General features: G+C 33.0%; 6 protein-coding genes, 1 long non-coding RNA gene and 1 pseudogene across 13 annotated transcripts; 3 read left to right on the top strand and 5 right to left on the bottom strand.

Moving 5' to 3' along the window:
- Window positions 1–9,518: 9,518 nt before the first annotated feature.
- On the top strand, window positions 9,519–14,182 carry LOC105783494 (damage-control phosphatase At2g17340). Of its 2 annotated transcripts, none has more exons than XR_008193039.1 (12): window positions 9,519–9,832; window positions 10,338–10,403; window positions 11,071–11,137; window positions 11,251–11,319; window positions 11,687–11,827; window positions 12,312–12,444; window positions 12,540–12,622; window positions 12,939–13,013; window positions 13,101–13,178; window positions 13,269–13,346; window positions 13,550–13,728; window positions 13,821–14,008. XR_008193039.1 is itself a non-coding variant. In XM_052627208.1 (12 exons), exons 1-12 carry the CDS (start codon window positions 9,663–9,665, stop codon window positions 13,899–13,901), a joined length of 1,104 nt encoding a protein of 367 aa, XP_052483168.1. In that variant the 5' UTR covers window positions 9,521–9,662; the 3' UTR covers window positions 13,902–14,182. The 2 variants fall into 2 exon arrangements, 1 of the variants encoding a protein (XP_052483168.1); XM_052627208.1 differs by having other exon boundaries at window positions 9,521–9,832; window positions 13,666–13,728; window positions 13,821–14,182.
- A 2,077-nt stretch (window positions 14,183–16,259) lies between these two features.
- Window positions 16,260–18,304, bottom strand: LOC105784470 (CMP-sialic acid transporter 4-like). Its single transcript, XM_052626984.1, has 7 exons — window positions 18,165–18,304; window positions 17,754–17,802; window positions 17,600–17,641; window positions 17,215–17,336; window positions 16,911–16,970; window positions 16,353–16,401; window positions 16,260–16,274 (listed from the first exon to the last, which is right to left on the bottom strand). The coding sequence occupies exons 2-7, from the start codon at window positions 17,760–17,762 to the stop codon at window positions 16,260–16,262; spliced, it is 297 nt and encodes a 98-aa protein (XP_052482944.1). The 5' UTR covers window positions 17,763–17,802; window positions 18,165–18,304.
- A 2,041-nt stretch (window positions 18,305–20,345) lies between these two features.
- On the bottom strand, window positions 20,346–21,700 carry LOC105781952 (uncharacterized). The gene is made up of 2 exons (XM_012606466.2): window positions 21,180–21,700; window positions 20,346–21,079 (listed from the first exon to the last, which is right to left on the bottom strand). The coding sequence occupies exon 2, from the start codon at window positions 21,017–21,019 to the stop codon at window positions 20,555–20,557; it is 465 nt and encodes a 154-aa protein (XP_012461920.1). The 5' UTR covers window positions 21,020–21,079; window positions 21,180–21,700; the 3' UTR covers window positions 20,346–20,554.
- A 13,701-nt stretch (window positions 21,701–35,401) lies between these two features.
- LOC105781346 (uncharacterized) lies at window positions 35,402–39,407 on the top strand. 3 transcript variants are annotated; one of them, XR_008193041.1, is made up of 4 exons: window positions 35,402–36,077; window positions 36,586–37,944; window positions 38,065–38,146; window positions 39,075–39,407. It is a non-coding gene; the product is annotated as an uncharacterized LOC105781346 (long non-coding RNA). The 3 variants fall into 3 exon arrangements; XR_008193042.1 differs by having other exon boundaries at window positions 35,402–37,944; window positions 39,075–39,255; window positions 39,339–39,407; XR_008193040.1 differs by having other exon boundaries at window positions 35,402–37,944.
- LOC105784325 (calcium-dependent protein kinase 26) lies at window positions 38,421–44,834 on the bottom strand. Of its 3 annotated transcripts, XR_008193038.1 has the most exons (11): window positions 44,498–44,834; window positions 43,547–44,241; window positions 43,244–43,387; window positions 42,997–43,149; window positions 42,748–42,863; window positions 42,398–42,565; window positions 41,969–42,193; window positions 41,538–41,686; window positions 38,921–38,982; window positions 38,698–38,753; window positions 38,421–38,595 (listed from the first exon to the last, which is right to left on the bottom strand). XR_008193038.1 is itself a non-coding variant. In XM_012610180.2 (9 exons), the coding sequence occupies exons 2-8, from the start codon at window positions 44,187–44,189 to the stop codon at window positions 41,564–41,566; spliced, it is 1,572 nt and encodes a 523-aa protein (XP_012465634.1). In that variant the 5' UTR covers window positions 44,190–44,241; window positions 44,498–44,833; the 3' UTR covers window positions 41,278–41,451; window positions 41,538–41,563. The 3 variants fall into 3 exon arrangements, 2 of the variants coding, with proteins under 2 accessions (XP_012465634.1, XP_012465633.1); XM_012610180.2 differs by lacking the exons at window positions 38,421–38,595; window positions 38,698–38,753; window positions 38,921–38,982 and adding an exon at window positions 41,278–41,451 and having other exon boundaries at window positions 44,498–44,833; XM_012610179.2 differs by lacking the exons at window positions 38,421–38,595; window positions 38,698–38,753; window positions 38,921–38,982 and having other exon boundaries at window positions 41,278–41,686; window positions 44,498–44,832.
- Window positions 44,835–58,691: 13,857 nt separating this feature from the next.
- Window positions 58,692–62,957, bottom strand: LOC105783389 (calcium-dependent protein kinase 4). 2 transcript variants are annotated; one of them, XM_012608814.2, is made up of 9 exons: window positions 62,758–62,957; window positions 61,857–62,497; window positions 61,482–61,625; window positions 61,239–61,391; window positions 61,033–61,148; window positions 60,603–60,770; window positions 59,996–60,220; window positions 59,566–59,714; window positions 58,692–59,069 (listed from the first exon to the last, which is right to left on the bottom strand). In XM_012608814.2, the coding sequence occupies exons 2-8, from the start codon at window positions 62,389–62,391 to the stop codon at window positions 59,592–59,594; spliced, it is 1,464 nt and encodes a 487-aa protein (XP_012464268.1). In that variant the 5' UTR covers window positions 62,392–62,497; window positions 62,758–62,957; the 3' UTR covers window positions 58,692–59,069; window positions 59,566–59,591. The 2 variants fall into 2 exon arrangements, with proteins under 2 accessions (XP_012464268.1, XP_012464266.1); XM_012608812.2 differs by having other exon boundaries at window positions 61,857–62,542; window positions 62,758–62,935.
- A 4,636-nt stretch (window positions 62,958–67,593) lies between these two features.
- LOC105784148 (uncharacterized) lies at window positions 67,594–69,402 on the bottom strand. Its single transcript, XM_012609947.2, has 4 exons — window positions 69,186–69,402; window positions 68,552–68,799; window positions 68,163–68,376; window positions 67,594–68,055 (listed from the first exon to the last, which is right to left on the bottom strand). The coding sequence occupies exons 1-4, from the start codon at window positions 69,342–69,344 to the stop codon at window positions 67,924–67,926; spliced, it is 753 nt and encodes a 250-aa protein (XP_012465401.1). The 5' UTR covers window positions 69,345–69,402; the 3' UTR covers window positions 67,594–67,923.
- Window positions 69,403–70,014: 612 nt separating this feature from the next.
- Window positions 70,015–70,575, top strand: LOC128036110 (photosystem I assembly protein Ycf4-like; annotated as a pseudogene).
- The last annotated feature ends 325 nt before the right edge of the window (window positions 70,576–70,900 follow it).

Below are 70,900 nucleotides of genomic sequence, written 5' to 3'. Positions count from 1 at the left end.
TCCTAATGTATTGGGCATGATATTTTATTACTCTGAGACAAGAAGGTCTTTAGCATTCGCCTCGATTTATACAAGCATCTTTTATAAAATTAACATCAATAAACAAGGGGAAGGATCATATTTTTAAAATCTTTTCAAATTCTCGACACTAAGACATTAAACAATCAATTCGGTACCAATTTTGGGCGTTACGAGGGTGCTAACCCTTCCTCGTGCGTAACCAACTTCCGAACCTGTTTTCTCAAATTTCGCAGACCAAAATCATTTTCAAGGTGAGCCGATCACACCTTAATAAAAGATCGGTAGCGACTCCCATTTTCATTTTTAAAAGTCGATTCCCCTTTTTCAAAAAAATGGTTTCGGCAGTATTTCTATCATACCGTAGACCATAAAATAATAATAAAAATAAATTTTTTGACTTCAATTTTTTGGTCTCGAAACTATTGTTCCGATTTCTCTGAAAACGAGCTGTTATATAATTCTTTTACGAAGTTCTGTCAAATCTATGTTCTGGTTAAATACCATTCGCGTTGTGCTCTCCAATAAAAAAACAACGCCGTTCTCGGTATCACAGACCTCACCGTCGTAGTAAATAACAACACTAATAGGTTCACTCATTTTCAACCAAATGATCTGTCGAAAGAAATTCAAAACAAAAAATATTATGCAAAAATATAATGATTCATATAAATATTAATACGATAAACCAACCTATACCTTCTCAACTTCTTCAATTTATATTCTTCTGAACTCCTTCAATTTCTATTCTTCTGAACTTCTCTAATTTCTCTTGCTATAACTTACGCAACATGAGAATGAAATTTGACTCATTTATACCCTAAGTTCAAGCATGATGTATTATAGAAAAAGAGCACCCATGTGGGAGCTTTTTTCAATACTTTTACTAATAGTGCATCCTGTTTGAAGCATTTTTGACACTATTTTTTCAAAACCATCTTTTCAAAATTATTTTTTCAGAAACTACTGTAGAAAAATAGCGTCCAACTTGGAGCTTGTTTTAGTATTTTTGCTAACAGTGCATCCTGTTTGAAGCATTTTTTACACTATTTTCTTAGAACCATCTTTTCAAAATTATTTTTTCAGAAACTACCGTAAAAAAATAGCATCCAGGGGGAGCTTTTTCAGTACTTTTGCTGATAGTGCATCCTGCTTGAAGCGTTTTTGACACTTTTTTTAGAACCATATTCTCAAAATTATTTTTTCAGAAACTACTGTAGAAAAATAGCGTCCATGTGGGAGCTTTTTCCAGTACTTTTGCTGAAAGTGCATCCTGCTTAAAGCATTTTTGACCCTATTTTTTTAAAACCATCTTCTCAAAATTATTTTTCAGAAATAACTGTAGAAAAAGAGCGCCTAGGTGGGATTTTTTTCACTACTTTTGTTGACAGTGCATCCTGCTTGAAGCGTTTTTGACACTATTTTTTTAAAACAATCTTCTCAAAATTATTTTTTTAGAAACTATTGTAGAAAAATAGTGTCCAGCTGGAAGCTTTTTTTAGTACTTTTGCTGATTGAATAAAAAAAAATCAATCTCGTCAAAATATTTTTTCAGAACTCATCCTTAAAATTATTACAAAACCTCTAAAACCCTAAACATAAATTTATTTTAAAAAATCCCTAAATCCTAATTTATTTTTTTAAAATATCTAAACCTTAATTTATTTTGTCCAAAACCCTAAACCTAAAACAAATAAAATTCTAATTTATTTTAACAAAAACCCTAACACTAAAACTCTAAACATCTAAACCCTAAGCCCTAAACATGCAAATAACCCACCTTAGAAAAAAACATGGGTTAAAGCGCGTCCCTGGGGGAATGCTTTTGCCATGTTAGGAAAGCTCGTCCACGTCAGCGCGTTTTATGCTGACATGGCAACAACACTCCCCCAGAGATGCGCTTTTCTAAAATTTTCCCTTAAAGCGTGCCTATATAAACGCATTTTTTGTTTTTTAGCCCATTCTGATAAATAAAATTTAAAGTAACCTATTTCCATAAATAAAATAAGAAATGAGTCTTTTTTTAGTAAAATAGTCCAACAAATACAATAATAATATATTTTTTTTCCTTTGTTTTAGTTCTAAGAATTTAGAAGAAAAAACAAACAATAAAGGGTAATCTACAAAAATAGTCACTTTTGTTTACCTCAGGTTACATTTTAGTCACTTATGCTTGAAATGTTACGTTTTAGTCACTTATGTTATTATTTTGTTACGAAGTGATCACTCTACCGTTAAGTTCCGTTATCTCTTTAACGGTAATCCTATGTGGCAATCAAACTAGATTTTAAGTGCCAACTTGGATTTTTAAATGGGATAAAAATAGATTTTAAATTAAATAAATTTAATTAATTAAAAAATTTTAACCTAAACCTTAGCTGAAAAATCTGTTCATCTCCTCTTTTTAATTTTTCTTCCCTCTTTTCTTTTTTTTTTATTTTTTTTTCATGACTGGAAAAACCTTAACAAATTTTTCTACCTGTAATTGGTTGCACAATGGGCATGTTACTAATAACAATGAGAAGATGTCAAAATCTTTGGGTAACTTTTTCACAATTCGCTAGGTAAAGTTGGGGCTTATTATTTATGTGATTTCCCTTCCCTCTGGTTCTAGTTGAAGAAATTTTCTCATATGAGCTTCATTTTTTTTGCGTTTATGTGTTTTTTTCTAGATTACCCAGAGATATCATCCACTGGCTTTGCGGTACTTCTTGATAAATGCACACTATCGTTCTCCTCTCAATTACTCCGTTGTTCGGTTGGAAGGTGCATCAAATGCTATTTTTACATATATCGTGTTTAAAGCTTATTTCACCGCTTTTACTTTGCACTAGGCATATCTTTGGTCGAATTCAGATGTCTTGGTACGAGACATATAGTGATCTGCCTTTTAGGCTTAAAATTTGTTTTTCCGAATTGTGTAGGGCTTGTATACTTGTAAGGTGTCATGGATGAGGAGCATGCCTCATTCTATTTCTTGGAGTTCACTTTATTTAATATTGGCTTCCTTTTACCACTTAATATTTCTTCTATAATTGATTAGATTTGCCTCTCCTTGAGTTAAAATTACTCAAAAGTGTGATGAATTATTTTACGAGTTGACTCGAGATGCGAGTTTTTTTTCAATTTACATAGGCAAGCTGTGCACAGAGTTAGTTTAGATTCAAGTCCTTTGGAAAAGTATCCTTACCGCTTTGTTGTACAGACTTTGAAAAATTGCCAAGATGCTCTATTGCAACTACAAGAAGATATTCCCAATGACGGCAAACCAGCTCGGACTACTCCGGACGCCAAGGAATGCATTAGCAAGCTCATAATGAGTTCGGTGAAAATGTCGATGATTTGAGCACTTCACTTATACTAACCGGAGCCTTTCTAGAAGCGTTGAAGTTGGTAAACAATTTGTTGACCATGCTAAAGGTATTTGTTTATCTTTCAGAATGCTAGTAACTCTCTTTTTTTTATATACATATAATATACACACACATATATGTCTATGCCAAGGCCAATAACAATATATTTTCTCACGTAATTTGACAGAAGAAGCAGCAAAAGCAACAAAGATTATTGGTAATTCAATACCTTAAAGAGATCAAGAAAGAAGTTATGAAAGTTTTGGATGTTCTTGGATTGCAGCCACCTTGCTCTTATACTGAGGTGTCGGGATTTACTTATTACACGATGTTAAGATTCATGCCTTTTGTAAAATTTTGAACATTAAATATGATAAATTTCTTACTTAAACGGGTTTTGCTGCAATTAAAGGAGAAAGTATTAACGAGAGCCGGGTTGGTGGAAGATGATGTGATTCGTCTAATTAACGAAAGAGTTGAAGTGAGGAGAAACAAAGACTTCTTAAAAGTGATCAGATGAGAGCTCATTTGCAAGCAAAGGGCATTGCACTCATGGATGTAGGCATGAAAATAATTTGGAGACCTTGTGTTCTTGTTCAACAAGAATCAGAAGTAGTGCCATCAGAGGGCCAGAAGGTCCCTCCCAAGCCTAAAACTGTATAAGAATGCAGATCTTGATTCAAGTTCACCAAAAAAACATATTGAATTTGGTGGGATCAAGGCCATTTGTAGACAGTTTTGATTCATAATTTATAAAATTATCTTTCCGTTTCTGATAGCTTCAGTCACTTCACAAAATACATGCACAAATTCAGGTTCTATTTTGCAACAAATACATGCACAAATTCAGGTTCTATGTTGCAACAAAAGTATGCGCATTTTTTAACATAGAAGAACCAACAGTTGAATATCTAACATGTCCAATAACCATTTCTCAAGTAATAGTTTAACATTTCAAAAAAAAAATATTGTTTCAAACCCTCAATTAAGACAAAATGTATATTCTAACTATTGTTAACATGATTCAACAACCCTTCCAAAAAGATATATTCTTTGTTCACAAAATAGATTTCCTTTTGACAGGTAATTTGGCCCTAAAATTTACTGTCAGGTTTGAGCTTTGTTGGGTTAAAGGTGGTTGGCTTGATGTGTTATCCATTAAAGTGGCTTGGTTCAAAATTTGTAGGCTCGATGATTGGCTTGCCATTTGGTTACCCCTAACAATCCCTTTGCAAGTCCTTGTATTATGGCCTGGTTTGCCACATTTGGTGCAATTAGCTTGCTGTCTTGTCTTACTTAATTTTGGTCCACTCTTTCGTACTTCATCTATTTCCTTCCTCCTTATTTGTTTGGGTCTTCCTGGGGGCCTTCTAATTATGGGAGGAAGAATGGGTTCCATGTCCCTTACATGTTCCCATTGCATAGGACCTATACACAAAAATTTAAAGATGTCAAACACATTTTATAAATAAGTAATATTTCATAAAGGTTTAGGGTTTTAGGGCTATTACCTTTTACAGGGTTAATTAAGTAGCTGTAAATATTCAACTGGGTAGTGACAGTATAACATGTATTTACATATGTTTCAGGGCTCACAGCAAGTAATTGCATGCAAGAAACAGCATGCTTACAAGGAATTCCTGGACAAGTCTCATTTTCTGCATGAACAGGAGGAGTTGAGGAGGTCAACCACATGCTTGTTGCCTAATCCACAGTCTACCTCATACTTCTCATTTCCAGCATATATCGGCCATATACTATAAACAGAGTAACATTTTAAAGTTAAAAAATTTTCCATCCAAGCAACATAATTCAAGCTAAGTGAAAAAAAGTTAGCAAAGCTTACTTATTGGACTGACTAACAGTTTCAGACAACTTCTTCTGTATCCTTGGACATAAAGGTCCAGGATACTTCTCAGCAGCCTCTCTCATAGAAACCAACCTAGTCATGATTTTTCTTCTAATTATTTCCAACATTGTTGGATGGGTTTATCTCTAGCTTCTAAAATGATCTGCAAGGAGAGCAAGTCTTTAAATAACTCCAACAATAATTATACAACATGAAGTGATAAATAGCCAGATTTAAAAAATAAATTTTAACCTTGTTGAAACATTCATTGTTGTTGTTCAGTAATAGATCAGATTTGCATCTAGTTGAAAAGTGGGCTCTTGACCAAGTTCTTAGATCCTTGTCACGCAGCCAAGCCTCAGCAGATTCTGACAGTGACCTCATTTCAGACATTGCTTCTTCAAATTGTCTTGGAAAAGTTACTTTAGCAGCTTTCCAGTAAGTAAGACGCAAAACTTGGCCTCTAAATCCTTCCATATTTTTAAAATTATTGTAAAGATGTCTGGCACAATTTCTTGCTTCAGCATTAGGGAACAACAAAGAAATCGCTTCTATTAAACCCTGTAAAACAATTAAAACAACATGCTAAGTAATCATTTTTATATAAACAATTTAGCGTATACTATGACTTTATAGTACCTTTTGTTTGTCAGACATGAAGCATATATTGTAGGAGTTGTCGATCTCCAAATCCTCTGTAACAACTCGAGGAACCAAAACCATGATTGTTTGTTTTCACTCTCAAGCTGCAAAAAAAAGCCACTTGGATATATACAATCATTGGCATCAACCCCGACAGCAGCAAGCAAATGTCCACCATAATATCCTTTCAGCCAACACCCATCTAACCCTATAATTCTCTTACAACCAGTTAACCAACCTGATTTGCATGCTTCAAGGCATATATAAAGCCTCTGAAATAGCCTACAGTCTAATTTACAGATGGTTGTTGTACCAGGGTTGCTTCTCCTTAACTCAAGTAAATAATCATATATATTGGCATATTGGGCTTTGTGATTCCCTTGAACTAGTTCGAGAGCCCTAATCTTAGCCCTCATACATTTAGTCCGAGACACTATTGTTCCAAAATCCCCCTAATATCATTTTGTAAGGATGTTAAGGAATAATTAGGATCAACTTGAAATTTGTGTAAATAATGTCTAGCCATCCACTTTGAAGTAATATTCTTATTTTTCATTACCTTGCCACACTTATTGTGGTTGGCTAAGGTCTTAATTTGCCAACTCCCATCCATTGGATCCTTGGGATTTAACTTGGATGCCCATAATGTCCATGGACAACTAGGTACACAGACTGCTTTCACCCTAAGCTTGTCATTCCTAGTTAGTTTGGTTTCTACCCTATTTATCCTCCCATACTGTTTAATTGCATCTTTTAAAATGTCTCTACTAGGGAAAACCAAACCATTTATCAATATAGGGTTCTTCATATCAGTTTGAGGATTGAATAGATGGTACTTTTTATTCCCATATTTATCATAATCCACGTCATTATTCAAATCATCATCACTGTTACTATTAAAATCATCTTCTAAACTCCAAAAACTTGAACCCAGTAAGTGGTCTAACTCCTTCTGTATCATTTCACCTACTAGTTCAACCTCTGGTTCATCTACCCTATCACTATTAGACTCAAAAGAATCAGAATAAACAGTACCTGACTCATAAGCTTTATATGAACTATCATCTGAGTCAAATGCTTCTCCTCCAAAATCTCCCCCTAAAGTATTTTGTTCAACTTCAAACCCTAAACCAAAAAAGAAAATAAAACATTATATTAGTATCAACAAATTGCACAATTCAAACCTGAAAAAAATATTATCTCAACTTCAGTTCAATTTCAAACAACATCACTAATGAATTTATGAACATTTTAGGACATTCGGACAGCAGTCAATATTCACATTTGGACAACATTAAAATACATAATCTAAAACATGAAAATAGTAATCATTATTCACAGAGAAAGTGTAGAAGATAAATCAATTTATCTCAGTAATTATGTAATAGGATTCTTTACAGAGAAGCTGTGGGGTATATGCTCAAAAACTAGCTTTAAGATGGAGAAGAAAAAGAATTGTGGATGATTTTTTAAATGCCACCTTCCTTTTTCTTATGATTTGCTTATTCAGAAACGAGAGACAACATAAGAGGAAGCACTTTATTAAATGAAATTTTGCTTCATTCTTATTTGATAGATTTACAATTGTTTTTGGTTTTGTTCAGTAGACAGGTCAAAGAAACAAAAATACTCCCTTACTGTTTACTATTTCTTCTTTCCACTAGAAATATATTGACAATATATGTTCATGCTTGGGCTATCTAAGTTATTTAGTGGTTGCCAGTTGGGGAGCTATGTTTACTCTCTTCACCTGTTTTTTGGGGGGGAGTGGGGTGGTGGCTATTTTAAGAATAACAAACTAATCCATCCCTCTAACAAACCTAAACCCAATGCTAAAAGGCCATGAACACTCATACACAACTCTAGGAAGCCCTTATCCTTAGAATCAAATCATGTTTGGGGTTTTCTTCTTAACCCTTCACTGCAAAATAATTTTTATGCAATATTTTTTTTCCAATTTATCACGTTTTATGGAACATTTGGCACCTCCTAATCCTTTGTGTAGACATTGAGATTGATGGATGATAAGATGGAATAAGCTTACTAATCTTTGATTTAAAACTTTTGTTCTCAATTTCACATGCAGAATGTCTGCAGAAACGGTAGCATGTATAGCAGTTGAGTCCCTATCAATATTAGAGAAGATGCATTCCAAAGGGTTGGTGATCTTAGTTATTTTTAGTATGAAGATTAGCAGTTGAGTCCCTATCGGCAGAAAAAGTGATTCCACTTACAATAAAAAATTCAATCTATTTTCAGGGTTTTCATTAAACAATAAAAAATTTAATCTTTTGTTTTTCAGTATTGAATAAAAGAGGCAGAGGAATGCAAAGAAGACATACCTGGACTCTCCATTGAATCCATCTTTATGAAGCAGTCAATTTGATTTCAACTATTTTGATCTTAATAATAGTTTTTCCAGCCAAATGAAAAAAAAAGAAAAACCTAAAAAAAGAAGAGACGAAGAAAAATTAAAAAGAGGAGATGAACAGTTTTTTCAGTTAAGGTTTAGGTTTAAAAATTTTAATTAATTAAATTTATTTAATTTAAAATCTATTTTTATCCCATTTAAAAATCCAAGTTGGCACTTAAAATCTAGTTGGACTGCCACATAGGATTACCGTTAGAGAGATAACGGAACTTAACGGTAGAGTGATCACTTTGTAACAAAATAATAACATAAGTGACTAAAACGTAACATTTCAAACATAAGTGACTAAAATGTAACCTGAAGCAAACAAAAGTGACTATTTTTGTAGATTACCCAACAATAAATAACGCAATCACAACACTAAATTAAAAATACAAACATTACAATAAAAACACTATCCATGGCAACATTATATTAATATTATCTTCCATGATATATATATTTTCTCCTTTTGACTTATTATATCAATAATTATAGGTCGATTTGATTTATATATTGGGCTTATAGATATATACTATTTAATATTAATTTTGGTTAATTTAATTAATTATCTGTTTTTGAACGGAATCAATCTATAATCAAAATTTTATAATACCTTTAATTGACTTTTAATTAAATTAATTTTGATGATTAATCGATTAATCAAATTAGTTCTATTCAATTAATTAATCCGGTTTTAATTAAAATATGTACACCCTTATCAAAGAATATCTTAGCATATTTTAACTTTTAAAATGTTATTAAACTCTCATGTACACTCTTAATAATGTTATTTCATCAAATTAATTTTAAATTTTTACGAGGATTAATTTAAAAAGTAAATATTTTCCAAATAAATAAAATAAATTATACTCAGTAAATTATTATTTATAAGTTTAGGTTTTAATTATTTAATTTTAAAAGTCACAAAATAATAATTAAATTATTTAAAAATTTCATTTAAATTACTATATCATTAAAATTATGGTTGTATAACTTATTTTTTGCCTACACTAATTAACCGACATTTTCATTTACTAGATCATTTAGCCGACATTTTCTAATATTGAAAAAGGAAACTTTTATTTTTACTTTTTCGGTATTTTTATCCAAAGAAGAGAGGATGGTTTAAGGGTGAGTTTGGATAAACGGTACATTTATTTTTATTTAGTGTAAAAATAATAGTGGCAATGAGATTAGATGTGAGAAAAAAAATTTAGATAAAAAATAAGTTAAATTGAAAGTATTGATTTTACTTGTATCCCTATCAGAGAGAGAAAATATACAGAAGAAAGAAAAGAAAACTTAGAACGAGCTTCGTGGGTGGAGCTTGTTTTCGTTGCGTTTATTATTATTTTTTCTGATATTCCCAACACAGAGAAAGGAAGGAATGGAGAGCGATTCAGCGATGGGGGCATTTCCATTGCTGACAACGCCCATCGAGTCCAACTACAGGGCATGCACCATTCCTTACAGATTCCCTTCCGATAATCCTCGAAAGGCTACCCCTACTGAAATTGCCTGGATCGACCTTTTCCGCAATTCCATTCCCTCCTTCAAGTACCACTCTTTTTCTTTTTCTTTTGAATTTCTATCTTATTTTTTACCCAGGAATAATGGGTAATTTGAGATTATCCCTTTTAAGTAGTTCTTAGGTTCTAAATTGTTCTATTATGTTACTATGCTATTATTTGTGATTTTACTCTTTTTTTAAATCTTTTAATTATTTATGTTCTTTCTTTACCTGGAAAATTGGGTAATTTGAGGTTCTAAGTTCGGCGGTTCTAATGATGGTTCTTTTATGTTAGTATGCTATTATTATTATTATTATTTTAAGAATAATTTTGTTCTTTCTTTTCCTGGAAAATTGGATAATTTGAGATTCTTCCATTAAGTTCTTCGGTTCTAATGATTGTTCATTTTTGTTATATACTATTATTTGATGATTTTTACGTTTTCTTTCTAAATTCTAATCGAATTGCTTTGCTGTTCATTAGGCGATAATGGTAAACTAAAAGGATAAATTTTTCCGTACGATTCTGCTCATAACTACAATTTATTGCAGGAAGAGAGCTGAGAGCGATACTACCGTGGTTGATGCTCCAACTAAAGCTGAGAAATTTGCTCAAAGGTATTGGTTATTTCTTTTATATACACATATGTACATATATCAGATTAAAATACATTTTAAAATAACGAATTAAGTTTGACGTTTTTTTAGTAAAATAGGTCAAATTGGTAAAGGAGAGAAATGTCATTATTGAATGGCATTTTCAGCTATTTTAGGTAGTAGAATGGCACAAAAAACCTCTGGAAACGTAGTCGGGTTCTTTCCGAATTGGTCCAGCTTTGCCTGGTTCTTCTTCTGCTGTGCGTTATACTGATTGGATTCTACTTTGTAATTGGTCGGACATATATTTGTACCTGTATTGTACATCTAACTGTACTGTATTGGACTAGTGAAACTTTCAAAAAACCTCTAGAAAAGATAGTAGAACCTTTTTTTTCCAACGGTGGCATCCTCTTGTCAATTTGACCTATTTTGTTAAATAAATTTAAACAATATATTTCTTCATTTGACATATTAAATAAGAAGTCCTACTTTTGCGCCCTCTATATCTCTATGTACGATTCCTTTAAAGTTCATTTGGTTTCATCTGTGAACATGTTCTTTATGCAAATTTTGATGGTTCCTCCATCAAATGCATTGGTTGCTCATAAGTCATAAGCATGTGCAACTGTTTCCTTCAGTATTTCTTATCACATTTGTGTATTCTTTTTGCTTAATGCTGTGAAAGGTATGCTGATATACTTGATGACATAAAGAAAGATCCAGAAAGCCATGGCGGGCCACCTGATTGTATTGTAAGTCAGATTCTTTTTCAAAACTAATTTCTATGTCAATTTTATGGATTTCAGAATGGTTTTTTCTTGAAGATATTCAATGTGGTCCTCATGATAGTTTTGCGGTTTTGTAGCTTCTCTGCCGACTTCGTGAACAGGTTCTTAGAGAACTGGGGTTTAGAGATATATTCAAGAAAGTCAAAGTGAGTATTTAAGTTCATGTAATGATAAAAATTGTTTTTTTAAACGCAAGTAGTCAGAATTCCATTTTTTAACTTTCTAATTTTGATGAGTGAAAACACATCAGCTTGCATGAACAATACTGGTAATTTTATTTCCTTTTTGGTAAACTGATGATTCTTCAAAGAGTAACAAACAATAACGAACATTGTAGATGAAGGTAGGGATTATGTTATAATCATTTTACGGTTTGTCCAACTTGCAATGTAAGAATAGTTGATACTTGATGGAGGTCAGTGGAGGTGTCAGGTGTTAAGATATATAATTGCCAGTGTTATATGCTGTTCACATTTTTATGAACACTGTTCTTCTTTGGAAAATTTGCAATAGGATGAAGAGAATACCAAGGCTATCTCCCTATTTCCGGAAGTAGTTTGTCTTAATGATGATATTGAAGATGGTGGGAAGCGCCTTGAGAATCTAGTTAGAGGAATATTTGCTGGAAACATATTCGATCTTGGTTCTGCACAGGTAGATCAATCACTATGTGATATTCATCTCACCAATCACCGTAATTGTCAAAAAGTATTTACACTCACAATAACTGGCAGATTGTATTTGTTGGTCTAGTTACAAACTTACCATGTTTTTTACTCATCTCCATCAGGCATTTTTTAATCCAAACTATCTGAGATAAGCAACTTGAACCATAATAATCTCTTGGCTCTATCTGGATTTCTTGCAACGTAAATTATCCTGCATTTTTCATGCTCTCTTAAACCACTCCGTCTTCGAAACATTTTCCATTTGGATCAGGGTTCTTTTTTATTTTTGCTGGTTGTCATGATCATCTTTTCCCATGGATGAACTATGATTGTATAACATGTTTCATGTGTTCTGATTTAGATAATTTCTGTGGCATTTATAATCTTTTTGAATTAAAGTATACCGAATAGGATAACTTTTGCAGTGGTACTTACTTTTCTTATGTACTATTTTACCTTACCTCTGGAAGCTTGCTGAGGTTTTCTCAAGGGATGGAATGTCCTTTTTGGCTAGTTGTCAAAACCTTGTTCCTCGACCTTGGGTCATTGATGACTTCGACACTTTTAAAGCAAAATGGAACAAAAAATCTTGGAAAAAGGCAAGTCCTTCTTATGTAATGTATATATATTAAGACATCTTTTCTCTTTGCAATTCACTTTTCAATAAAATTGAAAGTTGATATTGCAATGGCAGGCAGTCATTTTTGTAGATAACTCTGGTGCAGATGTGATCTTGGGTATTTTGCCATTTGCAAGAGAGTTGCTAAAGTGTGGAACCCAGGTTTGCAATTAAAATCTAAAAGTATTTCATATACTCATTTAAATAATATATACATGTGTCTTATATATGCGCCTGTTATCAGTTCTTCACTTTCATTATTGGTTTCAACAATCTTAAAGTCTGTCTTAGATATATTTATTATGTTGATACGCTTAGTATATAACTTTAGTCCTTGCACTTAACTGTGGTCGTTATTTCATATAGTAAGCAAGAGATTGAACCCTGATCACTGAGATTTCATCGTTCCACTGGTATTAGATATTCATTATAAAAGATCAGATAGAATTATGTTTGTAATCTTTTCCTCTTTGCTCAGGTTGTGTTGGCAGCTAATGACTTGCCTTCCATCAATGATGTAACTTATCCCGAATTGATTGAAATTATATCGAAGGTGATAGAAAGAGAAACAGTTCTAGATTATGATTATTATGCTTTTTTCCCTCTCATCTCTAACATATTGAATGCTTATTTTTACCAGTTGAAGGATGAAAGTGGTAAGCTTATCGGTGTTGATACTTCAAATCTTTTGATTGCCAATTCTGGTAACGATTTGCCGGTAAGATATGCTATTTTTGCCTAATGCATCCAAACTTGATAAAGAGCTTTCATTGGTTATCAAAGTAACAGCCTCTTCTTGTTTTTGCAGGTTATTGATCTTACGAGAGTATCACAAGAGCTCGCCTACCTGGCAAGTGATGCAGACCTAGTTATTTTGGAAGGCATGGTAGGTTTTTCTCATAATCCAGCAGATTTCACGTAAAAAATGTTCTTCCTTTGCCTTGTGACTTTGAGAATGCAACAAGAACCGAAATCAAACCCCGGCTATTCAAATAGCATTATCTATTGTCTAACTTGATCATAATCTATTGCTTAGGATTGTGTTAGTGTTTAACTTGTTCAACCTTCATTGTGTATTTGGTGGAATAGGTCAAATGTGCTGCTGACTATGATTTAGGTTGCTTCTGTGTTTTATGCTCAGATTTAATCCTTGTCGATCAACTGTTAGCAACTAAGATATTCGGTTTCTTTATATGTATATTAAGGGTCGCGGAATAGAGACTAATCTTTATGCTCAGTTCAAGTGTGATTCACTCAAGATCGGAATGGTAAAAGTTCCACCTCTATCTATATTGCTTTTGCAATATTTCAGGCATTTGCAGAACTTTTATGTAGTTTGACATGTATATTCAATTTGCAGGTAAAACATCCCGAGGTAGCCCAGTTTCTCGGAGGACGGCTATACGATTGTGTTTTTAAATACAATGAAGTTTTGGGTTGATAAAAAGTCATTCAGGACCATATAAAAAGTGCCACTCAGGTCAGCTTGGAACATTATAAAGCTCTCAAATTAATTTAATAATGAAATGTGAAAGCTAGTTGCATGCCCTTCATTTTTATTTCTATGCAAAATGCATGTAAACTAGGGGATTGGATGATGAAGAAACTCATGCAGGCTTGAGCTACCATCATATTTTTATTTTTATTTTTATAATCTGATGAAATTTGAATACCTTGAAGGTAGAGTAACATGTAACAATTGATTCAATTTTCTTTGAACAATTTTTTTGGATTTTTTGAGAGTTCACATAAGTTAAACTTGGAATATTTGCATAAAATAATAATGATAAAATTTAGGGACGATAATGGCGTCAGTCCCTGTTATGGTGTCATCATTTAGTCGATTTTTTTTTATTAAAATTGTTATTAATTTTTTACTTGCATTTGGAGGATTTGTCATATTAAAATTGGCATTACTTGTTTGTAATAAATAAAAAATATAAAGTTTAAGGCCAAATTCTGGTTTTGGTGCCAAATTTTGGGTTCTAGGCCTTGTACTTTAAAAAAAAAAAAAGGTTAAACAACTTAATGCGATAAAAAGTTCGTCAATTGAATGTTTTAAAGCTGTTTTGTTATGAAATTTCACATCAAACACTTAAAGGTAAATAGTAATTTGAGTTAATACCATTATAAAAGTAGGTTTAGATTATGTAAAGTTAAAAGTATAAAGATTGAATTCAGTAACTTCCCAACCATCTTAAAATTGAACATTATGTTTAAATGTGAATTTTATCCCTTTATATTTTATGAAACTTGAAAATTAGTCTAAGTAGGTAAAACAATTATAGTTTCCTCCATAGTTTAGTAATTTATATGCAACAAATTAGTTCGAAATTTATGTTATTGTAAAGGGCAAGGACTAAATTAAATTAAAGAACTATCTTCTCAATTCCATAGAGGATGGAATTCATTTTAAACATCTATTTTATTCTTTTCCCAAAAGTAGACCAAATATATATTATGAAATGCAAGAAATCGTAATCCAAATGTATACAATTATAATACAAGTTCTTATAAAATTGAGAAGTCTATACTTTCTATATAAAATTAAAGCAATCCTTTTATGACACGTGTCCAAAACTCCAAAGAGACATACAAAGCAATTCTTTTATGACATCTGTCAAATTAAGGTATTTTGTTGTATTTAAGTAACAATGCGAAAACATAAACACTATATATTTGATAAATTCAAAAGTAATGCAATCGACCTTAAGCGTTGATACCTCAAATTCCTAAAGATGTTGGTGGATTTACAAATAAAGGTCCTTAATATTTTCTTAAACCTCTCAACTGTCTTAACTGTTGAAAAAGGTTAAACAAAGAATATGGAACTGGGAAATTGCCAGCTTAACAACATCAGTATTTGAAAAAACCTTGCTGAGGGTCGGACCCCATGTCAGGGTTCTCTCCTGACTCTAACGAGAGCCTGAATGCTTGAAGAGGCAGAGTACCTCGACGGGTACCTAATAAGGCGAACCATGCACGTTGTGCATGATTCGGTTCGACCCCGACCCTCAACAAACCTTGTCTAAAACTATTTTCAGCTTTTGAAATATATATGATTGTAAGGTAACGGAAGAAAGGGAAAATACATATGGGAATGAAAGCAAAAACCTTGGTAAGCAAGAATTTACAATGCGCAGGAATGCGGCACAAGAAATCACTATCTTTGCAACTTCCCTGCAGAGTGCACGTATACCGACAGTGACACAACACTGAAATAACAAGAGAAACATGAGTTCTTACCACATAGAGACATAATTGAAGTTTGCCATGCATGAGAAATATCATTATCTGTATGGGTATTAAAATGTGGTTGGAGATAACTTACATGGCACCAAGGAAGAAAGCAAGGGTAAGATTTAAAGCCAAAAAGAAACTCCGAAACAATGGCTGTGAGAAGCATTGCAACCGGAGTAGAATACACCTGCGCAACATTGGAGGTATCTCATTACAAGGAAGTTAACTCATTTCTTAGCTTCAATTGCTCGCTAGCAGGCATCTAATATCATCAGCTACAGATGATTCTTAAATTATTATTAAGCCGCAAAAGACTTTATCGGGATCAAAGGTAACTTGTAAATAGTACAATCAACTCATTTTAAATAAAGCAAGCACCTTATTGATAGGTTCCAGCATCAATAAAACTGCCAGTTATATATAACGTAACCAGCAGAATAAACAAGTAAATCCATTCATCTTGAGGAAGGACCAGCAATTTCTTTCATTGTTGATTAAATTACATATGTATGTCCATGCAAATGTATGAACATTACTTTTTTGGACAACCATGACAGGGCTAACTCACAAGATTCTAACAATCAGAAAGGCGAATGTAAAAGCGGACAAATGAATACAACAATTACAGATAAATTTTGCAATCAAAACATACCTTCACAAATTTGTCTGCATATTTCATTACCATAGGCACTGCAATGCCACTGCAAATGGAACAAATACATAAGCATATTTCACGAAAGCACAAGGAAACTAACAAGTCCATACTTAGCTGGTACCTCACTGGAACAAGGAAAAGGATGTCTAAAAAATATAAGCTATCATTGCAAAAAGAATATATACTTATGGTATAAATGTCAGAGATCCTTATTATTTCTGGCTGTAGTTTAGCTATAGCAGTGACGATTGACGTGAAGAGTTAGTTTGCGGAACTTCAGATGGTTAAGGATCATGAGAGTGGTAATGATCGAGTAATGGCTTTGTAGCTCATTGCATTTCGAAACATGCTATTCTGACAGTTAAAAATTTTATGTTGGTCTAAGAAATTCTCTACAGTTCATAATTATTCTCCAATAACAAACTTTAATTCCTCATAACTACCAGGAAAAAATAGTAAGATCTTCTTAAATGCAACTTCTATGACAAAACAATGAATGGAGTCAGCAGCTAGTTTCCGGCAAACAGATCAAGTCAGAAAGGAGAATGTAAATACCTGAGTGCATGGTTAAGGATCATGAGAGTGGTAATGATTGAGTATCCATGGAAGAAACCCCTGAGCAAATGAAACATAGTTCAAAAGTTTATATAATTGATAAAATTGTCTCGGATTATAAATTTATTAAGATAGAACACTATTTTAAAGTGATAAATAGAGGATTCTTCATTTTGTAAGACAAATAGATGCATTTATAAGTAATGAGTCGTATCTATGTTCCATAGACATACATACATGACATGCAAAGTCAATGATAATTTCTAAGATAGATACCAGAAACAAATTAAGAGGCTCAGATTACTTGTTCATGGCAGCATCGAAATCTTGTATCAGTATTACTACAGCATTGAAGGCCATTCCAAAGCTATACAACCAGAAATTCTGCACATTTATATTCCTTGATGTGCGCTTCTTAATTATGGCCTGGTAGCAGAGAAAGGAAATAAACAACATGAATGCCTATAACAGTTAAGGATTTTACTAGTTGCACTCTGCAGAAGTTCAGTGTGCATTTTAATTGAATCAATACTTTTTCAGAGATCAAGTAGAATTATAAACCAAATAAATTCAATAGGACCATATCAGGCAACAACAGTTAAACATCTCAACAGTAAATAATATTCTAAACATGTTGCAGCTAAAAAAGAAAGAAAAGAAAATTGCAATGAGTATCTCAAAAAATTAACCTCGGTGTACACTCCTGCAAATCCACTCAAAAGGGCCATCACCTGCAAAGTATAAAGATATCAATTATAAAAAATTTGAACTTTGAAGTGATAAATCAATTTATTTTTCTCCATCACTGGACTAAAAGAACTTTCCACTTTTTTTGCAACTTACAATGGCCATTATCCAACCTTGCAAAGGTGTTTGAAGAACGTGGTCAGAACTGCAAAAATTAATGCCACTTAGTAAAGCGTAGCTGAATGATAAATTTAGCATAAAACTTATAACATTCCAAATTAAGAAAAGCAGCCCCCATCTTCATTGAGCCGAATGGCATGTAATTGAGATATCGAATGCCATTTCAAATATGGGACTTATAACCATATAAAACAGACAGCTTGAAATTCTTAAATAGTTCTCTCTCAATTTTAGAAATTTACCAAGACGCAATAGACACATCCATCGCTTAAACAAAGGCAATCTCCAATGTCAACAAGTTTGTATCAAGTAACAAGCATGTAATCGAAGAAGATCTATGGATCCATCCAATCAAGGGAATAATTAGGAAGGTTCTATCACTCTTACCGAGAGTTTAGCTGTGCTGTGGTGCAGCCAGCACATAGAAGAATGAAAGCTGCCCACTGAATCTCACTTAGCTCCAGTGAGATTAAAAACAGCGGTGGCGGTGTGTTTAGCTTCGGTGAGATTAAAAACAGCGGTGGCGTTGAGATTAGTTACTGTAGTGGTGATATTAGATACTGTAGCGGTGAGATTAGAAACAATGGTGGAGTGTGTGTTTGGATTTAAATGCAGCTGTAGCGGTGAGGTGAGAATAAAAAATGACTATTAAGTACATCAGATTAGAATTGATATATAATAAAATTTTTTAAAATTATTTTACTTTTTTAAAATTATTAAAATATGTGAATTTATAAATTCATTTAATAAAATATTAAAATGTATCTTCCAATATTTTAATGAATTATATAATCAATTTAAATTATTTATTAGATAAAATGATAATTATTTTTAATTTTTATAGTTAAATATTTTTTATGACAATGATAAATATTATTTTCACAAATAGTAACATTATACTTTGATCAAAATTTGAAGTATCTAAATGGATGATTTTTAATAAAAAAATATAGTAACATAAGACATAACAAGTTTCATTATTACTAGAAATTAGGTTATGATACAAAATGTTTTTACAAATATGGATTCATTAAACTAGTTGCAATGGTTTCCCTTAATATCGTGATTTTAAGGTCACTTTCTCTGTTAGAAGAACTCGATTCACTTCTATCAAAATGGCCTGAAGAGATTGGCATGTTGGGTATATTCTCAAATTGTCGAAAATCCTCATCATTTGACCAAGCATGTCTTCGAATGTAATTATGCAAAACCATTGTTGCAATAACTATTAAAACTTGCTTGTTGAATGAATAACTTGGAATATTTCTTAATATTGGCTATTTTTTTCCACACTCCAAATGTTCGTTCAATCACAGAGCGTAACGAAGAATGAGCATGATTAGAGATTTTTTTTCTAGATACTTGATGATTACCTTGACGAAAATCAGGTAAATGATATCGTTCCCCCCTATATGGACTTAGAAAACCTGCCATTTGTGGATATCCTGAATCCACAAGATAATATTTTTCTACAAAAAAGTAAAACATAATATCAAGTTTAAAAATAAATTAAAAATTTTAATATTTTTTCATGTAAAAATTAATTAAAAAAAATTAAAGTTCAACTTGGTGGAGGGTGTGGAAACTTTAACTCTTGTTTTCTAAGTGCTTGCAAAAAAATTCTACTATCATGTGTTGTTCCTTCCCAACCAGGAAATGCAAAAATAAAGCACATGTTGAAGTCACAAACTGCCATAATATTTTGAGTTGGTTCACCTTTCCGTCCGATATAAGGTATTTGACAAGAATGTGAAATGCATGCTTTTATGTGTGTTTCATCTATGGCCCCAATACAATCCTTTAAAATAAATACAAGTAATGAGATAAAAGTTAGAAATAATTTACATTTTAAAAATATAAAGATTGTGTAAATTTTACCTTAAAGTGAGGCCAATATCTTGTATCATGTCGAATATGGTTCGGTACTTCCTCGTATTGACCTTCAGTGGGTTTAATCGTGTCTATTCCCATTCGAGCAAATATATGCAACATATCAGTAAAAATATTACTAACAGTTTCCCCAGATCGTTGAAATCACTCTGTTGCATTTGAATTTGATCCTCTATTTCCAAGAATGTACAATGATAATGCTAACTTCTCCATCGCCGATACTTTCCCATTCTTTAAGCGATAATTTGTTTGCAAATCATGCAACAAGCTGTGAAATATATTTTTTGGCATCCTAAAACTATTCATGCAGCGATCATCGTGTCCATTTAATACTTCGTCCACCCACATTTGACCTGTATAATTTGAATCCATACGCGGTTGCATAGTGAAATAAGTTTCATGGTGTACCAATACACTGCTTAACACATATTCTTCCTCTTCATGATAATTGTTGTGCTCAACTTGGGTAACAATTGTGGCTATTCTTCGTTGAACTTCTTCACTTAATTCAGGGGTATCATAATTCATATCAAAACTATTATGCATATTGTTAAATTCATCCATAACCTGAAAAAGTAATCAAATGAAAATAAATTAACATTTCGTGACATTCTATACAACACCGAAACTTGATTAAAAGCATAGCATAAAAATACCAAACATAAAAAGCATCATACATTAGTTTTACATATAAAAAAGTAGTATAGTTATATTACAATAATAATTCTAAGGAGCTTATGGTGGAGGTGGTTGATGGTATGGTTGGAAGGGAAATGAGGATGTTGCTACCAAGGATGAAAATGATGCAATTGGATTTTGTTCAGCATACTTACGTCGAAGCCACCAAACCCTATCATCTGGATCTAAGTTCAAAAACACTTCTCGTTTTACGGGTATTTGGAACATTTTGGTGGCAAAATAGTACAGTTCATCTTTTTTGGAATTTCATCTCCCAAAGCACGCAAAGCATCCATTGCATTTGAAATAGTATATTGAGAGTGAGGAAAAATAATTTCATTCACTAACTTCCTAGGACTAGCCATACTCTCACACAATTTCTCAATCTGAGTAGTTAATGTATTTCTTGATGATTTTCTACTTGAACTTGATTTTTTTTCTTTACCATGTACAGCCCCAAGTGTTTGCTTTCTTCGATTAGGAATTTCATGAAAAGGGTTTGATGGTACCTCATCAGGAAGAATACCTTCATTCTCGTTACTATGTTCATCTGAATCACCAAATCCCTCATTAGGTGCATCATCTACCATAGGAACCCCACTTGGAAGAACACCAGACGAAGGTGCCCATGCGTTCTCTCCAGTGGCTACAATGCCAGGAAACATTTGCCGCATTAACTCATTCAAGCATGGTTCAATTCATTTCTTCTTAAATCCTTTAAAATCAAGATTTTCCTACATAACATGTTAAATGTTATACTAAGATTTTTATAATTGTAAAATATTAATTTCAATAAACTTTATGCATTAAAATAATGATACATTTTACACTAACCTGTATTTTTGCAGCCCACCATTCTTCGGTAGCATCGACCATCTTTTTAGATGGACACCATCCAATACCTGTAGATTCCTTAAGCAACTCCCTCCATAGCCTCCACTCCTTTTTTTAATGTATCCCACTTATTTTTCAATTGAGGTTTTCCATATTTTTTTTTGTGTTTTTGCTTGAAAAAGAGCAATGACATTTTCCCATCCTTTTGAGTTTAGATGAGTTGTGCATTGACTTCATTCAAGCAAAGCTCACAAAATATCAACGTCAGCTCATCATCCCAAACAACTTTTGTTGCTAAGGTACTATCTCCCTCCACAAACCATCTGTCGAAACCATTTTTTTGAAAGTTGAAAAATGGGTATCGATTTTGAAAATGAAAATGGGAGTCGCCACCAATCCTTTATTGAGGTGTGATCGGCTCACCTTGAAAATAATTTTGGTCTGCGAAATTTGAGAAAACAAGTTCAGGAGTCAGTTACGCATGAGGAAGGGTTAGCACCCTCGTGACGCCCAAAATTGGTACCGAATTGATTGTTTAATGTCTTAATGTCGAAATTTTGAAAAGATTTTTAAATACGATCATTTTATTTTGAATAAAATGAATTAGACGATGAGATTCACTTATTTCAAAGAAATAAATCGTCACACTCAGTAAGTTAGAGTGCAACATTTTAAATCCTCAAAATTAAGTTTATCTTTCGTCTTTTAAAACCTATGCATCTTGAGGAGGATGTCCGATTATCTGGGTCAAATGAGAAAATAAAAACCCCGTAAGTTAAGGTTCGATTTCACAAAATTCCTAAATATCGAATATTACCTTAAAATCCTCGTCTCGAGAAAATAATACGTCATATTCAATGCGTTAGGACACAACGCGTCAAATTCCCGAGAATGAGCTTTTATTTGAAATTTGTATGTTTGAAAATTTTCGATTATTTAGATTCGACGAGAAAATTAGAACCCAATACGTTAGGGCTCAATTATCTCGAGGATTCCAAACTTCGAGTATTTTGAAGATTTTTGGATACATTGATTTTGATATTTAAACGATATTTGATGTAATTCTTTTGAACGAAATAAAAAAAAGATGGAATAATGATGTACAATGCGAGATGAGGATTCATAAACCTATATGTTAATAAACATAAATAATCCATAAAACCAATAAACAAATACCATATACATAAAGGCAATAATCTCACATCACATGTAAATATCATCATAAATATTTAAAACCTAATGATTAATAATAATAATAAAAACTAAGAAACAATCAAATTATCACAAACACCAACTCAATGTACAAGTTTTGAAATAACCAAAAACGTGAAAGAAAGGAAATTAAAATTATTGATATATTAACAATATAAAATACTTAAAACAAATAAGAAGTAAGAAAATTTGAAATAGTCAAAAATTAAGAAAATTAAAAATAAATGATATAAAATCATATATATTTATTTAGATAAATAGCATATATAAAACGGAGAATTTAATATATATAATAGTATAATAATATGTACATATAGTTGCAATAAAAAGATGAACTAGAGTCTAAAACAAGATATGGAAAATGATTTAAATAGGTAAAAACATTATATGAAAATGAGCTTTAAATAGCTAATATGAATTGATTTAAGGTAAATAGTATAAGATGATTTTAAAATAATTATTATATAAAACAATTTGGAATAAAACTATATAAAACAATTTTAAAATAATATGTAGTAAAATAATATATATATTTGAAGAATAAATGAAAATATAAATAAATATGATAGCAATCTATAATACTAAAAATAATAGTAATATATAATAAAATAACAGTAATAACGAAAAATAGTAAAAAACTAATATTGAATTTACTTAGTAAAGAAATACAAAGGATTAAATTATAACGCGCTTGAAAAGCGGAGGACTGAATAGGGAAATAACTCCTGTCAATTAAATGACGCCGTTCCAACGAAGTCAAAGCGCATGGTCTAGGGACCAAACTGAAACAGAAGCAAAATTCGATGCCAAAATTGCAAATAAAAAAACTGCATTGAATACGCCGCAAAGGAGGGAGGACCTAGCACGCAAATTCCCCTCCCCATGCCAGAACACGCGGATCTGGCCGCGGTTGGATCGGGTCATCGGGTTATAGGGCCAATACGGCGCCGTTTCAAGGCCACTGAAGCAGGCCTTAAACGGCGTCGTTTTCCACACAACAGATACCTTACTCTAAAACCCTAAAATCAGTAGTTAACCTTAAACAAATCAAAAAAATCTAAACATTTCTCCCCCCATTCCAAAGTCACGCCGCTCAAAAAAGGGAGTTCTCCGATCTTTTGAACCACCGTTCGACTCACAACGAGCAAACGCGACGATTCAATCGGTAAAATCACTATCCTTCGCTTTCTCTTAAATAGTAAATCAAAAGAAAAATAAATCAATGATTGAAAGAAAGAAACCAAGAATCGAGAGAAAAATTTCAAAATAAAATCTAAAAATCACCTTTCTTTTCAATTTTTTTTTGTTTTCTATTGATATTCTGTGTTTTTTGATACAATATATCCCTCTTTACATTGTTTTTGGCTTCATATATAGCCGAGTAAAAGTAAAAAAAATCTCTTTCTCTCCTCTTTCTGTTATTTCTTTTTCTGCTATTTTTTTATTTTTTCTTGGTGCTGCGTTGTTTGTCTGCCTCCTTTGTTTTGCAGGTGTCGTACGAAGACGTGGCGCGGTGCAACGTATGAAGGCGTGGTCCCTGGCGGTGGCGCACGTGCGGAGGCGTTGGCGGCGGCTTGGTTTTCAGAAACCCTAGAATTTCTATTCTTAGTTTTGGGCTTAGGAGATTTGGGCTGACGTTTAGTGGGCTTGTAATACTGGACTGTTATTTTATTGGACTTTCTATTTGGTTTGGGCTCCGGGCAAAATTTGGGCCCTACAGCTGCCCCTTTTTGCTCATTGTCATGTAACGGGGATAGAGTAAAGACTAAAGATGACCAATTTTGCCCGGTCGTGCTTGGACCTCGGTGCTCTTTTTCTTCAAGTAGCTTCACTCCATCCTACTGCATCTTTAGAGGTATTGGAATTGGTGTTTCGATCCACTCCACCGCAACGTCGGGGAGATAGGATTCGTAACTCGTAGCTTCTAAAGGAACAAAATTTTGCTATCTCTAGTCGGCAAGATTTGATGCGATCTGCTCTACTGCAACTTCAGAGAGATAAGATCTATTACTTTAATCCGCTCCACTACAACTTCAGGGAGATAGGATTATCGACTTCAATCTGCTCCACTGCAACCTGAGGGAGAGAAGATTTACTTCTTCAGTCTGCCCCACTGTGACTTCAGGGGGATAAGACTTGTTTTCTCAGTCTACTTCGCTACAACTTCAGGGAGATAGGATTGATTTCTTCTGTCTGCTCCACTGTGACTTCAGGGGGGATAAGACTTGTAATTTCCAACCTATTCCACTGCTGGTCAGGGACATAGGGCTTGTGGTTTAAATCTGTTTCCCTACTCCTAGGGAAGATAAGATTCACTGTCTTCGATCTGCTCCGTTGGTGCTTAGGAAGGCAAGATCTGTTATCTTTAAGCAGCTTCACTGCAACCAATGGAGGCAAGGCTTTGTTTTCGATCTGCTTCGCTGTTAACGCAGGAAGGCAAGATCTGTTATCTTTAACCAGCTCCAACTGCAACCGATGGAGGCAAGGCTTTATTTTCGATCTGCTTCGCTGTTAACACAGGAAAGCAAGATCTGCTATCTTTAACCAGCTCCAACTACAACCGATGGAGGCAAGGCTTTGTTTTCGATCTACTTCACTGTTAACGCAGGAAGGCAAGATCTGCTATCTTTAACCAGCTCCACTGCAACCAATGGAGGCAAGGCTTTGTTTTTGATCTGTTTCGTTGCTAACGCAGGAAGCCAAGATCTGCTATCTTTAACCAGCTCCAACTGCCACTGATGAAGGTAAGGCTTTGTTTTCGATCTGCTTCGCTGTTAACGCAGGAAGGCAAGACCTGCTATCTTCACTGATCTGTTCTCTGGGGAACATGACCTGTATAATAAACTTAATTATGCCTAATGATTAGGATGGCATGATCAAAATGAATCAAATACTCCTAACTAGACATATGTGAATGGTGTTTGCATGAATGCAGAATTTTATTTTTCCGAGAATGATCCCGCTTAGGTTGTCATTACTCGAAGTTTATTAAGGCCTTATCACCTAAGTGTTGTAACACCTTCCTTCTCGACTGGCTTTTTTGAAGAAACATTTAGCCAAGTTGCCCCCCACTGTAAACCTTAAAGTTTAATCCACTGGGGCACAAAAAAATGTACCATCATTCTCCCACTGTAATCCAATGGTAGAAATATGTGGCTTTTCCTCGGTCCTCTTTTATCACAATTTGGGGATATAGGATCCGAATCGTTCCTGTTTCTTACACCATTCTCAGGGTGTCATACCAAAGAGTTATACGCAGATGAAAGCTCTCTTCTCTGAGGTAACCTCTTCCTCTTGCCTGGTGATCATTGCTTGCTTGTTTACTTAAGCTTTATCACCAATGTAGCATCTTGTCACTTAATGCATTTGACAGAAATCCAAAGAGAAAGTCTAAATTTAGACTATTCATTCTCAAATTTCCCACCTTTAAATTTGGTGTGTTCTAAACAATAGTCCTGTTTCAGGCTCCTATATTATTTAGAAACTTTTCAGAGTAATATGCAAAACTTCCTTTGTGAAATTTTTATTACTCCATTAATCATTATTCCAATGAAACATGTTTGTAAAAAATGTCATAACGATGGATAAGAATAAAGTTGGTTCTGAGCATAGCTCGAAAGAACAAATTATCAAAAATAGTAAAGAAGGATGTCAAAGAAATTAATTGGGAATGTGTATATCTTGGAAAATAAAAAAGTTTTCCAAGAACAACAAATAATATGAGAATTGGGTGCCCCAGATATCGCAGCTTGAACTTCTCTGTACAAACTTTTTGAAGACCATTCTGAGTTGAACATGTGTTTAGGAGATCTACAGTGCTCTGTCGATGCCCCAAGATGTCGCATATCATTTCCTGTTGATTCAGGCATAGCAAGATCACCACATGCCCCAATATGATCAAAATTTGAACAGCTTAAATCACCTCATGCCCCATTCTGATCAGTATTTGAGCCGCCCTTTTCGGGTTTTCAACTCAAATCCCTTTTGGCCTAAAGCACCCTTTGTGGGTTTTCCCCTTAGCCTCTCCATTTTACTTTTCATTTTTTCGTTTTTCATTTCATTTTTTTAAATCCATTATCTTGCAGTACGGTGACAAACCGTGGTGTCTGATTTTGAACTGATTACAGCCCTCAGCTATCGTGCTGTCATTCAAGTTCAATGCAATTTTTAATACCATCCTCTCTGGAATTCTATATCGGCATGCGATGACATTGACGCATGCAGTAGCCTCTATCCCTTTGATGAAGTAATTAATGATCTCAATAGTGAAGTAATGCCCATTAGAAGTCTTCGATAATGGTGATGTCTATGCCCCATTTTGCTCGAAACTTGAGTCGCCCTTTTCGGGTTTTCAACTCAAAACCACATTTGGTCACAAAGCGCCCTTTTTGGGTTTTCACCTTGGCCTCTCCTTTTCTTTTCTTTTTTTCTTTTCATATTTTATTTTGACTTTGATTTTTTTCTTTTTTACTTTTGACTTTGATTTTTTTTTTGAATGTGAACCCTTTCGATCAGAATAAGATTTCTCACTTTCATCTTGTATGTGAAAAACCCTCTTTGGTATCAGGTTTCTTTCATAGAGCCTTTTGGGGCACAACTACGATAGAAAAATTTGGATCCTCCTCTTCAATCAGGATAAAATCCAACAAAACTTGAAGAGATAAAAACTCGACTTCAAACGGGCAAAGCTATACTGAGTTAACAAGAAAGGCATTGCCCCGGCAAAGAATTTTCATTGTGTCATTCACATTGCAAATTTTGTCATTGTGTTGTTGCGCAGATTTCATTATCAGCGCTTAACCCGGCATATCCTGGTATGAACATACAAAGACATCTTTAAACTCTAGAGGTGACTCAACAAGGTCTCGCTTCGTCTTTGACGTCAGGTCAAATCTAATATTTACCAAGCTCACAATTTTTAATAATTCCTTGAGAGGTAGGATCTGTTTATCCTCTTGTTCTACCATCCTCAACAAGTTCGGAGATAAGCTACGATCTATGTCATTTTCAAAGCCATGAGATCCGTCTAAACACATGCCTCGCTTAAGAGGAAAATATGAGTCTGTAGCAGTGTCATTCATGTAATTGATATATGGGGACTCATAATAAGTACCAAAGAATATGCAAAAGAATGTATAAATTTATGAATAATTATTTATACAATATGATTATGAATGAATGAATAACAATTTAGAAGAAAATTCAAAAGAATGAAAGAATCTGGATTTGTTTGTAAAGAATGAAAATATTGACTCAGCAATAATTGCAAAGATGTATTTCATTAAAATAATAACGTTCAGACATGAGCCTATTTCACAAAGGAATTCTATCATTTTTAGGCTAAAAACAAAAAAAAGGTTCTGAACATTACTCTAAATAGTATCTAAAAACTACAGGGCTTTCTTCCGCAGCCTAATTGCTTAGAACACTCCCAAATTTATAAGGGCGGATATCTGGCAAAGTCCCTTCCTCAGTTGCTTTTCGTCGATGTGAACATTTCCCACTCTTCTTCATGCATTGTATTCACTCCATTTATCAATTATGATTGGGTAATAGATTTTTCGCACTGGAGGAATCATCAAATTTAACGACACCCATACTGATAAGCCTTTCAATCAATTTCTTAAAGGCAATGCAGTTTTCTATGGAATGCCCCGTATTTCTCGCATGATATTCGCATTGTGCATTTGCGTCGTGCCATCTGGGGTACGGAGGCTGTGGAGGCTTTGTGTAGAGAGGGGCAACAATGCGCGCGTTGAATAAGCTTTGATACAGCTCCTTATACGACATCGGAATTGGCGTGAACTGAAGGTTCTCAGTGCCTTGTTTCACATAAGGTTCTTGTCTTGATGAACCTTGTTGACTAGCGACCCCTTTACCTGGATGACTTACTGACCTTGAGTAAGCTGTGTTGTTCACCTCATTTTCTCTTCTCCTTGGGGTTGACCTCTTATCACTCTCTTCCGCCTCAATTTTTCCGGCTCTTATAGCACTTTCAATCATTTCACCGCTCATGACTATGTCAGAAAAGCTTGTTGTAGCACTTCCTAACATGTGCGTAATGAACGGGACCTTCAGTGTATTGATGAAGAGCATTGTCGTCTCTTTCTCCAAGAGGGGTGGCTGAACCTGGACTGCAACTTCTCTCCACCTCTGTGCATACTGCCTAAAACTTTCGCTCGATTTCTTTTCCATGCTTTGCAAGGTGATTCTATCGGGAACCATATCCGTTACATGGCCGTATTGTTTCATGAATGCCTGTACTAGGTCCCTCCATAAACCAATCTTGGTGCGGCTCAACTGATTGTACCATTTCGACGCTGCCCCAATGAGGCTATCCTGAAAACAATGTATCAATAGCTGATCATTGTTAGTATACCTAGTCATTATCCTACAGAACATGGTGATATGGGCTTCTGGGCAACTGGTCCCACTATACTTTTCAAATTCAGGCATCTTAAACTTGCGAGGGAGTACTAAGTCTGGAACCAAGCTCAGATCTTTCACATCGATTCCATGGTGACTATCGGCGCTTTCTAGGGCTTTAAATTTTTCCTCCAACCATTTACACCTATCTTCCCATTGTTTTGACAGTTTGACGCTTACCTTCTCTTTTTCAGCCATTTCATTGAAATCAGGAATAACAAGATTCACTGGGTTATCCCTAATATTAGAACCTGATCCAGCCTCGGTCTGAATCTGTACATGCAGAAACGTAAAGCTTAGAGGATAGATAGGTCTATCCTTGTCTTCTTCTTCATCATTTACCATAGGATCTTTCCCTTTATCTACTCCCTTAGTCAGTAGATGGGTCAATTCAGCCATCGCATCTTTTTGAGCCTTGATCAATTTTTCCATCATGTCTTCTTGGATTTTATCTAACCGCTCTTGCATTTGCACTTGTAACCGTTCTGGCATATCCTTTTGCATTTGCTCCAGTTTTTCTAATCTTTGGTCCATTTCTTTAGTCTTTCGACGAGTACCGTATTGATGCTTAATGGGTGAGCTTTTGTCGGTTTCTAGATTAGCTAAAATAAATTTACTCAATTAGACCCTTTCAATGGACTTTAATGCATGTAATGCGAATGCATGAAATGTATGCCTAAAGAGACGTTGATTCTGATTCAATTACATTTAGAAAACTTTTCTAGAAAGAAAATTCCCTTACATAAAACGGATATATGTACGGCCTCATCCTCATATTCCAAGAAACAACATCGATCTTTTCTTCAAGCGCATGTTTGAGGTAATCTCGCCAATAGATGCCATTGCTAGCTCATTTTCTTGATCTTGGTCGCGATCCACCACCTTCCCGTCTCCATGAGACCCGTTAGCTTCTTTAAGGGAGTTGGAACGTTGAAGGCTCTTAGACAATCGCCTTGAACCCTCAGGCCACGAAGCAGGGTCACAAACTCTTCCATCGCCATTCTTGTGTTTCTCAGAATATATCCGGGAAGTCGTATTGTTTTCCACTTTATCAAGGAATTCGTATTCCATGACAAACTTTCTAATTTAGTAATCGAACTTGAATCAATATCTCTTTCCTAAGATGCAAATGCAATGCAATCATAGTCAAAACACAACAAGAGGGGTTAGTACATAATAGAAGCAAACAAGGAAAACAGAAAGTACCTAATCAGGTAACCACTAGGGATTTGGAGTGGCCCTACCTAGGTTAAGTTCCTAAGCCCACTATATGAGGGTTGGTTCTAAAGTCAAGGTACCCGAACCAGCAGATTCCTCGTTCTTCACCCATTATGGGCTCATACAGACCGAGTTCAGTTCAGGGGAATACATTTCCCTATGGCTGCACGGAGATGAAAATCTCACGAAGACATAGGTACGGATGTATCCCGAAAGTGGTTCACTATCCTGCACGGAGGTGAAAACCTCACGAAGGAGTAGCTTCTCACTCCCACTTAAAAGGACAAGACTAAACAGTCTTATGCAATATGATGCCAAAATATACAAATCAATTTACTATAATCATGCAAACAAGCACAAAGAAAAGATCGTAATTTTTCAAATCAAATTTTCAGTTTTCGACAATAAGACAGAAAACAATCAATTTTACGGCTTGACTCTCTAAATGTCCCCAGTGGAGTCGCCAAGTTGTCGAAACCGTTTTTTTGAAATTTGAAAAATAGGTATCGATTTTGAAAATGGAAATGGGAGTCGCCACCGATCCTTTATTGAGGTGTGATCGGCTCACCTTGAAAATAATTTTGGTCTGCGAAATTTGAGAAAACAGGTTCGGGAGTCGGTTACGCACGAGGAAGGGTTAGCACCTTCGTGACGCCCAAAATTGGTACCAGATTTATTGTTTAATGTCTTAATGTCGAAATTTTGAAAAGATTTTTAAAAACGATCCTTTTATTTTGAATAAAATGAATTAGACGATGAGATTCACTTATTTCAAAGAAATAAATCGTCACACTCAGTAAGTTAGAGTGCAACATTTTAAATCCTCAAAATTAAGTTTTTCTCTCGTCTTTTAAAACCTATGCATCTTGAGGAGGATGTCCGATTATCTGGGTCAAATGAGAAAATCAAAACCCCGTAAGTTAGGTTCGATTTCACAAAATTCCTAAATATCGAACATTACCTTAAAATCCTCGTCTCGAGAAAATAATACGTCATATTCAATGCGTTACGACACAACGCATCAAATTCCCGAGAATGAGCTTTTATTTGAAATTTGTATGTTTGAAAATTTTCGATTATTTAGATTCGACGAGAAAATTAGAACCCAATGCGTTAGGGCTCAATTATCTCGAGGATTCCAAACTTCGAGTATTTTGAAGATTTTTGGATACATTGATTTTGATATTTAAACGATATTTGATGTAATTCTTTTGAACGAAATAAAAAAAGACGGAATAATAATGTACAATGCGAGATGATGATTCATAAACCTATATGTTAATAAACATAAATAATCCATAAAACCAATAAACAAATACCATATACATAAATGCAATAATCTCACATCACATGTAAATATCATCATTAATATTTAAAACCTAATGATTAATAATAATAAAACTAAGAAACAAGCAAATTATCACAAACACCAACTCAATGTACAAGTTTTGAAATAACCAAAAAGCGTGAAAGAAAGGAAATTGAAAATTATTGATATATTAACAATATAAAATACGTAAAACAAATAAGAAGTAAGAAAATTTGAAATAATCAAAATTAAGAAAATTAAGAATAAATGATATAAAATCATATATATTTATTTAGATAAATAGCATATATAAAAGCAGAATTTAATATATATATATATATATATATATATAATAGTATAATAATATGTACATATAGTTGCAATAAAAAGATGAACTAGAGTCTAAAACAAGATATGGAAAATGATTTAAATAGGTAAAAAACATTATATGAAAATGAGCTTTAAATAGCTAATATGAATTGATTTAAGGTAAATAGTATAATATGATTTTAAAATAATTATTATATAAAAAATTTTGGAATAAAACTATATAAAAACAAAGGATTAAATTATAACGCGCTTGAAAAGCGGAGGATTGAATAGGGAAATAACCCCTGTCAATTAAATGACGCCGTTCCAACGAAGTCAAAGCGCATGGTCTAGGGACCAAACTGAAACAGAAGCAAAATTCGATGCCAAAATTGCAAATAAAAAAACTGCATTGAATACGCCGCAAAGGAGGGAGGACCTAGCGCGCAAATTCCCCTCCCCATGCCAGAACGTGCGGATCTGGCCGCGGTTGGATCGGGTCATCGGGTTATAGGGCCAATACGGCGCCGTTTCAAGGCCACTGAAGCAGGCCTTAAACGGTGTCGTTTTCCACACAACAGATACCTTACTCTAAAACCCTAAAATGAGCAGTTAACCTTAAACAAATCAAAAAAATCTAAACATTTCTCCCCCCATTCCAAAGTCGCGCCGCTCAGAAAAGGGAGTTCTCCGATCTTTTGAACCGCCATTCGACTCCAATCACAACGGAGCAAACGACAATTCCAATCAGGTAAAATCACTCTCCTTCTGCTTTCTCTCTTAAATAGTAAATCAAAAGAAAAATAAATCAAAGATTGAAAGAAAGAAACCAAGAATCGAGAGAAAAATTTCAAAATAAAATCTAAAAATCACCTTTCTTTTCAATTTTTTTGTTTTCTATTGATATTCTGTGTTTTTTGATACAATATATCCCTCTTTACATTGTTTTTGGCTTCATATATAGCCGAGTAAAAGTAAAAAAATCTCTTTCTCTCCTCTTTCTGTTTTTTCTTTTTCTGCTATTTTTTTTGTTTTTTCTTGGTCCTGTGTTGTTTGTCTGCCTCCTTTGTTTTGCAGGTGTCATACGAAGACGTGGCGCGGTGCAACGTATGAAGGCGTGGTCCCTGGCGGTGGCGCACGTGCGGAGGTGTTGGCGGCGGCTTGGTTTCCAGAAACCCTAGGATTTCTGTTCTTAGTTTTGGGCTTAGGAGATTTGGGCTGACGTTTAGTGGGCTTGTAATACTGGACTGTTATTTTATTGGACTTTCTATTTGGTTTAGGCTCCGGGCAGAATTTGGGCCCTACACCATCTATTATTATTTTGATTTTAAATGTCAACCGACATAAACCATAAATATATAATTAGATATAATAATATAATTTCATAAAAAATAAGAATAATACATCACGAATGGATGAAAGCCATAAGATGAACACTAAAGAAAAAATTCTCAAAGATTCATGGTAAACAATAACGAGGATATAGAAAGGATAATTGATTATGACATTTGGGGTTGTTCTATATCTTCACAAGAAAGGTAATTTCCTAATTTGTTTCACAAATCCCATAATTTTTATTATCATGATTTAAGTTCAAAATTAGTATCTTTCAAGAAAATATTGCATCTTCATGCTTCAAATAATTGAATAAGCGAATATCAACTATATTTTTATTTTTAAAACACACTACATATATTTTTTATTTTTAAAATACACTACATATATATTTTTATTTTTAAAATACACTACATATATTTTTTTTTATTTTTAAAATACACTACATATATTTTTTTATTTTTAAAGTACACTACATATATTTTTTATTTTTAAAATACATGTATTTTAAACAAACGTTGCTACTGCATCGACATTTGCGGCGTTTTAATTAAAAACGCCACTAAAATTTATTCCCTAAGCCGAAACGACGCCGTATTTGTAAATACAATAAATATTTGTGGCGATTTTTATCAAAACGCCGGTAATGTCTATATTTTGCGGCGTTTTTATTAAAAACGCCACTAAAATTTCAAGTACAGAAAGAAACGGCGCCGTTTTATAAAAATATAAGGCAACATTCTGGCGTTTTCCCAAAAACGCCACAACTAATATATTATCGAACCGGCGGCGTTTCCAGAAAATTTTATACATCCTTGCGGCGTTTTTAACAAAACGCCACTAAAATATTCCATCCTTCAACTGAAACGGCGCCGTTTTGGCAAAGTTTAAATATTATTCTGATGCTTTTGAAAACATACAACTAAAACTTATTCCTTAAGCTGAAACGACGCCGTATCGGTAAATGCAATAAATTTTTGTGGCGTTTTTTCTAAAAACGCCGCTATATCTTACATATTTTATTTATTTATTTATTTATTTATTGTATCTTTCATTTAAATAATTAATTACCTATCTATTTAAATAATTAATTACCTAAAATTAATTTAAATAATTAATTACCTATTTATTTATTTGTTTATTTATGTTTTTCTTATATTTTGGTCCTATATATACAAATTAAATAATTAATTAACTATATATATATATATATTATATGATCCATATCAAAAATATCAAATGGTACTTAGGGTTAAATGTTTTAAATATACAAGTATTAATTAATTGTATCATTTAACAAGTCTTAAATTATAAACCTTAAACCCTAAATTAACCAATCAATCTACATGCATAAAGTGATCATCTATCTATTATATATCTCTTAAATAATATAAACTATACTCATAATTTCAATATATTAAATTTATTATTATCTATTTTACAAATATATAGGAACATATTTACCATAAAAATTAATCAAACCAATTAATCTAAACTTAAACCCTAACATGACCGTTGAAACCCTAAACCCCAAATCCCTAACCCCTAAATCCCCCTAACCCCTAACCCCGATCATAACCCCTAAATCCCCCTATAACCCGTAAAGCATAACCCCTAACTCCTAAACCTTAAATCCCAAATTAACCTTAAATCCATACCCCGTACTCCTTAAAATACCATCCAAAAAATTCTCTAAATCTTTAATAATCATAAAATATAGTTAAAATCGTTAAACAATAATTAATAGTTAAAAAATATTTTGTATAAATTGGTGTTTTATATTACTTTCTTTGATTTATTTAGTCGAACTATCAAAATTTATTATTCTTATAAAAATTTATTCTATTTTTAATTTATTCTTTACAACACAACAATTTAAGTTTTATTATATTTTATTTTACTCATAATTTAATATATTTTTCTAGTAAAGTAGTTTAAATAAATTGTGATTGAAAAATAGTAATAAATAGTTACGAGTTAGTACTTCTCTTTAATAAAAACATTTTGTATTAAACATATTATTTGTTATCATTTAAATGTAAATTTGACCACTATATAATAAATACAACAAAATATTAATTTTTTCAACTTAGAAGAAAAAATATATAATTGAAATATTACTTGAGAATATATCAAAGAAGGAGATTATTGAAATGGTTTTTAAAGGTCCGAGCATTAACGGCGCTTTTTAAAAAACGCCGCTAAAAGCCCCAAAACTAAAACGGTCTTAGATTTTTTGCGACGCTTTGAGTAAAATGCCGCTACTGCTCGATCTTTAGCGGCGCTTTTGCTTGATTTTTAGTGACGCTTTTTATCAAAATACCGCTAAAAGCTTATTTTAGTGTAGTGTACACTAGATATATATTTTTTTATTTTTAAAATACACTAATACAGTGCAATTTCCCCATTCCGATTTCCCTTCTTCCACCGATCAAACCCAAACCCCGTGCCCTCCTCCCATTTCCCATTCCCATTTATCCTCTTCCACCGATCAAAGTCCCAAACCCCGTGCCCTCCTCTGATCAAAGCCGTAATTCTTATCCTTTGTTAAATGATCTTGTGATAATTTTTTATTTATTTAAGGAAATCCAATCTGCATTTTCACTTTATTTCCATTCTAGACATTTTTTTTTATCTGTTTGCTCAAATGGGTATCTATTATTAGGCATAAAAAAAGTTTTTGTTTTTGTTTTTTAATTTTTTCTGTAAAGCTATTAACTTTCTTGCTCTTTCTAAATACAAGAGAATAAATTCACAAAAGCAAATTCCCATTTATGTTTGATCATTTGGGTATTTTTCGTTTGATCATTTGGGTATCTATTATTAGGGGTTTTGATTCCATGGCTGCAGTGGCTGATAATTCAGGCGAGGCAGCAGTAGCTAATGGAAACAACAATTTGGTTGTTGAAACATCCAAATCAGAATCAAAGGAATTCAATGTGCAAAAGCTTGTTGATATGTTCACAAAGTTGAATCCTTTAGCCAAAGAATTTTTCCCATCATCGTATCATCATAATCCCACCAAAACTGGTGATTTTAATTAGGCTCCTGTTAATAAGCAAGGCAATGAGAATTTCCCCAATAGAAGGGTATTTTCTTTTCACTCATCATTCACTTTTTCCATTTTTTCTTGGGTTTTGACTGATGAGTGTTTGATAGTTTTGAGTTATATATACACACATATACTTACATATAAGATTTTTGAGGTTATTTTTGTCTTGTGGGAAAATGTTCTTTTTTTAGTGTTTTGGGGTTATTAGTGGATATCATAGGATTTGTTAGGATATCATATGGTTCTTGTATCTTTGATAATTCAATGATTTGAAAAAATTGTTAGGATATCATATGGTTCTTGGATTTGACAAAATTGTTGTCTTTTACTGGCATTATGATTTTAAGGTTTTCAATTTGCCTAATTGTTGTCTAATTATTAATTTGATCGACTTGTTGGAATTTGGATTTAATTGGATTTAGATTTTCTTGATCTACTTGTCATATATGGAATAAGGTTATGCCGAATGTCGACACGTAACGGTCTCATATTTGTTCATTTTTCTTTTCGTTGGTTATATTTGATAAATGGTGGTTTTTTCTCAGAGAAGAAATAACTACAACCAGGGTAGAAGAAAGCTTAATGGGAAAGCTTTTCGTGCTCAAAGAGATGATAGCATTAAGCGAACTGTATATGTTTCTGATATTGATCAGACTGTAAATTTAAACAATGGCATCATTTAATGATTTCTTATAGTATCATTATGATTTCGAGAAGTCACTTGCGAAATTCATTGTCTTGTTGTTCTAGATCACTGAAGAACAACTTGCTGGCTTATTTAGTAACTGTGGACAAGTAAGTTAAAGATCTCTAATTGAGTGCCTTAGTTTGTGTTGGCACTCAGCTGAAGCCATGGTACCAAACAACCTCTGATTCCATGGCAACTTTAAGTGAGGTGCTAGTGTTGGGCATGGGTACTCCTGATTCCTGATTTAATAGCCATTCATTAATGTTATTAGCATTATTTTTTGTTTGCTGATGCCTGTTATTCAAGATTGAATGAATGGCTAATCAATAATAGCCTGTGAAGATGAAAAACCCCTCTGTTCCTTCTGTGCTCATGTAGTTGTACTTATCTCTTTCCATTTTGGAATTAAACACTATTTATAGTTGTTAATGTAGTTGTGAAATCACGTAGCAATGGTTTAAGGGACTAATTGTTACAATCTAAATGTTTTTCTCTAAGATCTAGACAACTATATCTACTTTTGGGAAGTAAGCTAGTAATTTTCATTGATACTATTCTACTAGAGAACAGTACTTATTTTTCTTAGGGAACAATGTAATCTACAAAGTATAATCTTCATAGTTCCTACATTTGTAGTTTACTTCGCTTCAATTTACTTGAAGCAGCTAAAGCTTTATGTTTTACCCTTAAAAGAATAGTGATTGTATCTGATTTTTACTCAGAAGATGGCACAGTTATTTATCACATAATACTTGATAAAATTGAAATTTGAGCAGCCTGAAGTGTAGTTTTTGTTTTTTGTTTTTAAAGATTTGAGGATTCTTAGCACATATAGGTCAATTTTTTCATCCTTTTTCTTTTTATGCTTTACTTCATTCTAGCACTTCGGCAAAATCATAGATTTTACATGTTATATAATTTTTGTTAACATCATTAGAATATCTGAAATGCATCACTGCAATTGTTAAGCTGTATTATGTTAATATGTTCTATTATTTCTGTCTCGATGCTTAAGACCTGGTATGTTGAAGTTGTCTCCATTCCTTATTTTCTGGCAGATTTGTTAGTGGAAATTATAGGTTGTAATGACTTTTTGGAGTCCTTTTACTTGATTTATTTTCCATTCATCTTTCTAAAGGACTTAATAATGAAGGTATTTTCAGCTTTTGGATTTGTGCATAAGAATACTACCTTTGAGAAGACAGCTGGATTTCAGGTAAATGAATTAAATCTCCTTCTTCCTAGATTGATCGGTTTGCAATTTTTATCATTTATAGCTTGTTTGCAGTTTTTGATTTGTTTAATTACTTGTCTTGTGTTCTTTGTTTATATATAGTCAGGGATATATATATTGAATGGGGACTGATGCTATTGAAGCAGGGGAGACTCCATTTGACTCCTATCCTAGTTCCTTTGAGGTACTATTTTCGAGTTCCCACTTTTTTCTGTTCTAACTTTGATCTACTGTATAATTTGATCGTTATCGGGAATAATTACATGCCTTTGTTTGTGTTGTTTTGCTTAAGCAAGTGTTACAAGCCTTGGAAATTCGGTTTGTGCCCTACAAGCTTTAAGTTATAATGTTTTTGAGTTTAGATGTTTAGGCAATTTCATTGTGTATGACTTAAAATTATAGTTAGTAATAATATTACTAAATAGTGTGTAAAGCATGCTAAATGATAGGTCCAAAGATCAAAAGATAAAATGTTGCTGCCTATAGGATAAGGTCAGTATATCATTTAGAACCAGACTGCTCAAAAGAAAAGCAATAACAATAACAACAATAATAACAGTGAGTGACAGCAAACCATCTCACCCTGAAGGAAGAACAACACTTTTTAATCAACCATCCAATGTTGCAAACAATCTGCACAAAGCCATTGCCTCCAATTAGGTAAAAACATCCATCCTTTTACTTTTAACAAAGAATTTAACTTAGAGGAAAAACTGTTTTAAAGAATAAATATACCTTGCATCACTATACAGATTACTATCTGAGAGTGCATTAATTAATGTAGACTTCCCCTGTTAATTGAGAAAAAGGGTAAATGTTGAGCATGAAAAAATAGAGGGAAAAAACACAAGATATCTCTAACTTGTTAGTCTGATTGAAGAAACAAAATATCCTAAGCTCCTACAACCAAGAACAATGCAAAAAAGAGGGGAGAAACCAGCAGAAACGAGGGACAAACCAGCAAGAACAAGGGAGAAACCAACAAGAACGAGGGGAGAAACTGTTGTTTTGTTCCCAAATCTGAAAACAAATAAGATTGGGAAAGAAATTAGTTTAACATCTAAGGATAAAATGGTAAAATAATAAATTAAAGTATGGGTATTTTTGTCCAGTGCAGTGCAGTGCAGCAGTGGAGATAAGGCTTAGACATCTCACTGTGCTAGAGCTGACTGAAGCTTTTAGCACCAGTGGAGATAAGGCTGTCCAGTGCAGCAGAAACGTCTCACTGTGCTGGAAGCAAGACATCCAAACAGCCAAGCAATTCACTGTGGTGCAGTGAGATTGAAAATCAAGGTAAAAATTTTCAACGCATTGTAGTGCAGTGAGATTGAAAACTCTGCTTTTTTTTAATTATTATTGTGTAATATATTATATAGGTTAATATACCATTTGGTACCCGAGCTTGGCTTTAATGTTCAATTTGGTACCTGAGTTTTTTGTCTCAATTAGTACCTAAGTTTGGCTTCAATATATACTTATAGCATGGATAACTTAGATTTGAAATGTTAAAAAAGAGCCCTCTTGAATTTTAACATCACTATTTGTTTTTTAACACTCTATAACCAAATTGTTTATGTAATAAATACACAATAGTCTGGAATTTAATTTTGTGTGCTTTGAGTATGCTTTCCATCAAATCCGAGGCATTTAAGGTTTAAACCGATGATTAGGTTAACAGAAAAATATGATCGATAAACCATTAATAGTTTGAGGACTAAAATAAAAGATTAATTTCATTTTTTTTGTTTCTGTAATCCATAGGCCAATGGCTTAGATACAACCCATCATATCGTATCTGAACAATCTTTTGTAGTTTTCATTTTTCAAGGTTTTTTGAATTCAATCGTGGCTTGAATTGGTTAACCATCAATTCTTGGTTCGATTAGTTTGGTTGACTCAATTAAATAAATATTTAAAAATTTTAAAAAATAGAGAAAATTGATTCAACCATCGATTCAATTAGTCTGACCGTCCAATTCAACTAATTCAAGTGATTCATGGATCAATCGGTTCCATTCCTTATTTCGGATCAATACCTCGATTAGTTCCTAGTCCGATTGACCGGATTAGTCCGGTTTTAAATATGGTGCATTTTCACCCAAAAATGAATTTCGGCATCATATTACTTTACTAGTGATTTATATATGAAACTTCTTTTTGTCAAATTATTTAGTCAAATTTTGTTTTTGATCTCCTTATTTTGTTTAAATTTGGTATTCAATCTATATAATTTGACATAATTTGATCTTTATTTTGTAATATCATTGGTTAGTGTAAATAGTGACGTTGTTAATCATCTTTTTTAAAATGTTAGCATAATTTAAAAAAGACTTTCAAAAAAAAAAAAGAATACGAATATGATGAGCTAAGAGTGTTTTTAAGTAAAAAAATTCATGTCTAACATTTTAATCAAAATAGTTAATAATATTAACTATTTAAATTAATAATGACATTATAAAAGTAAATGAATAAAATCATGTCAAATTAAAATATATACAATATATCTCTTGCATAATAAGAGGACCAAATTCTTCATTTGACCTTTTATTTATCTTTTAAGTAGATTTGATAATTTTAGACAAAATACAAACAAGATGATACTAAACACAAAGTTAACAAGGTACTGATCTAATAGTAAAGAACTTGGTTTGATTTAACTCGAAAGGTATACATCAATTCATTCCAATTGGAATTGGTTTGAGGTATACATCAATTCATTCCAGTTGGAGTTATTTTTAGTGAATCATTCAAGATTAAAATTTGAGATTTTTTGAGTCAGATCATTATCGTTTTATATCATTTTGATTTTAGATAATTTTGAGTTCGAATCAATTCAAATTTAAGTTGAATGATTCAAGTTATAGATTTTTATACGTTTTTTATGGTCAAATAATTAATCAACTTAAGTTTTCATGTTTGGATCAATTTCAAAAACTTGAACTTTGGCAGGGATTTCTCTGCTTCAACTTTAGCATATTTAGTAATTGACCCCTAAATTATATCTTAATTTTCAGATTGATCCTTAGTAAATAAAACTTTTCATATAATTAGAAGGTTAGAAACAATTGCGAAAAGAAGATGATGCGGACCTGATTTTACGAACTCTAATCGCTAGTCTAGCAGTAATGAAAAACAAGCCTACTTAAGTCTATATCTTAAGTACTATCGATGATGCAACACAAATTCTTGGGAGCTTTTTGATTCATTCTCATTTCCATACACATTACATGCAGGATAGGAGATAGTTCATTGATTGTGCATCGAAATTACTGAGTTTTCTAATGCTTTCTAAGTTCATCACCGTAACTTCTAATGTATCGCAATAGTTCAAAGCCATTTGAATTAGTAAATTAGATAGAGGTGAAGCCACAACATGTGCTTTTACAAGCACACCGTTACAGACCATTTGAAATTTTGGGCTAAAAGCGAGTCGGAATGCCATTTCGGAAGATATCAAGACATGAAAGGGCGTATATAATCCAAAGATACCTGTACAAGGTGATCTATTTTACCAGTGCTTCAACTATCCCGGAAGTTATTGAGACATGAACAGAAGATATATAGCCTAAAGGTACCTGTACATGATGTGTGTGGCCAGCAATTATTGAGAACCCGGCACATCTCTTATGCTCATATTCAGACTGTTTCTGATGGGTCGTCTACCAACTCCTGCATTGCCTTTTTGCATCATGGCAACAAATTCAGCATAGTCGATTCTTCCATCCTGTAATAAAGCAAATGTTGCAGAACATTTTAATCAAACAAACCGAAAACAAAACAAAAGATTATTCGAACAAGAACTTGCTTTGCCAAAACCCCACTGCTTTGGTTTAATGTAAACTGACATGGTGTCATCAATGTCAGTCATAGACAAAATTTAGGAACTGTAAACAGCGGGATGGTGACGTACTCGGAAACTCTACATTGTTGTTATCAGTACCCTGTTCAACCATATAAGAAATCAACTAATGTAATGACCCGAACATCACGGTACAAAATGACTTACGTTATCTTGATCGACTTCTTGGATTATATCCTCGAGTAAAACATTTGTCACGTTAAGCTCGGCACAAACTTGTTTAAGCTCACCAATCGTAATATAGCCACTTTTATCCTTATCAAAGTATTGGAATGCTGCAACGAGATGTTCCTCGCGCTCTAGCTTATTAAGGTGAATTGTTGCAGCTATAAATTCACCGTAATCGATGGTCCCGCTATTGCTCACATCAGCCTGACCGCACAAATAACATTATAAGCATAACAGCCAAATAATTGTGCAAAAAAGGAATCTCGAGGGGACACAACTGCTGCATCTCTCGCAAATTCAAGCAAACATGTAACCAGACATTTAGACCAAAGGAAGAAGAAGCAATATGAAACGAAAGCTTGAAAAATGAAACAATTATTTAGATATCTGCTTCATAAACAAACTTACTGCATTCATAAGGTCCTGAATCTCTGTATCTTTCAAGGTGGCACCATATCTTTGCAAACCGGCTTTGAGTTCATCAAATGTGATAGCACCGCTCTTACCAGTATCCATAGCTGTAAATATTTCTCGCAAACCAGCAATCTCCTCCTCAGAGAGGCTTTCAGCTATTACCTGATAGCACAAAAGGGCAGAGCTTTATCTGTCACAAATGAGTCTGATTGCATTAACTCTAAAAGGAGCATGCTTAAGGCCATCATGAAATTCCATAGTTGTTAAGACAGAACTCTAAACATATACGTAACACACACATACAGATTCTTCATCATATTACACATAAATCTTGAGAATCTTACCCGTAAAGCCATCTTCTTTAATTTATTCATTGCCGAGAATTGCTTGAGGCGAGAAAGTATTGCCGGATCCAGTGCCTTATCTGGGGCAACCCCATTTTTACAAATCCAAGGATGACCTAAATGATTCAAAAAGAAATGGAGAAGGTGCATAAATATAATAAATAATAGTACTTATTGCTTTGTATCAAGGTTCAGAACATTCATGACCATCAAACAGATAATAATTGAGTGCTAATATGCATGACATACATAATACTTCATGAGCTGTCAACCGTTCTGAAGGGTGAATGCACAACATCTTCCGGATTAGATCCTTTGCGCTATCGGATATTAGGGGCCATGGGTAAGAGCTGAAATCAATATGTCCTTTTAGCACAGCAGCGAAGATTTCTTGTATTGTTTCTGAAGTACATACAGAGTGGTAGGTCCGTAAGTATATTAGACATAGAACTACTTGAAAAGTGATCCCGATGCAGAGTCGAACTATCAAAAATACCTGCCCAAAACGGTGGCAAGCCACATAGCAATATATAGAGTATAACTCCTGCAGACCATATGTCTGCTTCAGGTCCATAATGTTTGAGGAGTACTTCAGGAGCGACATAATACGGGCTTCCAACAACATCGCTAAAGATTTCCCCTGAAGTAGTAAAGCACACATTAAGTTAAACAGCTTGAATTTCGAAATGACGTTGGTTTTATCACAAACTAAATGTTATCTCTTTAACTACTTGGTGTATGCTCCAGCTACTTAAGTTGCTTCAAATTCAGTAAAAGTTAAGAACATTCGATTGATTACCGGGTTTAAAGAAGGCCGAGAGTCCAAAATCAATGGCCTTGAGTGAGAAATCATCATCCTTGTTAACCAACAAGAAATTCTCAGGCTTCAAGTCTCTATGCATAACCCCGAGTGAATGGCAAACCTCAATAACACCAACAATAATCTTAGTCAACTCAGCTGCCTTCCTCTCACTGTAATGCCCTCTCTGGATAATTCTATCGAACAGTTCGCCTCCGGAGCAAAACTCCATCACGATATACACGTATAAAGTATCCTCATAAGCGCCTTTAATCGACACGATATTCTTATGACCAGCCAAATGATGCATAATCTGAATCTCCCTCCTAGCATCCTCCACATCCTCCTTGCGAATCAACTTCCTTTTCGATATTGACTTACAAGCATATTCAATCCCGGTCGAAATCTCGGTACATAAGTAAGTAATCCCAAACTGTCCTTGTCCTAATTTGCGGCCAAAAGTGTAAATCTCATGGATATTAGGGGTCTTACGGCCTAAAACAAAATGAGCTTGGTGATCAAAGGCTCTTCTCATGGTGTTAGCTGTGGGGCTGATGGATGGAGCCAAATTGGCACCAGTGGTGGTATTGGAGCCCTGAAAATGATTATTACCCTTGAAAGATCCAAGGCATGTATTTCCCATGAAAACAATCACGGTAGTATTTCCCTCACCCAGTTATATCTCAAATATTACACTGAAAAAAAGAAAATAATAATGTAAATTTCCATGCAGAAACCAAAAACCTAAGCATCAAAAGAATCCCATATCAGATAAGAAAGAAAAAAACCTTAGCTATCAAAGATGTAAACATACATAAACAATATCAAAGCCATAAATATCAAAGAAACTAAGCCAAGCCCAAAAATCAAGCAAAAAAGAATAAAATTTTCATATGAAAACATGCATGATAGTATCAAGATAACAATAAAAGTAGAGGAAGATCAAAGTACCAGTTTCAAATGAAAAAAATGAAGAAAGGCAAAATGAAATAGGAGAGAGTCAAACAAGGAAATTGCTAAAGTGGATGAATATATTTAAATCCTAAACTCATCCATGTTAGTGGTTTTTTTTTTTTTTCTTTACTTTTTGCTTTTTTTTTTTGCTGTTGCTTACTGCTTAGATACATAGAATAAGAATATTAAGTGCTTCATAAGCTAGCTATTTCTCCCCCTTTTGTTTTGAAAAATAACTTTTTTTTCTTCTTCTTACAAACATCCCTGGATTAAAATCTTGTGTAATGAAAGTAACCAGCTTTTGGTTTCCTCTTCTTTTTTTCTGCTACAAATATTTTGGATTAATAGCACTAAAATTCTAAAATTTTGTGTTAAATCTCAACAGAACTCATGAGTTAAATTGTAAAAATATGTATAGTTATTCTATAAACCTTAAAAGTTTTTTCCTATGTTTGTCTTTTATTATATCCACATGTCTATAAATTTACAATTTAATTTAAATATTTTAAAATGTTCTACATCTATAAAATAATATTATTTCAAAAATTGGAACTAATTTCAAATTTAGATGATAATTGAAACTGTTTGGTATTGTTAACTCAAAATTTTGACTTTAAGTGAATTTAAAAATATTTGTTTTCCTTAATATTTCTTAATATCAAATAATAACATTAATCCTCAACCAAATTTGAGTTGGAAATAGATGAAACCCCTAAACAGAGACTTGAACTGGATATGGCGGATTCAAGGTTTGACCCTTCTCAAATTGGTGAAATCAGCAGGTCTACGACATGTCTTAAAGCTTGTTTTGCCCAGTTATGAAAAACAAAACGCTTAATACATCTTTTAGTCCTTAAAATATACCATTTTCTCACTTTAGTCTTTTTTTTTTTCCTGATCTAGCTTTATGTTCTTTTTTACGTAAAAAAAAAACCCTTAAAACCTGCCCCTTTCGGCTCCTGGTGTATTACATATGCCAAAAGGCATTCTTTTAAAACGATAAATACTAAAAGGACAAGTGAAAGTGGTTTTCTCTTGATCGTCGGGGTGGATTGGGATTTGATAGTACGCTGAGTAGCCATCCAAGAAATAATAGTAATCTTTACCTACTAAACAATCGAGCATTTGATCAATACAGTGCAATGGGAAATGGTCTTTTTTTTGTTGCATCATTTAATTTCTGGCAGTTAATACATACTCTCCAACCAATAACTGTTCTCCTTGGAATTAACTCGTTCTTATCATTTTCGACAACAGTTAGACCTCCCTTCTTTGGAACACACTGAGTAGTGCTAACCCATTCACTATCAGAGATGGCGTAAACAATACCTACAATAAGCTATTTGAGCAATTCCTTCTTTACCACTTCTTTCATAGTTAGATTAAGTCTACACTAAGCATCAACTATAGGTCTTTTTACCTCTTCTTATCTAATTTTATGTTGAAAAAATAGAGGATTGATTCTTTTAATGTCAGTAATCATTCATCCTATTGCTTTTTTATGCATTTTCAAAACACTTAATAGAGTCTCTTCTTGGATTGTTTCTAAGCCTGCAACAATAATCACTAGAAGAGTATTTTGTTCTCCCAGATAATTGTATTTTAAATGTGCAAGCAACGACTTTAATTCTAATTCAGGAGGTTTAATAATAGACGGCACCAATTTTGTTGAATTCGAAATGATTTGTTCCAGTTACTCCTTACTCTACCTCCACCAATCAAGTTGGGATACCATGTGATCATTTTCTTACTCAACATTATCCCCTTCTTCTTCTGTCTTGTGATCATTTGATTATTTTATAATTGACTCCAATTGATTACATTTTTGCTCTTTTCCATTTTTTTCTATATTCTAGTCCCTTGATTTCCCCTTCATAGTATTTCTCTCAGGTAGATTCATTAATGCTAAACTTCTTCAATATTTCCATAACTTTCTCTTGGGTTTTTGTCCAAATACTTCCCCGAGTCATAATGTCAAATTTTCGTCTATTTTTACTGTCCAGCCCATACTAGAAATGTTGTATCTGAACTGCGAAGTGTATACCCCCACCTAATATGGATTTCAGAATCACTTTAAACCTTTTCCATGATTGTCCCAATGTTTCAGTAATAAACTGCTTAAAATAAAATAATTGTGTATAAGTACTTAGTAACTTTTCATGGGCACTTCTCAGCAAAGAAATAACCACTCAAACTCAGTCCTAGTAGTAATGGTGTTTGGGGGGAGTGTTTCTAGCCACATTTTTGCCTTCCCATCCAATGCAAATGGAATTAATAACAATTTAATAGCATCTGGTGAAACACCTACGTAAGTAACTGTGCTACATATATGATCAAATCTCCGTAAAAACACTATAAAGTCCTAAGTTTCACGACCGGTAAACCTAACATTTTCAAAAATCCATGTTACAAAGAAGGATTTAGTTCAAAATGTGAGTTATGAATAACAAGACAAGAAATGTTAGGTCGTGGCAGTCTATATCAAAGAAGGTTCCTAAAACCTATATAATGTTAATAATTGTACTTACAAATAAAAAAATTGTATCTATAACTTAAAAGTTTTCTAATTTTTCCTTCTGAATGCAAAAATTAAAATTAAACTAGTGACGTTGCCTCCGCGGCAACAACGCCAACAACTTGCCCGCCTCTAGACGTACTAGCGTCCAGAGTGTAAATATTGTAGTAAAGGATGTATTAATAAGGTGGTATTTACAAGTATACTAGTGAAGTTGTACTATAGTTACAATGGAGCAGGTGAGTAATCCGAGGATTTTATCCAAGGAATCTGAGTGCTAGATCAATTTTAACCTAAACACTAAAAGATCTAATTAGTACTTTAGTTTAACTATAGTACAAAGGTAAAATAAAAGGAGTTTCTAGGTTTTTATAATAATAAAAATAATATAATATAAAGAACTAAATTTCGAGAGATTGAAGAATGAAATTAATCAAATCTAATTCTGGGTGATTAGCTCACTTTGGTTATCCTCGTCAACTGTCACTTCGGGTTCCTCGTCAATCAACTAGTCGCTATCTAAGCAGGATCTTCCGATCTTCTACTCAAATAACGAGTCGGCAAGAACTACTTATCTTCTAACCTCATAGTCTAGACCGATTTAGGGTGAAGGTATTTACGGATGGGTTATACCAATTTTGGGTTAATTCCCACCTTGATGACTTCCCAAGGTTGTCAAGCCTAGGGTTTTTTTTACGTTCTTCCTTTCCCAAATAGTTGATTTGTTGAGTATCCCTACAGAACAGTTAACAGATCATACTTTCACTCACTAATCCCTTATAGAGGAATTAGTTCCTCATGGTCTCCATAGACAATATAAAATCGATATAAAGAGAAAACATGTTAAATAATTCGATAATATAGAGTTTATGTAACACTCCAAACCCGGCCTAGACGTTACGGTCGAATCTGGCGTGTCACATTGAAGTGTTTTTCGAAAAATTAGACTCATTGGTAAAAAAAAAAATTGTTTCCCAGTTTAACATTAACTTCTTTGTTATTAAAATAAAATAAAATAAAAAAACATTTGTCTTGTTATCAGATATTGTTTTAATAAGTTGGTTCTAAATCGCAGTAGCTTTTTCAATTCTATTGCTTAAAAAATCGTAACTTTGAAAAACAGTAATTATTTTAAAAAAAATCATCTTCCCCTAACTAGCAGTTTAAAATGTTTAAGTAAAAGCCCGATTAAAAATTTAAACCAATTTAAAGGCCTTATTACATAAACAAAAACCCAACTTATAATTTAAATTAGCATAAAAGCAAATGTGAGCAGCAGTGTTCGTGTGGCCATATCTGAGTCCCTCGCAGCACCGAATCGCCTATGGTTGAGGATTACCTACACAGTTAAAGGAGAGGGTGAGTTTACGAAACTTAGTGTGAACCCCCTATCAGTCAATTAGTTTACAACATGCAGTAGCAGTCTGGGCCTGAGCCCTATACAACAACGGTGTGGGCCTTAGCCCAATATAATAACAGTGTGGGCCTTAGCCCATTACAGTAACAGTGTGGGCCTTAGCCCATTACAGTAACAATACAATGCAGTAATGCAGCCCATCCCAATCCAGCCAACACACCACTCCGTACCACCAACACACCATGTGGGGATAAAATCGACCCACCCAGCCAACACACCAATATCGCAGCAAAGCTGCCAGTAATAATGATGCAACAAAGCTGCCAGTAACAGTAACGCAGCAAAGCTGCCAATAACAGTATATGTGGCAAAGCCACCAGTATAATATACTTTCCCTATATCAGAATCCCAACCCCATGTAGTATGTCATGTCATAAATCATACGTGTATGCAGTATGTCATACTCAGTAACAGTCGTATATATATCATAGAGCAAATCGGTTATACACATATTTTAACTCCTAGAGGTATAACAGTCATTTTACTCTTCGGGGGTATTTCGGTCATTTTACCCTTCGAGGGTATTTTAGTCATTTTACCCTTCAGGGGTATTTCAGTCATTTTACCTTTCGGGGGTATTTCGATCATTTTCCCTTTAAGAGTATTTTGGTCATTTTACCCTTCGAGGGTATTTCGGTCATTTTACTCTTCAAGGATATTTCAGTCATTTTACCCTTCGAGGGTATTTCGGTCATTTTAGGCCCATTACGGCCTAAGCCCATGAAACGCTCATGGAGGCCTCTATAATCTAACACTGTGTTTTATGGGCTCGATTTACCACACGAGCGTTCGCACGCCCATATGGTCTCAGCTTTTGCCAATTTACAGTTGAGAGAATGTGTGATTACACACCTGGTTACGAGAATAGTGCTATATCCACGTACGCCCACCTAGAAACAAACATGACCCCAAAGTTAGTCCATTAGTAGCTAGGGTAAAAATGCCCTCTTATAACACTTAATCCCAAAAAAACACCCTCCTACCTTGAAAGAACGTTGACTACAAAGGTTGCATTTATATTTCAGATCACCTACAGACCACCACTCCTCGAAAGAGATCCTAAAACCGCAACGAGTAACATTATAAGAAAAAGAAATCAACCATAAGAAATCAAATAGTAAAGGAAAAGAGTACTCGGTTATGGAAATAAGAAAAGAAGAGAGTAGGTTTATTCAAGTGAGGAGTATAACCACTTACCGATAGTCAGAAACCTGCAGCACAAGAACGGCAACGTATAGAACGAAACAAATAATGAGTGATATTCGGCTAAGAGGTAAAAAGGAGAAAGAAACTCGACAGAGACAACCCGATGAAAATAAAAGGTTATTCGGCCAAAGAAGGAGAAGAGAAGAAAAGAGAAATTTGACCGACAGAGAAAACAAGAGGGAGAGAGAGAAAAGGATTCGGTCAACAAAGGGAAAGGGAAAAGAAAGAAGGAATAAGTAGAAAAGAAAAGTGCACAAACCCGAGAAAAAATTTGGCACTGAAAGCGAATAGGTGAAAAACAAAACTGACCCAAAAACTAAAAACCTTTAGTACCTAAAGACCAAATTTGGCAAATGCTCCCCAAAAAGCTCTTTCAAATGCCGAAAATAACACACTTTTTCTCCCTAGCCGAATTCTCAATGTTGGAATACCTCAAACGGCACACACTTTCCCCTCTCATCAAATTCCTTAATTTTTTCCTAAGAATACTCCCCGGTATCCCTCCTTGATTTTCTCCACCACTTCCTCCTCAACTCCCCCAACCACTTCATTCAAATTCCACAGCATTTCAGTCAAACTCCACCACCTCACAGCATAGGTGATAAAAATAAACACTCCACAATGCAGTCAGGACTCGAACCTCAGACCTTAAGAGTACTTCACACGCCACTTACCATAGGACCAATTGGCTCTTTGTGTCATAAAAAATCACAAATATTAATAAAACCTATATACCAGCATCCAGATTCATTTAAGGGAAAAAGTAAAAAATCTACAAAAGCCAAGACTTGAACCTAGGCTTCCCAAACACTCCCAAACACACCCAAATCACTTAACCATTAAAGCAAACAAGAAATTTGTGACAAATCATGCAAAAATTAAAATTTTTGGGTGTTACAGTTTACGAAAGAGCCTAATTGTATTAAAATTGATCACAAGTCCACAAGGTTTGATTATCTCCACAATACAGATCTCTCAAAATAGAACAAGAATGAATGAAAATAAATCTAACCTAAGAAAGAGAAAACTAAATTGAAATTAAAAGACTAATTCTAGGCTAAGTGAATGGTCCCCCTAACATGTGGTAAAGGAGCCTATTTATAGATTTTAGGTGGTCACCGTCCTTAACCCTAGGTCAGCTGACGTTTCTGAGCTTTAAGTTTGATTGTGCGAACCAAAACACCCCTGTCTCGTGTTTAATTTCCTTCTAGTGTCGATGTCGCGACATACCATAACCTATGTCACGACATAGCAATCAGGGTACTCCTCTTGAGTTATCTTCAAGGGTATGACGCGACACCCATAGGCTATGTCGCGACATCAAAGACAATTTCATGATTTCTCCATTCTGCTCCCTATGTTGCGACATCAGACCTTTCGTGTTGCGATGTAGTGACCAGTATTGATTTGGTATGTCTTCTAATGGTCTCCCGCACACTTATAAGTTCATTAGCTTACCATTAGGTTTCATTTGGCCCCTAAGGTCAATAAAAGACTCAATTTGCACGTTTTATTAACTTAATGGAAACTTAAGAAAACATTATGAAAAATTAATAAAAACGCTAGTCTTCAAGCTCCTAAAGTGCAGAAACTAGTTTAATATGCTATACCGATTTGTAGCAGTTCACCACACGGTCGTGTGACCCCTGTTTTCAGGTTTTTCCTATCTTTTTAAATTTATTTCAACTTGATCCAAAATTATTGCCTGTTTAGTTTTAACCTCCTGTAAGCTCGATATTAATTCATAATTGATTGAAACACATGTTAATTAAATTAATTTTAAATTTTTTATATTTAATTGATATTTAAAAATTATAATCCATTTGTAATTGTTTGGTATTTAGTTGTAGCATCCTATTGTCTAAGTCCTACGACCAGACCGGGTGAGAGGTGTTACAAAAGGTATGCTCTAAGATTCCTTTGGCGGATAATTGAAAAGCTACCATAAGGATTCCTGATGGGAAGCCGAAAAATAGCCAAATTAATTTTAGGTCAACAAATACCCCAAGCAAGGGGAAAGTGAAATGAATGAAAGATAAGAATCACTGGTATAGTGAAGTAGTTGGGATATGGTCGATGGAGAGTCCGATCAAAGGAAGGTTTTATAGTGAGCCGAATAGCTCAAAAGACTAAGTGGAGTCCACCACCCCGATGTAGAACGTTCGTGATGAGAGAATAGAAAGTATTTGTGTTTAATTTATTTTACATATGTTACCTTCGTGCGATAGGGTTAATTTATGGTGTAGTATAGGAACTCACTAAGTTCATTCGAGCTTACGGAGTTGATTTATGTTTGCAGGACTTGTGAGGATGATCGAGGGCTTCAAAGTGGGACCAAGCCAGATGGAATAAAATTCAGAGATCGTCAAAAGTTGTTGAAAAATAGGGGTTTGGAAGATGCAGCGGAAAATAAATTTAAAGAAAAACCAAAGTTTAAAAAAAATTCAAAACAAGATCTTAGTTGTGATATCTAAAGTAATAAGCACTTAATCAAAATTGTACCTTTTCGATTCGTCTAGGATGAGTGCTACAACCGAGTAGTCTTCTCAACTATCTTCAAGCTCACTTCTGCCGAGTGTGGGCTCGGTTTGAATCAGAAAGTTTTTCACAAAAATTACCAGTGAGGTAATTTTACAATTTCTCTAAACTTTTGAGTCAAGTTGTAAATCAGAAAATATCTCTAGAAATTTTCTAGAATAATATCTTTAGAGAATTTCTTCTCTATATTTTTTTCTTGAATTCAACTGTGTGTAAATAATGACACAAGGCTCTCTTTATATAGGAAGAGTTTAGAGAGTTCAACTATGATTAAACTAATTACTTTAATATTAAATTAATATAATATTTATCTTGATAAATATTAGATTAAATTTAATATTAAATCTTATTAAAATAACAGAATGTTTATCTCGTAGATAAACATTAAATTAAATTTAATATTAAGATAATCACTTTAATATTAAATTAATAAATTTAATATTATTTTTGGAATAATTAATCTGAAATCAAATTTTCTAGTAAAAATCCTGTAGGAATGTAACTCTTCCACTGCTTAACCACTGACGACCAATTACCGCCGGTCATCGGGACACCACCGTTGTAGCCACCAGTACCGCCGTGTCCGGTGATGCAAGTGCGACAACCTTACGGCACTTCAAGCCGGTTCGGTCTGAGTCAATGACGACCCGACCAGTCTGATCTAGCCACCTATTGGACTATCGGCCCAGTTTCACATACCAGGTCCGGTTCTATCAGTTTTTGGGTCTTGATCTTGATTTTGGGCTCCCGAGCCCAATTTACGATATCAGGTCCAATTTTCAAGTTCAATTACCCATTAGGCCAATTGTTTGACTTGAAAATTAATTTCCAAAAGCATCATATTAATTTTAATTAATTTGACTAATTTTTTTACTTGATCAAATTTAATTTTTTCAAAAATTACTTAGATTTTCCAAATTAATTTTTCAAGAAAATTCTTTAATCAAATTCTCTAGTTGAACAATTCTCACGACCACTTAATTTAATTCCACATCGAATAAATTGACTCAATTAAATTATTCTCAAAGTCGTAGAATTTACTTTTGATTCAAATGCAGCCCAATCGAGCTTTTGTTGAGCTAGTAGAGGGACCAATCTGACCAATTAGACTCTAGTGATTGCAATTATGTCTAGAAGCATCGTTTCGATAATTCGTAATTACTTAATCATGGAGTCAGTCCACAAGAAGTACCATGATTGAAAACTCCTTATTATATACTCTTTACGAAATCAATTCATCCAACTGTTTTGTCCAATGACCTCATCATGTGTGTGTTACCCTCATATGATATCCTTAATTTCTTTGAGTTAAATCCGCTCATTCAATACAATCCTATTTTATCTCATTGTCACCATTGTGTCTTCTTAATGATTAATATGATCACTGTCACCAAATGACTATGATAAATTGCTCCTTCGAGAACAAGCAACTCGTGCCCACGTTTCATATTTATCAATCCACATAATGCCAATGAGAGGATATCATTAACTCTTTAATTGAGCTATGAATTCCATTGTTGCTAGTAAAGTCATGTCATACACAAGTCATGTACCCAACATATCGGCTTTAGCCTCGATCATCTTTAGAGCATAAGCCTCCACTTATATCAAAGCACATGAGTTGCATACGCATGGTCAATGACTAACTCAGGATTTAGGAAAATCACACCATGAATGTCACAAGTGAATTAATTCACAAATGGATTAAGAATTAATTCATCTTGGGTCCAGTCCAATGTATCATTCTACCAATGAATACATCTATGTCTCTACTTGTGGAGTCACCTACTCCGATAGCCAAGACTAGCCATCTCTCAAATTGGAATTGTAGACGACATAATAATCCTTCTCAGTATTTGAATCAAATGCTCACTTTTATTCTTTTATGAGATTATGGACTCATTTAGGTTATCTACTAAAGTAGGTTGCTTTTCTCGTTATGTAAACATTCTTTACAATGCCACTTATCTTCAATTTGAACTTTAGACAATCAATTAGTTAATATTTACTTGTCACAATTTTGCTATGCATGCAAAATATAAAAGACAGAAAATACAAAAGACATAATAGTGAAATGTAAAATTAACTTGATTTATTTATCGTTCAAATAAATAGAAAACAATTACTCGTTTACTACAATATGGGCACCTTTCCCAACAGAAGTTAGAGTCATGCACATAAGAAGGGGTATCATTAGAGGCATCGCCTTAGAATAAATTATGGTGTAACTAGACGTCATTCATAGAGTCTAGATTCTGAACTAGTTAGCCCTTAGTCAAACTTTAAGGGACTTAATGTAAACCAACAAACTGTTTAGAAACAGAAATTGAATAACCAAACATTTAGCAGTTAAGGCTCCGAGTTGTAAGAATAATTATTATTATTGATTATTAGATTATTAGATTATTGTACCTTAGTATATTTATGGCAACTAAGTTAGCCAAATTAAGTATAGGTTCATTTGTGATGCTCTATACCTGAACCCGATGGACGGGTCGGGCGTGGGGTGTTACAATATAATATTAGCATTAACAAATTTACACTAGTTAAACATGTATAACTATATGCATATATCTACCAAATACTTATAACTTGAAATTACCAAATTTTACATCTTCAATATAAACATGTTAAGTGTACAAAACTAACCACAATTCATCCCACTTCAATACAATATATAGGGACAATTCATTATACTTATAATAACAACTTTTCGAACATACCAATATCAAAATGTCCCCTTATCAGTCATATTTTCAATTTACCACTTCTAAAATCACCTAATTTATTCGTTCCTAAGGTCTTTTGACTCATTTGAATTTGTTCCCGCCCCTAAGGTTTGGTTTCATTTGATTCACATACTCTATCATATGATTACAACATTTCATTGCATTTAATCACAAAACACATTAAAATAATCCTATTAACCTAACTCAGATTTTCAAGATAGACATTCGGATTAGTCAATCTACATCTCAAACTAGCATCGTAGTGTATCATCGGCTAACCTGAAGTATAAACCTATACATTTAATAGAGTAACCAATTTTGTAATATCATGTCGTAGGTCCATTGACACCTCCATCATTTTCAATTCATCATCAAATCATCAATTCTTCATGTAATATAACATAAGTCAACCCAATTTCAAGTAAATCCCATACTTTCATCAAACTACACTATTTCCAATTCTATTCAATTTAGTCATTTACCTTGATACTCAGGCATATTCCCACCAATTCAATCCAACTACTTTCTCACAACTTACCTCTATATATTAGCATATAACAAACTAAAGTGGATTGAATTATAGAAATACAAATTGGAAACTCCGAACTATTCGTCAACAGCTTTAGCTTTTCCTTTCCCTTTCAAGAAGTCGACGTTAGCTACGGATTAACATAAACATACAAAATCATCAATATTTGACCAATTTCATGGTTTCACCAAGTTATACTATTTTCAATTTTTATTTAGTTTAGTATTCTTTCTCGATAAGCATTCACAAATATACTAATATGATTCAATCATTCATAATCATCTATCGATTCATTAAATATCTCAAATTTCAATTCATCATATTCAATTTATCGATCAATTTATCATTTTTACGATTTAGTTCATTTATCACCTTTTGTACCAAATTGTAAATAATTCAAATTACTATTACACGTACACAAATTCATAATTCAAATATACAACAATTTACATATAAACAGACTATGTGAACCTAACTAATCAAAACAAAAAACCAAATCTTCAAGTTCAATTTTATTTTTCGAATACCCTAAAGTTTTACATTTTATTCAATTTAGTTCCTAAAATCGAATTTGTCATAACTTTCAAATTTGGGCTTTGATTTTGAAACCGATCTCAATTACATCCTATTATAACTCTATTATCTATAATTATAGAAATTTCATATCAATTTCAAAATTTAAACACTTTAGTCCCTATGTTCAAAAACTAGCAATTAAGCTTTTACAAACTAGTCTCTTTTCATATCTAAGCTTAAAATCTAACAAATTAACACCAATTTCATCAAGAATTCATAAATTTTAACTTTTAAAAGCTTTATAAGTTTTACAAATTAATATATGAGTTAGCTAAATCAAGTTCCCGAGATCTCAAAAACATAAAAATTACAAAAAAAACGAACTTGAAATGACTTACCAATTAAAAAACTAAAGCTTGAAAACCTCAAAACCTTATTTTCTTTCCCTTATGCCGTGAGGAAGATGAAGAAACAAGAAAATGCTTTCATTTCTTTTTAATTTGCCTTATATTTTTTTTATCAAAAAAAAAATGGCTTATATATTTTAATTACTTATTAATTAATTACAATTAACTTAATTAATTAACAATTAGTTAATGTTAACCTTAATTAGTCAATTTGGTGGATGATAGCTCATCTCCACGACCGTTTGTCATAAATAAAAGGGTTCAATTGCTCAATTGGTACTTCAATTAATTAAAATTTCATAGCGATTAACTTTTACCATTTTTACTATTTAGTCCTTATACCTTAATTAACTATCCAATTAACAAAATTAAGAGACCAAACTTCAATTAACATTTATACTAACCTCATAAATATTAAAAATAATGTTTATAGGCTCAAACATCGAAAATAGGATTTCAAATCGTTGTTTCGACACAATTAAAAATGGACATTTATAACTTAATTAACTTTAATTTATTCAATTACTCCACTATTAACATCACCACCCACCTTGACAGGATATAATTGCTATTTTAGATCTTAATTTATTTTTAATTAAAAACTACTGCGATTGAATTTTACGATTTAATTCCATGCGAATTAATAATCAATTCAACAAAATTTCTAGACCAAAATTTAATATATTACTATATTTTTCGGATTATGAAATTAAGGTTCGAAACCATATTTTTAATATTGTTAAAACCGGTTGTTACACACTTGCAATTACTTTGAAAATTTCTACAAGTCACTTAATCTAGTTAAGAATTTTGTTTTTACCATAATTCATGAATTAATGTTATTAAAGTTGTCATTAGTTTGTTAACCAATATTATGTTTTATTATGTTTAGCAATTGTTAGAAAATATTTTAATAATCAATATTATGTTATTGTTGTTATAATTATTGAATATATTATACGTTTTGTATTATAGTTTTTAATGTCATTGTAATAAATTAGTTATATTAATAAAATTTGTTGAATATTTATTATTAAGGTTAAATATAAAACTAATATCTAAACTTGTCTATTTTTTTCAGATTAGTACATAAAATTTTTTTTCGGTCAACTATATTGATGACAAAGCCTAACACCGTTAAGTATCTCACAGTGATATGTGTCATTATTTTTCTTTTCTTTCGTTTTTCCTCTCCTCTTTATTTCTTCTTCTCTTCCCCTAGTTCCTCTTTTTCTTGCCTTATCGCCGCCGCTATTGATATGAAATGCCACTTTTCGGTATGAGCGACCGCTCTGAAACTTTCAAACAAATTTCAATCTTAATTGCAACTTTCAAACAAACTTTCAAACAGATTTGGGTTTCCTTGAGAGGAAGAGTATTTTTTTGAATTTGGGTATTTCTTTTTTCTTCTTTTTTTTTTTTTTTACAATTACAATCTGTATTACTACAAATTTCAAACAAAATCAAAAATTATAATTGTCTTTGGTGATGAAGATGAGAAGTTTTTCATCTGGGTTTGCTTAAATTTTTAAATGCTCAACTTGATTTAATGATGAAGAACAAAAAGAAGATTTGGGTTTCTTTGAAAGGAAGAGTATTTATTTTTCTTTTTCTTTTTTTACAATTACAATCTGTAGTGGCTTTGATGATGAAGATGATTTTTTTTTTATCTAGGTTTGACTAAACGATTCTTTTCTTCAAATCGACTGCTTTTATCTGAAACTTAAGCTGTTGGAAAATCTGAGTATTTTGCATTTGTTGGAAAATATTTTCTTTTTCTTTTTTTCTATTTGCACTTGACATAGACAGTTCATCATTTCCAGAGAGAAAGATAGAGGGAAAAATAAAACTGATATCAAATTTCAAAAATCAACCAAACACCCTTCATTTTCATTTTGTTTTCTAGTTCATATAAAGCAAGCTTTTGAGGTAATGGAGCTCCTTCATCTACCATTTTTTTTTCTTTCTCATATTTTCTCAGGAAAACAAACAGAAAAAAATTCAACTACTCAGAAATTGAAAAAAGAGAAAAAAAAAAACTTGTCAATCCAAAAAAGAAGATGAACCCAAGACTCGAAATATAAAATAGAGACAAACCCAGAACTTAGAAACTAAAAAGAAAGCAACGTAAAAAAACAATGGAAAAAATAAAAAGAAATTAATTATAGGGCAAAAAATTTGGAGAGAAAATTGGGAGAAATGAACAAATTGAGGTATTAATTTTATATTTAACCCTTATTATTATTACATTTGTTATAAAAGAGTTCTACCATTAATTTTTATTTTCATTGTAACAAGTTAATGTTAATTTTTTAGATTCTTTATCATTAAAGATTGTTAAAATCATTAGAATTATCTTAATATTCAAAATCTTAATGTTTGAATATGATAAATCGATTTATAGTACAAATCCATTTGAATGAAAATATAATTTCAACTAATGGGAACACTATGCTTCCTTGGAAAGGAAGATTTGAGAAAAGCATGCAAATGCCTAAAAAGGCTACTGGTAATTTAACTGCAACACTACGTATTCATAGAGTCTTTTAAAAGCTTATGATTTAGCCTTATAGCATTATAAACCAATAGCATCCCACTAAACAAACAACATTCCATAACCATTTCTTCAGTGACATTCTGGGGTGGCATAGGAAGAACCGAAACCAGAAAGCTTTGTTGCGGATATTCCATCTTCCGGCTTTGCTGAACAATCTGCCATGGCATCATATAATTACAACATTAGAAACGGTCTAATTGCTAGTCTTTCAGTATCGAAAAACAGTGATGCTTAAGCTATATCTAAATCCCTCTATCGATGATGCAACACTGATTCTTTGGAGTTTTTCTATTCGTTATCATTTCCATACAAATTAGATGCAGAACCGGAGATGGTTCCTTGGTTGTGCATTGAAATTATCAAGTTTTCTAATGCTTTCTCGATTTTTCAGAGGAACTTCTAAAGTATCACAGTAGTTCTAAGCCATTTGAATGAGTAAATTAGATGGCGGTGAATCCACTGCATGAGTTTTTACGATTACACCATTGCAGACCGTTTGAAATTTCGGGTTAAAAGCAAGTCAGAAAGTTCATTTCATCCAACTTATAACCTAAACAAGCTAGACTAGAGGTGATCTATTTTACTTGTGCTTCAACTATCCCAGAAGATATTCGGGACATGAAAGAGCATATAATGACAGTTGAAAGACACCTGTACAAGATGCGTGTGACTGGAAATTATAGAGCAGCCGGCACATCTCTCATGCTCATATTCAAACTGTTTCTCATGGTCCGTCTACCGACTCCTGCATTGCCTTTTTGCATCATGGCAACAAATTCACCATAGTCGATTCTTCCGTCCTGAAATAAAGCAAATGTTGCAAAACAGTTAGAAACTTAATCAACAAACGAACCAAAAGCAAAATAATATTCAAACGAGAACTTGCTTGCCAATACCCCACTGCTTTGTTCTATGTAAATTGACAAGGTCTCATTGATGTCAAATCGTACACGAAATTCAAGAACTGTAAACAGTGAGACGGTGAAGTACTCGAAAACTCTACATTATCTTTTAGTAGGAACATGCTCAACCGTATAAGAAAACCATAAAGATCCGAACATCAAGGTAGAAAATGACTTACATTATCTTGATCGACTTCTCGGATTATATCCTCAAGTAAAACATCGGTCATGTTATGCTCAGTACAAGCTTGCTGAAGCTCATCAACCGTAATATAGCCACTATTATCCTTATCAAAATATCGGAATGCTGCAACGAGATGTTCCTCGCGTTCTAGTTTATTAAGGTGAACGGTTGCAGCTATAAATTCACCATAATCGATGGTCCCGCTATTGTCGACATCAGCCTGAGAACAGATCAAATATAAATTTGATGATTGGTTTGCAAACTTGCAATTAACATTTACCACATGAATATAACATAATAAGCACAACGGCTACATCATTACGCAAAAATTTATCTGCAAACACAAGTGAAGGCAAACATTGACAATCATAATTATTCGTATTACAGTCAGACAAATAAGGCTACTCCATGCTTCTCTGTTAAAATTGAATCTCGAGGGGATGCAAATGCTGCATCCCTCACAAATTAATGAAAACATATAAGCAGGCATTTAAACCAAAGGAACAAGCAACAATACACCATTCACCAAGGAAGAAGAAATGTACGAACGGAACTAGAAAACGAAACAAATATTTAGATATCTGCTCCGGAAACAAACTTACTGCATCCATAAGGTCCCGTATCTCTGTATCCTTCAAGGTGGAACCATAACTTCGCAAACCAGCTTTGAGTTCATCAAATGTGATTGCACCGCTGTTATCGGTATCCATAGCCGTAAACATTTCTCGCAAGCCAGCAATCTCCTCCTCGGAGAGGCTTTCAGCTATTACCTGAAAACACAAAAGGATCAGGCCAACATGAACTTCCGTAGTTGTTAAGACTGAACTCTAAACATAGTAAGTACAAGGAGCATCCAGACAGACATAAAAATACTTTAGCAAAAAATAGTGATGTAACGGCTTGATTCTGCTGTATTGACGGGGTAATACCCCTTCATTGATTCAAAGACGACATCGTCTGATTTATTACACATGATCCTATTTACAAGTATAGTTTCTTCCTAATATTACATGTAAATCTTGAGAATCTTACCCGTAAAGCCATCTTCTTTAATTTATTCATTGCTGAGAATTGTTTGAGGCGAGAAAGTACTGCTGGGTCCAGTGCCTTATCCGGGGCAACCCCATTTTCACAAATCCAAGGATGACCTAAACAATTTGAAAAGAAAATGATGACACAATTTTATCTTCATTAACATCAAACAGATAGTAACCGAGAGTTAATATCAGATCACATACATAATACTTCATGAGCAGTCAGCCGTTCGGAAGGTTGAGAGCATAGCATCTTCTGGATTAGATCCTTTGCGCTATCAGATATTAGGGGCCACGGGTCGGAGTCGAAGTCAAAATATCCTTTCAACACAGCATCAAATATTCCTTGTTGTGTTTCTAAACAACAGAGGATGGTTTGTAAGTATATTATCCATAGATTTACTTGAGAATCCATCCCGATGCAGAACCAAAAGTATCAAAAAATACCTGCCCAAAACGGTGGCACGCCACTTAGCAATATATAGAGTATAACTCCAGCAGTCCATACATCTGCTTCTGGTCCATAACATTTGAGGAGTACTTCAGGAGCAACATAATATGGGCTTCCAACAACATCGATAAATACTTCGCCTAAAGTAGTAAACCACACATTATGTTAAACGACTTGAATTTCAAAATGACATCGGTTTCATTATAAACTAAAGGGCTGAAATTAACTCAATAAAGAAACAAATGTTAGCTCTTCAACTATTACGGTCGTGTTCTTCCCGGTAACCATCAATTGGCATTAAGGTAGCATGCATTGAGTTTCAATGTTAGAGGTTAACAATCAGTAAAAGTTAAGAACATTTGAGTGATTACCGGGTTTAAAGAACACCGAGAGCCCAAAATCGATGGCCTTGAGTGAGAAATCATCATCCTTGTTAACCAACAGGAAATTCTCAGGCTTCAAATCTCTATGCATAACCCCAAGTGAATGGCAAGCCTCAACAACACCAACAATGATCTTAGTCAACTCAGCTGCCTTCCTCTCGGTGTAATGCCCTCTCTGGATAATTCTATCAAACAGTTCGCCTCCGGAGCAAAGCTCCATCACGATATGCACAAATAAAGGATCCTCGTACGCGCCTTTGATCGTCACGATATTCTTATGACCAGCCAAATGGTGCATAATCTGAATCTCCCTCCTAACATCCTCCACATCCTCCTTGCAAATCAACTTCCTTTTCGATATCGACTTACAAGCATATTCAATCCCGGTCGAAATCTCGGTACATAAGTAAGTAACCCCAAACTGTCCCTGTCCTAATTTACGGCCTAAAGTGTAAAGCTCAAGGATATTAGGGGTCTTATGACCTAAAACATACTGAGCTTGGTGATCAATGGCTCTTCTCATGGTGTTAGCTGTCTTTGTGGGGCTAATGGATGCAGCCAAATTGGTATAATCAGAGTTGGAACAAGTTTTTTTGTAGCCCTCAAATTGATTCCCCTTGAAAGATCCACTGCATGTATTGCCCATCAAACAATCAATGTTCTCAAATATAAAACTGAAAAGAAAAGAAAAAGTAAATATTCAATCACCCAAATTTAGAAACTTCAAAAAAAATCACAAAAATTCATGCGGATACCAGAAATCTAAACAAAACCCATAAACATACATAAACAATATCAAGCCATAGCTATCAAAGAAACTAAGCCAAGCCCAAAACCCAGCAAAAACAATAAATTTTCATATAAAAAAAAGTAGAGAAGATCAAAGTACCAGTTTCAAGTGAAACTTGAAGAAAGGCAAAAAGAAAAGGGTGAGAAACAAAGAAGAAAATGGCTAAAGTGGATAAATATATTTAAATACTAAAATCATATCCATAAGAAGTGACAATTAGTGGGTTTTTTATTCTGTATTTTTGCTCTTAATTTTTGAGATGTAGTTGCTTAGAAACATCGGATACCAAGTGCTTAATCAGCTAACTCTTTCTCCCTTCTTTTAATTTTTATTTTTTTGAAAAAGAACTGAACTTTTCTTTTTCTTACAAACATCCATGGTTTATTTCATAAAGCTTTGTAATAAAAATAACCCATTTTTGTTTTCTACTGTTGTTTTTACTACTGCAAAGTTTTCTGGGGTTAATAGCACATTATTTCATAACCTGGATTTTAAATTAATCCAAATTTAATAAGGTTCTAATTTAGTGTTATATGAATTTGGTTTTTCCATTAATTTTGTCATTAGTTGAGGCATTAATTTCCTACTCGGATTAATTTTAGAGCACGCTAGTTAACGGATGAGATAAAATATAAATTACTCAAGACAAAGCTAGAAATATTATACTAAAAGGGTTAAATTAATTACCAAAGCCTTTACCTGGTCCCATTGAATTTGTCATTGATTGTAAATATATGTATATTTATCGTATAAACAATTTAAATCTAACATGTTAAAAGAATAGATGGTGTCACTAAAATTTAATAGAAAGATTTTTTTCTTTTTCTTTTATAATGTGATTTTGAAGTTTAGAATTAATTTAAAATTTAAACAATAATTTGAACACTTTTTGTACATTAGTTCCGAAATTTGATAACTTTTTTCAAATTGGCCTATGAATTTGGATTTAGTTCAAGAGTGATGATGTGATATTATGAGATTGTGTCATGTCATGTCATGTCATTGTCTAAAAATTTAAAATATATAATCTAAAAAATACAAACATATATATATATATATATATTAAAATTTTAGAAAATTTTCAAGTGCGTGGTACAATCTCAAACTGGTACATCATCCAACATTAGCAAAATCCAAATTCAAAAATTAATTTGTGAAAAGCTGTCAAATTCCAAGATTATGCGTACCAAAAAATAAGATCCAAGGACTAAAATAGACAAAAGTACCAAATTTAGGGACTAAATATTACTTTTTCCCAATTTAAAAAGCATGTGCTATAAAAATTTCTAGTGGTGGCGGTGAAGGGCAAAAAGAAACCAGCATTCAAAGGTTTGACCTTTGTCCAAGTTTGATTGAAAATCACCACAACGCTGGAGTTCGTAGTTATATGATTGGTACGTGATTTCACGCGCGACTAAAAGTTGAATGAGTCTACGACATGTCTAAACGTTGTTTTGGTCAAAATTTTACAGCACAATTTATGAAAGAGAAAAACAAAATCTAATTTTGGACTGTGTCTTAAACAGTTAAACCACGGTTAAACATCTCAAGCACCTTTGTTTTGAACGGTTAGTCTTTTATTCCATCCTTTGCTTCTTCTGAAATGTCAAAATTTTATTTTGGTCCCTTTATTTTGAGTAATTTTAAATTTTAATCTCTGTACTTTAGAGTTATTCACGGTTAGCCGGGTTTAACTGTGCCCGTGTATAATACATGGTAGCCAAAACCATTCTAGTACTGATCATACTATTCTGGTCTTGAATCCGGTATCGAGTAGTTTAAATTTTGATCCAATCAAAATTTCAATGTTTTTGGTTGTTTCGGTGTATTCCGATATATTTCAACCAATATTGATATATACCTGTTTTGTAACATTTGGTACAAAATTTTAATATTTTAAAATAAATAAATTTTTTATCTTAACTATTTGTACTTTTTTTAATTATATTTAGTTAAAGTTATTCAATTTAATTAAGGATTTTAAAATTTATCTTTGTATTAATATAAAAAATTATATTTGTATATAAATTTTGATATATGTCATTGAAGTATATTTGCATAATATATAATATAAAAATATTTTTAAAAAATATCAATAAATCTAAAACGGTACATCAAAATACATCAATATCGATACGTATTATTACTGTAACAAAAACAGCACGTCTATTGAGACGATATTGGCTACTTTAGTATATTATCTTTATCATGCATAAGTGTTTGATCAACCCGCAATATAAGCCTCGAATTTTGACCAATGTCATTTATATTTGTAAATGATTAACTCAAACTTATTTAAATATGCTCATATTATTATTTTAAAAAATGTTATTTTTATTTTATATTTAGAGACTTTATATTTTTCTTTTCACTACAGGTATATAAATTATTTTATTAAATTTCTAAAACATAAATAACTTAATTTTTTTTTACCAAGCTTAAATCAGAGTTGAATGTTGGAATCTAAGTACGGATATTATTCTAAATTGGCTTAATTTTTTGTCCAAACTTATTTTTAAGCATAAAATTTTCATCCAACCCCTTCAAAAAAATTGCACAAGCTTTCAATTTAGACCGGTATTTGGACTAACTAATGACACTGTAAAATAACGGATCAAATTATGTTAATTTAGAATATAAATACTAAATCCCCACTTTGAATGTAATAAAATGACCAAAACCATAATTTGACCAAAATAAAACTACGAATGAAAGAAGTTGCATACCCCAATCAGGAACACAAAGAAGACTGAGGATTGAAATGGCAAATTTTCAGTTTTCAACAGGATCCCACAAAAGTCTATGGATAGAACCTTTTTTTAAAATATTTTCTATTATTTTGTTTTCAAATTTCCATTAGCAGCCAAGAAGATCCAAACCCTCTGTTTTTCGTTAGTGGTTTTAGGTTTTTTTCCCTTAAGGCTGACTCCCTTTAGGCTGAGCTTAAGTTTATATTTTTCAATTTTAGGTTGTCTGTTTATAAAATAATAAAAATACTTTTATATTAAAATGTATATATTTTATAATTAAATTTGAATGAAACTTTTAACAATAAAACAGATCATTTGAACAAAATTTTTTAGAAACTAAGATTTAGTTGAACCCGATTTAACATATGATCACCTCGATCAAAGCTAAGATACTGAGTATAGACAAACATGTTTCTATTAAGAGCATAGAAGCCGTTAATTATTCGGGCAAAAGTTTATATTAATTTTTTAAGAAAATTCAAATCATCATTTTAATCAGAATAGTTAATGATGTTAATTTTTGGATTAAATCATGACATCATAAAATAAACGGATCAAATTATGTCTAATTAAAATACTGAAACTAAATCTCAATTTTGAGTATAGTATGAGGACCAAAATTATAATTTAACCAAATCGAAAGCATGAGAATGAAGTTTTGCATACCGAATTATGTTTGACTAGTTTACCCTTTTTATTTCCCTATTCATTGACTTTGAGGGACTCAATCAACAACACAAAGAAGACCGAGGATTCAAATGGCAATTTTTCAGTTCCCAACAGGATTCCACAAAAAAAGTATATGATGTCTGAAATAGAATATTTATTTATAATTTAAAATTATTTTATTTTCAGAATTCCCATAGCAGCCAAGAAGATACAAACCAATTTTTTTTTGTTTTTTTCGGTGTTTTTAGGTACTTTAGACGGAGTGGGGGATCAAAGCTAAGATCTGCGTGCATGCATTTAGCCAGAATATGCACATGATTTATTTTTGAATTTTCCTTTTCTTTGAAAAAAAAATTGGACGGGATTCTCAGCCTTTGAAATTATCAATCACATTTTTTAAATTATTCAAATTTGAATTTATAAATTTATCTAAAAATTATATCTATTTATTATTCGAAAATTATATGAATATCACTATCCAAATCCGAATCCAAATTAAGTACGTTAAACCATCAGATATTCGAAAAGAAAAACCAAAGTTTCCAGTCGTTTCAAAAATATCAAAATCTACAAAATCTCAATTCAAATCCACTAAATTTTATATATATATATAAAATCAAACCTATCTAAATATTATTTAAATCCACAAAATCCAAAAGAAAAACAAATTCAATATCCATGTGTATTTGAATCCACAATCTCGATTGCCATCCTTATTTGAACTCTCAATCTAGTATTAACAAAGAAGTTGAAAGTAACACCAATCTTTTCCCAGTGAATATTTAGTTAGTAACTTTTGATTTATAAAGTTATTTCTTAAAAATTAGTTTAATCGATTAAACCGTCACAATCCCGTCACGAGGAATAATATCAAAACTTTGTGATGGTAATGGTGATATTTTCATCAGAAGTCCGTCACTGTAAATAGTTGAGTTCTAAATGTTGTTTTTGTCGTGTATTTGTCACTAGTCTGTCACTAATAAGCTATAAATTTCAAATACAGGTGAGAGTAAACCCCCATCAGCAATATTGGCATGAAGAATAAATTTCAAATATGCTTTAAGCCTGATCATTTCAACAATATAAGATTAAGGCCTAGTTTAGGAATTCTTCTCAAAAGTGCTTTTGAGAAAAAAAAACCTTTTTTGGGAGAAGCTAAAATTTCCAGTTTCAGAAAAGAGTGCTTTTGGGCCAATTTTTGGCTTAGGAGAAGCACTTTTTCTCTCAAAAAGCAGTTTGTTTAGGAATGTTCTTGTCCCAAAAGTATTTTTTGTCCCAAAGAACTTTTGAAAAGCATTCCTAAACTGGCCCTAAGTAGTTATGAATGATGTCCACTTTGCTTGTTGGATGAGTCATCCAGTTTCAAAAAGTGGCAGGCATTGCCATACCAGGATGCATTACAATCAGAAGAAGATGCAATCAAACTTTAAATGCAAGTCCAGCAAGAACCAAGAAGATTTAATCCCCGAAGCAAGGGAAAGTGATAGAATGCTCCCTCACTTTTGGTAACACAATATTGTCAAAACTGCAGATAAACTATGAGATATATATATATATAGCATGAGATCTAATTCTACAGCACTACATTAGCAATTCATTAAAAGTAACAGAAATTAAAGATAACTTCAACCAAATGGGCCTTTTTTTCTTAGAAAAAGTGCCCCTTGGTGCACCATGCATACACATGACCAAATCTACCTCATCTGAAAGGGTAGTGTTTTTGTTTTCTAGCACTACAGCCTAGGTGCACACCTTAACAATATTGATCATACATGTATCAGTTAGGCATTGCTACGGCTGCTGTATAATTTTAGAGGAAAACTCACAAACCTTCTCAATTTGAAAACTACGGCCCACAAGCAAAAACTACATCTGATCTGAAAACATACTTGATACCCTTGGAGACATTTCGAGCTTCATGCAGCATACATTTGTCGCCATGAATGTGTAGGAGAGCCATTCCTTCAGCAGGAGCAACCTGCAGAGTTAATATTACATAAATAAAGGGTATCCCATACCGAGCCATATACCTTATCCGATAGGAACTCAAAAAGACAAAAGTAACATGAAAGGGAAGAAATTTGCCTCCGCTACAATTTCGTTCCATGAATCATAGAAGACAGTTTCTCCTCCAACTAGAGGCTCTGATGCAGTATCCTTCAGGTTGCTCAAGTCACTTTTGCCTTTCATTTCGGGACCACCGATTAAATATATTAATAAAGTATAATGGGTGCGCTTTCCCTCTCCAAGATCAACACTTCCATCAAAATGCCGTCCAAAGCGCTGGCCAACCTTATACCTGAAGTAGAATATTAATTGAATAAAGTGAAAATCAAAGTTCAGGCTTCAATATAGACTACAAAGCATATTATTCAGCCTTCAATACACACATCATAACCTTTTATAGTCCAACCAAAGTTACATTTACTCGGATAAAAGTAAGCATGGGTTTAATGGGGGGAAAATGAAGGTACCTGTAAAATCTAATATTGGGATTCAAGCCAACAGCAACCTTCCCCCTAATCTTAATATCAGAGAATAATAGGCTAAGTCCAGACTGCCATATAGTATCAGCAAGTGTAGGATCATAAACAGATAACCGATCATTGTCTCGGTATGCTTCACCTTTAGTTGGACCAAGACTTCCTTGGTGCTCAAAACCAATTGACTCAGCAGTCTTAATAAATGCCTTTGACTCTGCAGATGTGAAGAAATTCTGCACCTGCAAGAATCAATACCATCCACGAATTTCAACAAGATCATTATCCATTGGAGAGTAACTTACATGAACCTGAATTCAAGACAAAAAACTTTAATGCTTTACAAACATACAAATCATACTGTTAGCAAGCGTAATTTCCACATTAACCAATTACAAAAGTTTGTAATATTTTGACTAATTGCGCAATTAGAACAATACCCAATTAGGCAAAGTACTACAACTTTTATAATGTTTCTGGGTAACACTAGAGCTGATGGAAAGCTATTATTAAAGGGTTCTTTTTAGAATAGTCCTAGAATTTCACTACCTATATAAGGCACTAGAAAAAAGGAGATAATTTTATTTTTAAAGAATAAAAAAGAAAGCGAAATTCAAGAGAAACGTACGGTGAAGAGATCATTGTCTTGAAGGCGGGTAATGTGGAGATCGAGTTTGGGTTTAAGAGAAGGCCACTTTGCCACTGCTGTTGCTTTCTTGTTATCAGCTGATGTTATGGTTCTGCTTCTGTCCACCATTTTTCTCTTCCTTGTTCCTCCCTCCGCCATTGAAGCAGAAACTGTTCTTGACCATGATTTCTAATGTAATACCCAATAAAATAATACTATTTGGATCTTGCCCAATCGATAATCCTATATTTAGTCTGCCATCACTTGGCCCAATCTTATAAGATATATTTCTAACTAAACAATATAACAGGTACAAATATTAAATTGAGGTACCCATTTTTTCCTCTATTTTTGTGCTTTTAGTAGGCCTAATATTTTCTGCAATTACAATGGCTTCTTTATGTTTGTATGTTAAAAAAACTAAGGTTTTTTAGATTCGATGGGCTAAGATTAGTTTTTTTTTTTTTTAAGATTTAGATGTCATGGATACCTATTTAGTAGAATATTGTATAACATCCGACTTCTCTGAACTGAATATAAATGAAAAAGTCTCTCTTATGCATACGTAAACATGGTATAGGGTTAAATGAATTATAACAAGTGGATCGGTACCAAACGGATGTATGAAATTAAAATCTATATATCTAGTAGATCCATATAGGCGATCATATAAAGGGGATGATTTTAGATCGAAGCAATTTGATAAATTCCTTCTAAAAGTTCATATCAAAATAGTATTAGTTGATAAGAATTACTTCGGAAAAAAAAAAGTAAAGTCGAATTTTTTTGGTTATTCTCTCAATTCGAATCAAATGTAACTGGATCTAGTATGTATGAGTTGGGATCAGAATCTATATGGATAGAATTTAAAGTGGGATCTCGAAAAACAAGCAATTTCTGCTGGGCCTTTATCTTTTTTTTTTTTGGTTCATTAGGGTTTTTATTAGTTGAAACTTCTAGTTATCATAGTCGGAATTTGATATCTTTATTTCCGTCTTAGCAAATAGTTTTTTTTCCACAATGAATCGTGATGTCTTTCTATGGGATCGCAAGCCTCTTTATTAGTTCTTATTTGTGGTACACGATTTTTTAGAATGTAGGCAGTGGTTATGATCGATTCGATAGAAAGGAGGGAATACTATGTATTTTTAGTTAGGGTTTTCCTAGAAAAAATCGTTACATCTTTCTACGATTCCTTATGAAAGATATTCAGTTCATCAGGATAGAAGTTAAAGAGGGTATTTATGCTCGTTGTGTCCTTTATATGGAAATCAATGGCCAAGGGCCCGTTCCCTTGACTCGTATTGATGAGAACTTGACTCCGCGCGAAATTGAACAAAAAGCTACTGAATTGACCTATTTTTTGCGTGTACCGATTGGAGTCTTTTGAAATGTATATTTACTATCTAAATATGAGTATGCTCTTTGCTTTGGAAAAAATATCAAAATTTTTAAAAATATACCATAATTTGGTATACCTTCGTATATACTTTTTAAATTTGTTTAATTTTTTGAATTTATATATATTTGAAATTTTAAGTTTTTTAGAATAATTAAAGACGAAAACATGTGACATTCCCTATTTGTCTACGTGTTATATCTTAATTTAGCCATTTCACCCAATTGTTCAAAAATTAAGTGTTAATCATAAAGATTAATTTGTGTAATAAATCTCAACCTTAAGAACCAATGTGATAAAAAAAAAAGAACTTAAG

This window comes from Gossypium raimondii, chromosome 13 (assembly GCF_025698545.1).
Source record: "Gossypium raimondii isolate GPD5lz chromosome 13, ASM2569854v1, whole genome shotgun sequence".
NCBI classification, from domain to species: Eukaryota; Viridiplantae; Streptophyta; class Magnoliopsida; order Malvales; family Malvaceae; genus Gossypium; species Gossypium raimondii.
This window is presented reverse-complemented; position numbering and strand designations above follow the sequence as displayed.

Excerpts from the sequence above, each read along its gene's own strand:
- LOC105783494 (XM_052627208.1), top strand. The coding sequence starts at position 9,663 with ATGGAGAGCGATTCAGCGATGGGGGCATTTCCATTGCTGACAACGCCC. Across the intron at positions 11,320-11,686 it reads ATATATTCAAGAAAGTCAAA|GATGAAGAGAATACCAAGGC; the intron begins GTGAGTATTTAA and ends AATTTGCAATAG. Across the intron at positions 12,623-12,938 it reads TGCTAAAGTGTGGAACCCAG|GTTGTGTTGGCAGCTAATGA; the intron begins GTTTGCAATTAA and ends CTCTTTGCTCAG.
- LOC105783389 (XM_012608812.2), bottom strand. The coding sequence starts at position 62,514 with ATGGGCAATACATGCAGTGGATCTTTCAAGGGGAATCAATTTGAGGGC. Across the intron at positions 61,149-61,238 it reads GACTGCTCATGAAGTATTAT|GTCATCCTTGGATTTGTGAA; the intron begins GTATGTGATCTG and ends CAAATTGTTTAG. Across the intron at positions 60,221-60,602 it reads TACGGGACCTTATGGATGCA|GCTGATGTCGACAATAGCGG; the intron begins GTAAGTTTGTTT and ends ATCTGTTCTCAG.
- LOC105784470 (XM_052626984.1), bottom strand. Across the intron at positions 17,337-17,599 it reads TTGCAGGAGTGTACACCGAG|GCCATAATTAAGAAGCGCAC; the intron begins GTTAATTTTTTG and ends CTCTGCTACCAG. Across the intron at positions 16,402-16,910 it reads ATCCTTAACCATGCACTCAG|TGGCATTGCAGTGCCTATGG; the intron begins GTATTTACATTC and ends TTCCATTTGCAG.
- LOC105784325 (XM_012610180.2), bottom strand. The coding sequence starts at position 44,189 with ATGGGAAATACATGCCTTGGATCTTTCAAGGGTAATAATCATTTTCAG. Across the intron at positions 43,388-43,546 it reads CTCGGCCTTCTTTAAACCCG|GGGAAATCTTTAGCGATGTT; the intron begins GTAATCAATCGA and ends TTACTACTTCAG. Across the intron at positions 41,687-41,968 it reads AAGAAGTCGATCAAGATAAC|GATGGAAGAATCGACTATGC; the intron begins GTAAGTCATTTT and ends GCTTTATTACAG.
- LOC105781952 (XM_012606466.2), bottom strand. The coding sequence starts at position 21,019 with ATGCGGCAAATGTTTCCTGGCATTGTAGCCACTGGAGAGAACGCATGG.
- LOC105784148 (XM_012609947.2), bottom strand. The coding sequence starts at position 69,344 with ATGGCGGAGGGAGGAACAAGGAAGAGAAAAATGGTGGACAGAAGCAGA. Across the intron at positions 68,800-69,185 it reads AAGACAATGATCTCTTCACC|GTGCAGAATTTCTTCACATC; the intron begins GTACGTTTCTCT and ends TGATTCTTGCAG. Across the intron at positions 68,377-68,551 it reads CCCAATATTAGATTTTACAG|GTATAAGGTTGGCCAGCGCT; the intron begins GTACCTTCATTT and ends ATTCTACTTCAG.